At 38.4% G+C, this 72089-nt stretch overlaps 3 protein-coding genes and 1 long non-coding RNA gene across 4 annotated transcripts; 2 read left to right on the top strand and 2 right to left on the bottom strand.

Annotated features, from left to right (window-relative positions):
- Positions 1-21264: 21264 nt before the first annotated feature.
- Positions 21265-27464, top strand: LOC135503215 (uncharacterized). Its single transcript, XM_064796677.1, has 4 exons — positions 21265-21325; positions 24514-24899; positions 25379-25527; positions 26599-27464. Exons 2-4 carry the CDS (start codon positions 24525-24527, stop codon positions 27311-27313), a joined length of 1239 nt encoding a protein of 412 aa, XP_064652747.1. The 5' UTR covers positions 21265-21325; positions 24514-24524; the 3' UTR covers positions 27314-27464.
- A 21523-nt stretch (positions 27465-48987) lies between these two features.
- Positions 48988-50953, bottom strand: LOC135503425 (uncharacterized). Its single transcript, XM_064797001.1, has 2 exons — positions 50304-50953; positions 48988-49237 (listed from the first exon to the last, which is right to left on the bottom strand). Exons 1-2 carry the CDS (start codon positions 50951-50953, stop codon positions 48988-48990), a joined length of 900 nt encoding a protein of 299 aa, XP_064653071.1.
- Positions 50954-55958: 5005 nt separating this feature from the next.
- LOC135503312 (uncharacterized) lies at positions 55959-59938 on the bottom strand. Its single transcript, XR_010449882.1, has 3 exons — positions 59836-59938; positions 59092-59210; positions 55959-56080 (listed from the first exon to the last, which is right to left on the bottom strand). It is a non-coding gene; the product is annotated as an uncharacterized LOC135503312 (long non-coding RNA).
- Positions 59939-61135: 1197 nt separating this feature from the next.
- LOC135503060 (uncharacterized) lies at positions 61136-63255 on the top strand. Its single transcript, XM_064796346.1, has 3 exons — positions 61136-61212; positions 61752-61973; positions 62643-63255. The coding sequence occupies exons 1-3, from the start codon at positions 61197-61199 to the stop codon at positions 62777-62779; spliced, it is 375 nt and encodes a 124-aa protein (XP_064652416.1). The 5' UTR covers positions 61136-61196; the 3' UTR covers positions 62780-63255.
- Positions 63256-72089: the final 8834 nt, after the last annotated feature.

Raw genomic sequence — 72089 nt, 5'->3', positions numbered from 1 at the left:
TCGTAACCACGTTAGGTTCGAATGGCATTATTTCATGTTTTTATGCATTTTTAGGACTGATTCCAAGGTTTATCACTGGTTCCAAGGTTTCACTGATTCCAAGCTTTATCAACTACCGTTCAGGACCCTATTGGTTTCCACGCCGGATAAAGAACTCTTTTAAGGGTACATGTTCATATTTGTACATCCTTTCCATGTTTACCAAATAATAGTTTCTTCAATTACCTCTTAAAACTCTTTCACTCCCAGAATGTTTCCAATTATGGCCTGCAAAAATGCCAGGAAAACACAGGTTTTTTAAGATTTTGTAAAATTCGAAAAATATTTCAATCAAAAAATATTTTCAACAAAAATGTTTTAATGACTTCGCCTAGCAGTCATCTGACACTAACAAGCTAGTAATATTTTTTTGGGTATGGTAGATATTGAGGAAATCAAAACGGCTAAGGGGTATTTTGCACTTCGACTTGACACAAACATTTTTTAAAGTAATCTTGAGGACTCCTTTTAAACCCCATTTTACTTTCATAATAACGACCTGCAGCTCGGTTTATCTATTCATCACGATTTACCTGAGGAGGCTTATCTACAGAATAACTGGGAAAAGGATCGTTTAATGAGACGGAATCCGCAAAGATTTCTGCGAATTTTTCAGCTTGAAACGCATTAAGCGTGGCCTTCCTGCCCACCCATTCTGCTAATCATATTAACCCAAGATGCCTTGCGACCCGAACTAATGTCTGCCTCGCTAATGCCAGGGCAGAGATTGCATTTAATGAGCTTGGGTATCACCATCTAATGTTATAAACCAAAACTAACCCTATCCGTCGATCAACGGATTTCGCATTTTCTTGTCCGTCGATCGACAGGTATGGCACGGATTCTTGTTCCTACATCTTCTACATTTAACTGTAACATAGCCATGTCCATTGGCGGTTTATGGCAGGTTATTTTACCCGTATTTGACTTGAAAGCTCTGTATTGTACACAATAGATATTCATTATTTATCTACCTGTAAAGTCCGGACATAAGGTTTCCTAATAATAATTTTACCTGGAAAGTTTTGCTCTTACTCACATGTCACCAACACATGTCACCAACACAACCCAGTAACATGTATAATCAATAAATAGGCCTACACACATATGTCAGCTCAGTCGTGACTACTGGTAAGTAATACATGTATATATATGAGGTGATAGGAATAATAGGTATTTTGAAGCCATTTTGACCAAAGCCCTTACAGACCTTTTTGTCTCAAATTAGCTTAGAAACCCCTAAGAACCAGCCACCTCATATATATATTACTTAGGGAATACTACAGCTCAATGGGTTAATTCCTTAAAATAAATGGCCTTTTTACTGTCTTCATTATCCAAAACTTAAGTTAAAACCAAAGTTATCAGATGGCAGCACTGACGTAATTAATGTTAAACAGATGTTACCTTTAACATATGTTACTGTTAAATAGGCATAAATGTCATTGATCTAGTAGAAAGTTCAATAGCCGAGTGTGTAAAGCATGGAGCATGAGGTTGTGTTTTGGCGTAGGTTCGTTTCCCGGTGAAGGCAACATATGAAGACTGGCCTATGCCAAGCTTGTTTAGTTAAATGTTAGTTCGGTTGTTTAGTTACATGTTACAATGAAAGATGTCGCTGACAATCGGTTGCCAAGGAAGTTGAGATTGTCATCCTTGACAACGAGCAAACAAGTGTTTGCCGGTTGCTAAGGAAGTTGAGATTGTCATCCTTGACAACGAGCAAACAAGTGTTTGCCGGTTGCTAAGGAAGTTGAGATTGTCATCGTTTGCGCATGTCCGTTGCTAAGATGACAGGAATTATGGGTAATAACGTGTATGTATGTTAATTAAGGCTTGTATGCAGCCAATCAAATCGTTACACGTTGGCATCGAGTTGAAGGCCTTGGCATAGAGTTGGCTTGACACGTATTGACTGCATGCTACCTAGAGTGTATGTGCATGATCAAGCCAACACACCTCTAGAAAAGTGGACTGGTCCGTCAGTACACAGAAGAATGCATGGCGTTGTTTACATCACAGAAAATAGCGTTTTATGTTAAGATAAAGTTTGCCAATGGCCTGTCTCTTAATCTACACATTTTAGGTGAACTAATAACTTTTTAATCATGCAATTACAGCGAGTAATAGCGTTGTTTTAATCTAAAATGTAACCACGGTAACACAGCAATATTGACGCGGTTTTGTTTACAAGTTGAAACCGGGATATTTAGCATGTTAAGCCAAGCATAACTACTAGACACGCAGATTAATATTTTAGGAATATTCTCTACAAGCTATTAAGAGCAGAAATGTAAGCATCGAAGCATTATTGGCCGGTAAAACAGGCAAAAAAACAACATTGTAACAGTCTCGCTAGCTAGTATGGCGAAATGACAGATCTCCAAGTGCTTTCCCTAATGATATGTGAGCTAGGTGATGACGTCATGGCCGGGAATTTTGAACAACTGGTAGTCAATGCAAGTGTTTTTTAGAGGCCTGCTCTTGGAACTATTATTAATTTTACGAGTAAATAAATACAAGATGGCCACTGGTTATTTATTAAATACAGATAGATCACATAGAATTCCACTCGGTTTGAAAGCTGAGAGGCAGCATCACATCATTACTCATAATCCCTCTTCTGCTAATCCCAAAGAAACTTTGTATGTTAGAATACCGGCACTGAGAGAGAATACATTTTTTGTACCCAGGTCTCTTAATTTGTCTGCTGATGTAACCATTTCTGGTGATTCTAAAAATAGTGTTGTAAATAATCTTGGTAGAAATCTAATCTCAAAGATGTGGAACAGAGCAGATATTTGACCTTGACGAATACAGCCATTTTTCCACATTTAAAGATATGTGGCTAACTGGAGAAGAAAGAAATGACAGGGTTTTTCAAGGTATTCAATCAGAAAATCTTAGAGAATTAAGATCAGGAGTAGCTGAAGCTGATGTCACTGGTGAAACAGCTAATGAAAAGACACTCAAGGAAGTGTTTGATAAGAAGTACAAAATACCATTAGATTTTGAATTATTCCACCATCATGCTCCATTTTACAAGTTTCCAATTCAAGAAGATGTGATTATTGAAATAACTTTAGCACCAAAGGAGGAAATCATAGTCACCGCAACCACAGCTAGCATGGGCTACAAACTTGAAAATATTTGTTTTGAATACGACACGGTTACTAATAAGATGATTGCAAATCAACTGAGCAACAAATACAACTCTGGTTTCTCGATATTTTATGATTGGGTAGACCATTTTAAAACAGTTAATGTTACTGCTAATGAAACACTGATTAATGAGAACATCAACTTTCCAAGAATGTCAATTAAAGGATTATTGTTATTATTTGTGTCTGACTATGTAGATGGAGCTAGAGATTCAGAGAAGTTTGAAAACCCTAACATAAGTAAAGTACAAATCACAATTGAGGGTGTTGCCAATCAGGTGTTCCCAGAAGGAATGAGAATGATGGATCAATGGGAGGAGATCAAGAAACACTTCATGTCTGAAGATTTGAAGAAAACTCATGACTGTAACATGACAATGGAGAAATACTATGGTGATTCTAATCACTATGGTTTATGGTTGGACCTGAGAACTTCTGAAGACAATAGATTACACGGATCAGGAAAGAAGCTCCAGAACACAAAAGATGGCATTCAATTATCTATTACAAAGAAATCTGGAAAGGGACCATACAAAATGCACATATTCGTGGTTTCTGATGCCCAGGTAAACATCCAGAATTCTCAGATTGCTTCACTCCAGCACTAAGGTGTTGCAAGAACAAAGTTCGCTCCAGCACTAAGGTGCTGCAAGAACAAAGTTCGCTACAACATTAGATTTTCATCCTAATTAAATGGATACACCTGGAAAGAAAGATATCATAAATACACTGTATCAAAGTTTACTGTTGGCATCAACAACAATTGGTTACTCTATGTTACTGAAAGGGTTCTTGAAAATCAATATCGGTCCCCAAGTCAGGCCGACCTAGAGGAAATTATTAAACTGGGTGGAACTGTAGCTATTAGTAATGGAACATTAGAGTACCTTTACGATCAAGGAATCCTACCCAGAAATATTATGAAGTAAGAATAATTTACTTAACTATATGGTAACTGTAAAGAACATCGATTCCAGCAACTACCCGGATCAGAGTTCAAGTGATTTAACAGTCAATCTCAAGACTGAAATTCAAGATGCATGTAGCATCACTTTAACTTTTGCTGTAATACCTTGTACATTTTACAACATCAGTGCGGCCAGGGAGAATAACCGAATCAAAGTTAAGGGGTTTGATGTGGCAGAGATTACGCTACCAGATGGTCTCTATGACCTACAGAGCTTTTCAAAAGTAAAAGGTGCTGTCAGATTTGACCTTGAAGAACCAACAGGTAAGGCCATCTTACACTTCCTAAAGAGAAAAAAATTGGTGCATTATCAGATCTATTTTATTGCTAAAAGCAATGAGTTATTTGGCATGAAAACAGAATGGCCTTAACCTTCAGACAATAAAAGTAAGGATGATGTTGTAAGCGAGAAACCCATCAATTTTAGACCAATTAACCATTTTGTTTTTCACTGTGACATAATCGATCTGATGTGCTAACCACAAGACCAATAAAAGAAACTAATTTTGGGGATTTAATAGCATACATCTTTGAGAAACCAATAGCAATTCCCTGTAAACCAAGATTCAATAAGCTGAATATTCGCTTAACGGATGAAAAAGGTGACATCATCGATCTTAATGGTCATGATATACAGTACCAATTGGTATTAACACATCATTGAAATTAAAATTCGTTGAAATTAAATGGCTGGCATTGGCATGTTATTTGGATCTGCAATAATCAATGGATTAGCATTTACTGGATCTGGTTACCTTTTCAAGTCACTAGATAAAAACGGTTATGAAGATGAAGTGAAAGACATGATTTGTCTCAGGAGCAATTACAAAAAGCTTCAACCGAATGGGAGGAGCATAGAAAGAGTACTATTGACTTTGTTAATCTTGAATTAAAGAGAGAAAGAGACGCTTCTATTGATTTTAACAATACTGATTCAGCACTTACTGTTTACAATCATTTACATCCCGATAGAACTATATTACTACCTCAGAGACCACAATTAAGTGATTATTACCAATCTAGTGATGAAATGAAGAAATACGAGTACCTATGGATTATCATAGGACTTAGTGGTTTAGGATTAATAATTGATTATTTTACTAGGGTTAGAAAGACTAAGACCATTGATGAGAAGCGGGACTAAGATTTTTGATGTGAAAGAGTAAATCCAAATGGATGTTGTAGTCTAATGATCAGTTTTGATCCTTTTTTCATCTTAAGTTCTTCTATGTAGTGCTGTCTTTTCTCCTTAGGAATAACACTGTTTTCTTCTAAGGCATCTTTCATGGCTGATTCATCCTTATTAAAAAATAATACTAAAATTCTTATGTTCTCTCTGTAGTCCTTGACAACTGAATTGTACTTCTGAACTAGTAACCAAACAGTAAGATTGTAGTGCCTGCCAGAAAAGGCAAGATTACATAACTCGGACACCTTCTTTTTTGTGTCTCTCAAATTAGCACAGTCATCAATTAGGAATAATGTGTTAGAACCAGCAAAGGTCAGAGTAGCAAATTGAAGCACAAGGTCCAAATTACTGGCCACCGCTTCGGGATTAACTATGTAGACGCTCTTGTCTTGGTAAATCCATTTCCTGACATATGTCTTATTGTTGAAATATGTTGGACAGAAAATGACTATGTTTTGGAATTTGTGTCGATACTCCTTTTCTAAGAAGTCAAGGGCAAAATATGTCTTACCACAATTGGTGACACCAGAAATTAGCATGTTATGTGGCTCGTAAATAAGTACTTCACCCATTTTTAAATTTAAAAATGGATGTAAAGGATGACACACAGCAGTATCTAAGGTATTTGTACTACAACTCCGAGAGTCCCGTGGCTTACAGTTCTTTGAGTAAGATGTGGAAACAGGTCAAGGAAGATGGTAAACTTATAAAACAAAAAGAAGTTAAAGAATTTCTAGACACACTACCAACTCACCAACTACACAAACCGGCCATTAAGAAATTCACCTTCAGGAAAACAATGGTATCGTACATCGATCAACAGTGGCAAGCCGACCTGGTTGACATGCAGAAATTCGAGAGTAAGAATAAAGGTTTCAGATTCATTTTTACAGTAATTGACCTATTCAGTCGCTATGTTTGGGCTCTAGCAGTTAAGAGCAAGAGAGGAGAAGAAATAAGAGATGCATTTAAAGTGATATTTGAGGAAGCTAAACCAGAGAAAATCCAGTTTGATGACGGTACAGAATTCTACAACAAACACTTCAAGGAACTCTTAACAGAAAATGACATAGAATGGTTCTCTACAAAATCTGATAAGAAGGCAGCGGTAGTAGAAAGATTCAACAGGACTCTTAAAGAAAAAATGTGGCGTTATTTCACTGCTAAGGAGACAGACAAGTGGATCGAGCGAAGCTCTCATGACAAAGTCAGGATCGACGTACTGGATGACTTGGTCAGTGGCTACAACAACACATTTCACTCATCAATGGGTATGAAACCTGTAGACGCCAGAAAGATGGAAAACGAAGGAGCTGTGTGGTACAATCTTTACGGTCTTCACCTCAAAAAAACATTTGGTGATCCAAAGTACAAAGTAGGTGACAGTGTAAGAATTTCAAAGTACAAGTCCATTTTCGGTAAAGGTTACATGCCCAACTTCACTGAGGAAGTATTCCAAATCAAACAGATCATCTTCACTCACCCTATCGTCTACAAACTTGAAGATTATCATAAAGAGGAAATTCAAGGATATTTCTATGAAGAGGAATTGAGTTATGTTCCTAATCCTGACCAGCTAGAGTACAAGATAGAGAAAATCTTGAGGTACAAGACCAGTAAAGGCAAGAAATATGGATTAGTGAAGTGGAAGGGATACAGTGATAAATTCAATGAATGGTTACCAATTTCAGGAATAAAAAGCCTAAAAGACTAAATCCTAAAAGTCTAAAAGCCTAAAAGACTAAAAAAAACATAATTTAAAAAGATTTTTATCCTTTAAATCAAGCTAGAAATGGAAGGACAGATATTTAACGTTAACTATGGTACTGTCAATGTTAATCAGTATCCTGTTGATCAGTATCCTGTTTATCAGTATCCTGTTTATCACTATCCTGTTAATCAGTATCAACCAGTAGTTTCAGGGCCTACATTTAAATGTGTTAAGTGCGATGTAACAAAACGTGAAAGTGAATTTGGAAAGAACAGACGTAATAAACTACTTGATTACTGTAAAGAATGTGGTTCAACTGAAATCAAGAAATGTGGTAAATGTGGAGAAGTTAAATTACTAAGTGATGGTGAATTCGGTAAAGATGGAAATAGAGGTAAATGTAGATCATGTTTTAATTCATATTACAAAAAGGATTACCTTGACCAAAATGGTAATAGAGACAGACACAAAATTAGGGTTGGTCTTAACCGCATTTCTAAGGGAGAGTGTACTCGAGCTCTGCTCTCAGGACGAAGTCCGACTCGAGCTATGCTCTCAAGACGAAGTCTGACTGGTAATTCATCATTCAATCTAGGATGTACAGACAGTTTCTTCTCACAGTGGTTAGAGTACCAGAGGAGTCTATCTCCAATAGGACAAAGTCCCGAGAACAGAGTTCGAATAGTAGAAGAGGAGTTGGATCATGTTCTACCAATCAAGGAATTCAAAGATAAACCTGAACTGTGCTTTGCTTGGTTTAACATTCGACCAATGTCTAAAACACAAAACAGGCAGAAGAGTGCTACAGTAGACTACACACTATTTAAGGATCAATTGGACCGCTCATTTAACTTTATGGTCAATAAGCTTAATGAAAACTGGTTTGACTATCGAGATGAAAACGTGATAAACGAGTGGAGAAGGATAACAAACAAGTATTTTTGGGATAACCCAGAATTTAACGATATCCTTCTACTTAATTAAATTTCATCTTTATCTTCATCTGAATAAATGAATAGAACTTGGGGTTACACAAAACGACCACGTAATTGGAAAGAAAGATTAGAACGATTTCATAGAGAATTAGAGGCAGAAGTAGAGTCAAAGTTGGAGCCTGGTCCCGAAAAACCTTTAAAACCTGTTGGGCCTGCTGGGTCAGAAAAACCTGCTGGGCCAGAAAAACCTGCTGGGTCAGAAAAACCTTTAAAATTTAATGTACTTCAAAAACCTGTAGTGTCTGCAAGATCAACACTAAACACTAGAAATGACAGAACAACTGATTCTAGTTATTCCCACTAATTAAATGGATGGAGACAACAAGGTTTATCCAGATTTAAGTCATTTAAACTCTGAAAGTCATTTAAACTATGAAAGGTCTGAAAAGCATACAGAAAGTAACCCTCAGGCTTTCAGACTACAACAAATATGTGATGTTAAGAGTTTCTTAGAAAGCGAGATTGAATTTAGAAGAAAGATATTTTCAAAGTACAAAAAAGCATTTAGCGTAATTACTGGCATTAGTCATAGTCTTAATTTTGTAAGCGTTGCGGCTGGCTCAGTTGGTGGGTCTGCACTGGCTGGTGTCATCACAGCACCAATAGGTTTTGCACTTGGTGGAGTGACCATTGGTAGCGCCTTTTTTTCCTCATTTCTAAGTTGGCAGAAGAAAAGCATACTTAAGAAAATTGAAAAACATGAGAATATCAGAATGTTGGCAATTTCAAAACTGAACACAATCAATGATTTGGTCAGTAAAGCCTTAACCGATTCTCACATATCTACAGATGAGTTTACTTTGATTCTCAAGGAGAAGGAGAAATACATTTCGATGAAAAATGCCATTAGGAAAAAACAAAGGGAGGCAAGTTCAGCTGTCGATGTAGAGTCTTTAAAGAAGACTTTTTTAGAAGAAGGAAAAAAACTGGCACAAACAGAGATGATAGAGAAACTGAAGTCACAGTAAATCAAACAGGACTCGAGCTCTGCTCTCAGGACGAAGTCCGACTAAATAGTCATAATCCTAATGTGGTGTATCACTATCACTATCACCATGACTTCGGTGTTAGGGGTGAATTTCCGCCAGTGCCACTACCATCAGCGCCACCATATTCATTTTTTTAATAAAGATTTTGCACTCGAGCTCTGCTCTCAGGACGAAGTCCGACTCAAGCGAAGTTTGAATCGCTGTAATCTATGTAGCCTTCATAATACATTCCAAATGGTAACGTTCTTATTCCATCTTCAAGTATGAACCTCTTATCATCAAAAGGACTGAGGCTTTTTTGTCAACTTCTTCCAAATAGATTTGGTGTTTATCTGATCTTAAGTGTCTCATCTTGTGGTAAAACGACATACTCTTCTCAAGACAATCAACATAGTCATCAAATGAGATATCTCTCTTTACTACATTCTTGGCAATACCCTTTAATTTCTTAGAATCGTAATCTTTTGTCCTGTAAGCGTACATCTTACTTCTCAGGGCAATGAATTCAGTCATCTCGACTCCTCCTAACTCATCCTTGAAATAACCTGGCACCTTCTTCTTACTGGTGTCATAGAGTGGATGATCTTTTGGATAATTACTGAAGTCAAAATAGTGTTTCAACTCCTTTAAGTCTTTAGTTAAGTCATCAGTATTAATGTTAAGTACAAAGGAATCTGTATCTAGATACAGTAGTTCAATATTTTTCTCACCAAAGTACGGTTGAAGAACTTCATAATAGAATTTATACATTAATAATTTAGACAATTCAAGTACTGAAGCTCCTATGTAGATTGGTTTGTTGAATTTCATTGATGTTTTCCTCATGCTAATAGCAGCATTCTGTTCGTCAAATACGCATATCGATGAAAACCTGGGATTGGCCATTACACTCCTGGCTCTTTTCCCGTCCGTTACCAATTCTATTTCCACCCTGTTCCTTACATTCTCACAAGTCTTTCTGTAGAAAGCATTATTCATGAGCTTGAAATAGTCTTTCTCAAAATCACTCTTAGAATCCATACGTCTTTTAGTATTAAAATCAATGTATGGTGCTAACCACTTTGATTGTTTAAAACATATCACCGAATGAACCCTCTTAAGTACCATTCCGTGCTTGAGGTAAAATTGTAGCATTCTGTAATGCACTATGTAATTAGTTTTATCCTTTTGTGTTAGTATTAGTTTCTCTACATTTGATATTTTATCATCGCCCAGTAACTCTCTCTGGTAAGGACTTAATTCATCATCTTCAATAAAGAGAGATTCGGGACAGAATGGAAAGTTCCTTGACTTAAATTTAATATTTCCTGGATACTCCAAATCCACCTCTAAGAAGTAGCCTACTTCACTATCACTTGGAATTGCCATAATCTGCTCTTTACTGATAACATTCATATTAAGTGGATCAATATCTATCATTTCAAAACTACCATAGGGTTGAGGTTCCATCATGGACCATCCGTAAAGATTGTTTGCGTCTACGTAGAGTAGTTTGTGGTGTTCATCGGCCTTGACATGTCTTGTTCCCATAACACCCGAAATTCCACCTCGTATTGCTTTCTCAAAAGTAAGTAAGATGTTGGTATCAGTCAGTAGTTCTAGGTTTATTCCTGTGTACTTCAAACCAGCTTGCCAGGTTAGGCCTGGTGCCGAGTAACAGTGACATGGATCTATCTGAAAGTAGTTCAAATTGACATCCCTGAATTTCTCAAATAAATCAGCTAAAAGGATCACATCAGTTTTGAGGTAGAGGTCAATGAACTCACCGTGATTCCTGATCTTGAAATGATCCTATATTACCTTAGCCTCATCATAGGCAGAATCAGGTGCCATTTCATTTTTCAATTCGTCAAAAAACATAGACTTTTCTAGGTAAGTGACATTGTAGCTTTCATGTGATGTGTAAAAAGAGTAAGGTACTGAACCCTTCTTCCTCAATAGTTTAAAATCAACGGTATTTGGGAACTTCTGTCTCGTAATTTTAAAGTCATCATCCAGCATTGATTTGGTTATGTTGTCTAAACTGGACTGCATGAATCTGTACGAGTCCAAAAACCTGAAACAACCGAACTGAAATGAGATGTATTCCTCTGCTGTTTTGGCAAGTAATTTCAGTTTCTTGTACTTCGGTAGTTTAGTCATTAAGTCTTTGATAAACAGGTGTGAATCATAATTACTAAGATTGTGAAAAAATACTGGAACAAACATGGCTTTATTTTCATTCAAATTGCATGAGCTGTGAGCAGCACCTCGATATCTACCACTGTAGTGATCGTGATCCTTGACCTTGTCATATCCTAAAGGTTGATTACAGTAATAACATTGTGTTTCTAATTGATATATCTTACAATCTTCATCTGTCATTGTCTGTCATTGACTGTTGTGCTTATCGCTTCGAAATCAGCATAAATTACAAATGGAACTCTATTTTTAAATGAGTGTTTTTCAAATTTAAGCTGTGACCATTTACTGTTAGGTGGAGGCAGACTGATCTTACAGTAATCGTGTTCTCCACATTTCTTTTTATGATTGTCTAGTGTAGACTTCCTGTAAAAGTAATTCATGCATCTCCTGCAAAGATACACTCTATGAGCGAGTGACCTGAAGAAAAGATTGATGTCTCTTATGTACATGAAATGGTCCTTGAAATAGAGCAGATCAATGACATCATCATCGTCATAATTCTTGGACAGGTAGAGAGGTTCTAGTTTTGCGGCATAAATGCTTTTAGCCCATTCGTTCTCTAACTTGAACAAATTAATTTTGAGATTATTATCACTCTCTATCTTAGGGATATCCTTTTGAATACATACAGGAAATGAGTCTATTTCGATATCAGTAGTTTTCGAACTCTGTTCTCGTGACGAAGTCATTTCTAGCATATCAGTAGTGATATTGAATGTACTCTCAGGATTTTCTTTTAGATATTTAGCGGCCAATAAAGACCAGAGAAAACATTTATTGTCATTCGACTCCACATTGATTACAGCTTTTGTTTTAAATGGTAATTTAGTGTAATGACCACCTTTACACCTCTTGTAAGAACAGATGGTCATGTTACAAGACTCTATTTTGTTCAGTGTAAGTCCAGACCCTTGAAAGTAACTTTCCTCAATCTGTGTCTTAATGTAGTTTAACTGGTTGGTTATGGCATAAATTGCCTGGTTCCTTGAAATTATGCTTTCCATTGGAGACTGTATGGGGTGTGTCGAGCTATGCTCTCTGGACGTAGTCCGGGTTACACTTTCACCTTGACGATCAAACTGAGCAAATACTGATATGCTTATTTTGTGATGGTAATCATTGAGTTGAAATAATACCTCCTCTAATTTCTCTCTGTATTCATACACTTGTTTAGCTTCTCTGTCAATCTTCAAACTAATGGTGACTACAGGCTTGCCAAATTGTTTTACTATTTCTACTCCACTCACTTTCTTTATGCCATCTAGCTCATTTTCCTCAAATGCAAGTTTCTTATCCATACTTTTAGTGATCAGTGATGGGGCTCGTGGTTGAGCAATAGGGACATAATCCGGATTTAATTTGGTCAGGTGACCTTTCGTTCTCCTGTGAATGGCCATATTATTGTATGACATGTACTTGTCACATGTAGTGCAAAGTATTTTCTGATTCTTATCAGTCATTTTATTTATTAGACTAAAATTTATTAAATTCAATGAATCTCTTGAATTAAATAGAAATGGACTTCATAATCAGTGAACAAGAATGTAATGAAGCCAAATTTGAGTACTACTTAACAGACCAATTAGACATAAAATCCATTACTTTGAAATCGATAACCTTTTACAATTCATGGTGGTCAAGCGATAACCTGCCAGCAAGTGTCCAAGTATTCATGTTTCTTTACGAAGAGTTTAAACTTAATAAAAAACTGAATGCAACCATAATAGAACAGTGCCTTGAAGTCATTAACCATACACCCGATGCGACGCCAGATGAATTTTGTAAGAATTTTTTAGTTAACCCCTCTATTAGAACAATAATAAAAAACAGACAATCTACATTGCCATACTCTCGACATTTTAGTTTAAGTGAGTTTTGTGAGGAATGGCAAACATACATAAAAGAAAATGGAATAAACTATGTGAAAATTTACTGCGATAACAATAATTACATAACCCTTGAACTTACAGAGGACAAATACTTTTACTTTAATAACATATTTTATGCTATTGTAAATGATACACCAGCTGGCAAAACATTCTCCACACACATTGCCTTTGTGGTAAATGAATGGTTCGGCTTTAAACAAACTGAATTCACCAAGAAAGGAAAATACTACTCCATAAGACCACTCAACTTTTACAGAAAATATATATTCCTGCAAGCTAATTTGGTTGACAAAGCTAAGACCCTCTACAACAATAAACCATCTAACATTTTCTGCATTATACCTGTAGAAGATGGTGACCAAATAAAAATGCAGCGATACGAACCGAATTGTAAGAAAACGATAAATAAGTGTACTAATCACATAAAATTCGAAATCACTGATGAGAATGGTAAGCTAGTTAATTTCAGAGGAACAGAGGTTTCTTTAGAGTTAAGAATCGAGCTATGCTCTCAGGACGAAGTCCGAATAGAGTTAAACTCTTGTGGTGAAGACAAGCACCTCGGACTCGAGCTCTGCTCTCAGGACGAAGTCCGACCACCTGATGAGATCATTCCATTAAAGGAATAGTACATTTCTTCTCTTTAACTACAGGTTTAACAAGAGGGCTAATTGACCCCTTCCTGAGTGATCCCTTCATGACTGCTTCATTCAAGCCTGATCGCTGCTCTTTACTTAATTTTTTAGGATGTTTCTTAAACATGATAAATGCTGCTAAAATAATTGCACCTAAACCTACATAGACATAGGTATTACTGGTAGATTCACGCAGTGATACATCAGTATTTTGAGATTGTGGTTCTTCTTCCTCTACTTCTTCTTCCTCCTTTTCCACAACTCTGTTGTTTGGGGAGGAGTACTGTACTTTAAATGTCGTCTTATCCTTTTTTATCCTCTTAAATTCCTGAGATCTTCTACCCAGTTCTCTAGACCATGCTAATTGTTTCTCTGATCGAGGTTTCTTAGACACTGAAACTTTAGTAGTATCAGTTACAGTTTCAAGTTCCATTTATCTTGGCCGAATACATTCGAACTATGATCTCATGACCAGGTTAATTTAGTCTTCTTTATCATCACTATCTGTGATATCTAGACTTTCATCTATTGGTTTGTCACATTCAGAGACAGTCATATTTGGTGTATTCATTGATGATTCCTCATGACAATGGCCTAAAGTAATAAGTGTTGTTGAAGCAAGTGCAGTCAATGCTCCCAAATGATACTAACCCATCCAAGCCATTTGTCAAGTTCATTGGTAACGATGTAATCATTTCTGAGGTCATGGTAAAGATTATCCTCGTCATCTATTGGTAATAACCACCTTGATAATTTAGTGTAAGCTTTAAGTACTGTCTTACCCAAAGAATCATTAAGTCTGGCAGCCATCTTTGTCTGGTAGATTCTGTGGTGTTTTAAGAGTTCCTTTTCTGAAATATTATCTAAGTCATTTAAAGTTAGTTGTTTATTAAGTAAATACTTGCTTTTCCCAGTTGCAACTAAAATTTCTAAGTCTTGTTTGGCTTTAAGGCCACTATCAGTCAAATAGTTCAAATTTTGTTGATTGCTACTTGAACCTTATTGATTGCTAGTTGATCCTAGTTGGCAACTAGAATTGACTATTCCTTGACTAGGAGTAACTAAATTTGAACTATTCAACTGACTATTCATTTGCTTACTGTTCATTTAAAATAATAGAAAAATGAGTGTTAAGTACAAAATGCTGTTTTCACAAGTTTATTGCACTAAACACTAGCTCGAGCTATGCTCTCAGGACAAAGTCCGGCTGGTGCTAACTTAATACTACTGATGCAGTTAATGTCTCGACCTGCACTAGCACTCAATAAAACGTCAAACTGCTTGCCAATTTCCTGGTCATATTCCTTCTCAACCTTGTAATTCTGGAAGAAAATACTTTGAGTGAAATCATACCATAATCTCTCCAAATCATTACCTCGCTCCTTGTTGGTTAAAAAATGACTAAATATTACATAATCAATTTTCATCGTTTTAAAGGCTTGGTGTAAAAATACCTTGTAGTTAATTGTGACCTTCACACCACAGTAATGCAGAAATCTAAGGAAAGCATAGTACACTAGTCTAAGGTCAGTGATATTCTCATCTGTTAATTGGGGTTTACCAATAGCCCTGTTGATAAATTCAATGGCAAGAAACCAGTCATATTCCCCACAGTGAAATGCAACAAGTATGGCCTCGCCATGTAACCCCTTTTCCCGTAACTTAGAGGGGAGAGTGTTAATACCAATTTTTAAAGCTAAGTGGACTGTACTTTCATATCTCTGCTTACTAAGACATTTTCTGGGACTTGAAAAGTAGCACTGTAAATGCACTTCCACAAAGTCCTTTAAATATTTGAGAACCGATTCAGACAAACGTCTCCATCCAAGCTTTCTAAGAATAATGTCTTAATAACGAATCTTGTTGTCAATATTGATCTCAAGAGTCTTAAAATCATCATCATAACTGGTTGCATTACAAACAATGCAGAATTGATACTTCACAGTTTTAGCGGCGTTCCTGGCTAAATTTAAACTCTTTTGATACTCAAAAAGTGTCCAACGTTTGCAATTACGGCAGAATTGGGCATTAGTGTTGGTACTAACGTCATATTCTTTCATTTTTGGAAGGACTACTTTGTGTGTCTCAGTCAGACTTCGTCTTGAGAGCATAGCTCGAGTAGGCTTATCAAATTTCCCACTGTCATAATTCTTGCTGACATTTTCTTCACTGAAATTTCTATCCATGACCCTAGGACGAATGTATCCTTTAAGATTCTCATTGTTCCACTCGAGCTCTGCTCTCAGGACGAAGTCCGACTCACTAGAATAATAATCTTTTAATGAGATGTATTTATTCATATTTACATGATAATAATTTTTTTAAACATTGTTTTTTGATAGAAGGCCACCTAAGACCTTTTACGTGATTTTAAGGCGTTAACACCCCCAATTAAACCATAGATTATGGAGCTCACAATAGCAATAACTGCTATGATCAGATGTTCAGCTAGAAAGCCAACAACTGCACCAATTGTTTTCAGGAGAAATGAAACGATAGAACCGATGATTCCAGGTAAAGCCGCAGCTGATTTCTTGGCCAGTTCTTTTAGCCATTCAGCAAACTTCTTGAGACCTTCTTTCACTTTATCTGGTATTGATGGTTTTGGTCCTGGCCCAGGTTCTGGCGTAGGTCCTGGAGTTGGGTCTGGTCCTGGAGTTGGTTTTACAGATTTAGTGGCACCACTTAAAGCACTACTGATACTGAGACCTAGAGTTGTAAATGTCATAACAACAGCTTTTATTATGGCGCTAATGGTTACACCATACGTCTTAAAAAGTAACTTTATTCTGTCCTTTAGATGAATAGTTGAATCTGGTTTCTTTAGAACATCAACAATTAAACGTTTAATTCTTCTAGTTTGTGACTCCCTGTCATTGTCTAACCTCCATACCTTTGACATTTCCTCATACAATTTATTATTTAGTTCATCTATTTGCTTTTTCTACTCCCCCATATCTTCAGAATCTTCTTCTACAGACTCTAAATAGTCTCTTGTTAAATTACGAAGTTTATTTTCTAATTCCTCTATTTGCATGTCCTTATCCCTCTTTACTGCAGCTAGATCATCACCAGCCTGTTTTAACCCTCTAAGTTCTCTCAAGGCAGATTCAGTAAAACCAAATGCCCTTAATTCTTCATCAGTAGCATCTATCAGTTTATCTATTGGTTGGTTTGAACTGTTTACCTCATTAATTAATATATCTGTTTGAGTTGATACCTGTTGTGGTTGACTTACTGATTCCGGGCCTTCCATAGGTGCCATTCTAGGTCCTTCCATAGGTGCTGGTTCATCAGGTTCAATCATACCTCTAATCATGTCAGCAAATCTAGTACCAAACTTATTCTTTAATGTTCTTTCAGCATAGAAGTCTCCATCACCCTTAGTTAAAGGAATTATCTTTTTAATGTATCCATCATTATCATGATAGTCAAATAAATTTTCGTTTTCAAATTTACCTTTAATCAAATCAACTTCATAATTTGTTTTTGGAACGTAATAAAGTTTGTTTCCAGAGTAACTAATGTGTGGTGCAAGATTACTCAATTTGTTAGGGTCATATTTCCATTTTGTTTCTTCCAATGCTTTTGCAAGTTTATCCTCTACTTCATCGTAACTTAACTCCTTTTCCATCAATTCAGGGACAATACCTCTTGCTCTATCTGGAGTTCTAGTGGATGAAGTTTCAGTAGTAAGATTTGTATTACCTGTGTTGTATGTTGTGCCGTCATCTTGATAAATTCTATTATTTCTCCAATCAGGAGGATCATCCACATTATGAATGTAATTATGATCGTAATCATCCATTTCATAATCTTCACCTCCTTCAGCCATAATTACTTATTTATCTAACCATAAAAACAATCAATGTACCAACAACTGAGTAAAGCATGAATTTAAATGTTTCATGAGTATCGTCCTCCCTCTCAACTTTGGTGTCCCGTTTAGTAGTAGGAGTATTCTTTGATGTTTCAGTTGTTTTTGGTGCATCAACATTACTCTTTGGTGTATGACTGGTCTTGACAGTATCAACACTACTCTTAACTCTTATTTTCTTAGAACTATTTCCTTCCATCAGTGGTGGTGGTAAGGTCTTTTTGTGGTTAATGTCATTCTTACCAGGTTTAGCATTTTTTGGTGCTATTAAAATGTTATTATTGTAGTTATCCAGCTTACCAATAACGAGTACCATATTTGACCCTATGACATACAATCCTAGTGCTATTACATAATTTAGTCTTGTATGAGTGTCACTCACTGCTTTTTGGTATCTTTGAATTGAAGTGGGAATATCAGGATGTTGATTAATCGAGTCCTTTAACAGTTTGTTAAATTCCTTCTGAGCATCCAATTCTGTACCCGGTACTCCAATTATTGGTGTTCTGGTCAACGCCTGAGCACCCAGAATACAGTAAACATATGTCCTTATTGTGTCATTCAACCTCTCTATTCCAGTATTAGAGAAACCATTTGATTTAAATATCATGAATTGTTGATAGGTTTGACATTCATTTTGTGTAATTACATCAAATACATTCTTGTGTTGTTTCACATGATACTTAATGAAGGTATCTGGATATTTGAAATTAGCCATTCCAGCATCCCAGTCTTTACTGAACATCGGTGGCATTCTATTTTCATGAACTTGCATGAGGAAGAAATTGATTTTAGAATCATTGATGTAATATCCGGGATCAGTTATGTTCGGGTTGTAATCCGATACACTGCAGGAAGTCCACCCCTCATTACTTTCAAACACTGAGAAATCATATTCGTCTTTTAAACCAAATTCACTCAATAACCCTCCTAGTTTCCTACGGTTAATGTTATTGTTTGTCTCATTGAAATCACTTTCACCTGGAATTGGTATCTCTAGATTCTTCATGATCTTCAATATTTGATAGTAAACATGAAATATGTAAATTGACCTTATCAATGGGTCACTGTGATTCAAGTGATCATCTATTGAAATACCACAACCGGTAGTAGCAAACCAAACAGCCGTGTTAAATTGGTTCTGGTAAAACGATAATGGATTCTTTTCCAGTCGCAGACAGTCTTTCTTATTTTTTAGGCTCAAAAACCCAGGTGTTATCTTAGTTTCTTGTAGTCTGAAGAAATTGTTACTGTTAACAGTTACTTCTAAATTAAAGAAGTCATAGGTGAAGTTACTTTTATGTTGATTTGCTATTGGATAATACATTTAATTTACTTGAATTTTTCCTTGAATTTTGGATAATGAAGACAGTAAAAAGGCCATTTATTTTAAGGAATTAACCCATTGAGCTGTATTATTCCCTAAGTAATATATATATGAGGTGGCTGGTTCTTAGGGGTTTCTAAGCTAATTTAAGACAAAAAGGCCTGTAAGGGCTTTGATCAAAATGGCTTCAAAATACCTATTATTCCTATCACCTCATATATATATTACTCTGGTATGTGTTGTACAGTATTACATTGGAGAGACTTGGGACAGTTCATTTCATTTTGGTAAACCAATGATACACTGTCACCTCCATAACGTAAGGTCAGCGAAAGTGTCAACCTTTAAGGTTCCATCATTCAGAGGTGTCAGTTGAACTTAGTCCACTGGTTGCCATTACAGCCATGGCAGTTATTGCAGCCATTAATCATTGTTGACCCATTTATCACAATGACTCTATTGTTTGTTATTTTTTTTACGCGAGCAAAATCTTCAACGCGAAAACGCTCGCAAAAAACGATTACTAAAACAATGGGGTCATTGTGTGATGCATGTTATGCTTCTGATATGGAACATATGTCAGATGCATTTATTTAAATGTAGGCCTACATGATTTGCAGTAGATACTATGTGTTAGTCGAGAATGCTTTTTACAGGTGTAGTATAGAAGATGTAAATTGATGGCGTTTTGGCAACTTGAAATTAGATTGATTTGGGCAAGAAAACGAAGTTTCCTTAGGTATAGCGCAGATATTAATCGTTCCAATCGTACTTCCAGTTTCCATCTACTTATCATGACAACAATAAGTTTTTACATGACCATCATAAGTTTTTGTATTAGCGGTATATTTCCTCCAGGCAGAGTTTTTCAAATAAAGAGTCAGGTCACGGCAAGTTTCCCTTGATCCCACAGCTCTCTCGGGTAATTAACTGGAAGCCATGATGAAGCCATTTTTAATTCCGCTACCAACTGAGCTGAGGTGCAGACCAATGATGGAAAGACCAAAATTCAACGAAAAATATTTACTCTCCACATGAGGTACACATAATATGATTTATCGGGTTACAAATACATACAATATATAAATTATATAGATGAGAACGATCTAAGAATTTAGGCAGATGTGTTGATTATCTGCTAATTGCCAAACATAACAATAATCAAACCACAATTAAGCTGCATTCACTCTCATCTGATTGCAATTTGATATTTAAAAACAAAATCAGGTTGTATTCAATGGCGACATATACTGTAAATTGTTTCTTATGAGGTGACTAAAAAATTGATGTACACAATGTTTGTAAGGTTTAAGTCAAATTGCGCGTTCAAATATATTGGAACAGTATACCTCACACCACTTTGCTCTTATATGTCTGCCAAAACAAGCTCATCGGTGGGAAAATGAACCGTTTTCAAATCTAAATGAGCTAGAAACTTGGCTTCAAAATCACAAAACTAGCAAATATACCATTAAATATTGTATTAAATTAGAAAAATGTTGATAGACATGAAATGGGATTTCTAAACAGTGATATAATTTATATATATATATAAAGTATATATATTCCATATTCCTATATAAGTAGGATATATGGTCACTTTTGATATTTCAAATCTATCGGGAAGGTTTCTGCTCCTACTGGGGCGGAGTGTGCGTTAAAACGGGGTTAAAATTAGCCATAATGTGGGGGTGTTTGGTCAGGGTGGTTTCGCAGGCGCACGGATAGCGCGACGTGAACGTTTAGCTAGACGTAACCGTTTTATTTACTACTGCGTCATTTCTGCGGTTTCGCTGCGCACGAGAAAACGGTTACATTTAAGTCTAGGTGGCAACCCGACTTCATTATCTGTTTTTGCCTGCATGGATAGGCGATATCGACTACAAAAGCCAGTTATTTACAGCACAATATTCCTGATAACTATTACAGGTGCTGCTCGGGATGTACGACTTCTGTGTCAGTGAAAACTCGTCAAATTTGCTGTCCGTTTGCGTTTACGTGCATCGAGCCCGCTATACGTCTTTTCCCTCCGTTTACGCGTACGGACGTTGCGTACGACGTCACGACACCGCAAGTAGTGATGACGTCACCGCTGCTAAGTGTTCACGTTACTCTATCCGTGCGCCTGCGAAACCAATCTTAGGGGCATACCATTCTTGTTATATATACTAACGTGGGAGGTGAATGTGTTAAACACTACAGTTGAGGAACTTCTCCTAAACGTCACACGATACTCAAGGTTAACACCTGTATATCAAGTTTGCATATTTCAAATATCTTTCTCAACTGCACATAATTTTATTGTGTGCAGAACGGTGTCGCGTTCCAGTCGATTCTTCATTTTCCTCTCAGTTCACTGCCGGTAAGTAAAGATAACGGTAACATTTTCCCGAAATTTTGATTAGAACTGTGCTGCCATTCAGGTGTCTCAGTTATTCTGGTTCTGGTTTGATAAATGACACACAATCTCTTAAAGCTTACTCGGTTCGTTCAAAAGTTTGAAGCACGTGAATGCAAGTAGGTGAAGCCAGTCTGATTGGGCAAACAGCTGGACGCCAAGCAATAAACTGATGGTTGCAGTGGAATATAATCCAGTGATAAATGTTGCCGGGTTATAAAGTTCTTAAACTCGCATTTAATAATGGTCGTTTCTGAAATATACAAACATTGACAAATGATAAGAAAAATAAGTATACGTAAATAAATAAATAAAAAACATACTCATGTAAATTAACAACTTATAACAGATCTATAGCAAAAATCCAAGTTCGTCGCACACATTCTATTCTAATATGAACCGGTTTCATTTAGGGCTACACAACGTCAGGAAGTCTCTCAAATCACACCGCAATATAAACGGCTTATCGACACCATTTAAATACACTCTGGTAGAAGCATTGGACATACAATACAAATGTTCCTAGACAAATTAAATTCATTTTACAATATAAATCCAGAGCAATATTCCCGATATCATGGGGAAAATATAGAGGCTACACCCATTGTCCGTCATTAGAATTGCATGCATATATATATGGTGCAAACTTGCATTCGAAAAGGGGGGCAAGGGATTTGTTTTGCTATTTCTATACCTGGATGTGCTTTGAGTTTGACCCCGTCACAATCGAAGTTAAAGCGGAAAATCGGCTCAACTTGTTCACTGTGTCGACTGACGGATGTAAAACAACACTCACGGATGTCAACAACTACACTGTTGTTGTGAAACGTAAAGAGGGCTGACTTGTCCCGTACGCGGATTAGACCGTTGTGATTGAACGTTGCGTCAATCAGTGTCAATACCGTGTCGCTGCGTCATCCGTGGATTCGGTGACGTCGGGTTGACCCGTGGCGTCGCTCTTCGTGGAGAGACGTTCCCTTCGATGACGCAATTTGGCGTCAGATTTGGTGGGAAAACTGGGTTGCGCATGTGTCCCCATAGGTGTCGACATATAGTGTGTTTGCGGGTTTGGCTCGCCGGGTGAGGTTGCCATGAAAACGGTTTCGAAAAGGTGTTTTCTCATCAGTAATCAGTGCGGGAAAGACGGAGTATGGTGCAGGTACCAAAGTGAACCCTGTGAAATCTTATGTGTGGTAAGACTGTGAGTATGTCCCGAAAGGGTCCATATTCACCAATGTATTGCCAAAGCAGTACACTGAAGGGTTGTGCTGGCTTTGCAAAATAAAGGAATGAAACTGACGCCAAATTGCGTCATCGAAGGGAACGTCTCTCCGCGAAGAGCGACGCCACGGGTCAACCCGACGTCACCGAATCCACGGATGACGCAGCGACTTTAGGACAATGCAAAGGTATTGACACTGATTGACGCAACGTTCAATCACAACGGTCTAATCCGCGTACGGGACAAGTCAGCCCTCTTTACGTTTCACAGTTTTATTTCCGATTTTGACTAGAGACTTTCGCCGCAGACGACATGGAAGAACCAAATCTCCCCGGCTCCCCTCCACTCCACACCAGGACGGAGGACACGCCAATTCAACCTCAAAACCCCAAATCGGGAACATCAGGGCAGTCACAGAGGACTCTTCTTTTTTCATGAAGGACCAAAACTATACTGTTGTTGTCGACGTATGTGTACACTGAACTTGGGATGTGCGTCGGCCCCGTGTTGAAATGCCGTTCAGTGCCATTTGTGTAGCGTAAGCAATAGTCTTTCACGGGAGAATGGTCACTGTAAGAATTGTCCAGAAAAAATTGTATAATATTTGGGGTTTTCCGTGATTGTCCGGCCCAATTGGCGATATTTCCATTTGGGATGGTGAACAGAGCTAGGAGCAAATGCGATGCTTATGATTAAAAGAAATAAAATGCCCGATTTAAAATCCTGCAGAATCAGGGGAATAGGGCGTTTCCAGTGATATACGATACACATGGGTTGTCCTCATGCAATGACATTGGAAAAGCATTTTAAAATAGATGTTACGTCCTGTTAATAGGGCAAGTCATCATCGCGAACATTCGGGAAAAAAGTCCCTAACGAGACCAAAGCACGACTGTCGCAATGACAAAAAGTAAAAACGTCACAGAATTATTTGAGCAGTGACGAGTGACGAGTGACGTCAGAGCCCAGATTACGTAACCGCGGGAACATCTCATAACAATCTGGTACGGTGGCATTACACAGTGCAGGGAACGGCGTCAAGGGCAGCGTCAAATAGGCCCCGGGCAACCGACACGAGGTAGTCTTTCAGTTCCTGCTGATGCCTGATCGTACATCATAGGCACCATAATCCATACATTTCTGGGTTCATATGAATCCAGAGAAGAAGTCTGCAACATTTTTATTGCATTTAATTCATAAGTTCACCGATAGGTCGCGACACCTTTGACACCACTTGGATCCTGAAAATTGTAAATAATTGACAAAGAAATGGCATGATGGGTGAGATATTCAAACGGCCTCAATCGGTTCAAAATGAATGATTTGGGAATGCCATTACCACCGGCAGATAGCCAAATGCATCTAGTTTTTCATTTAATGTGAAAACATGGGTCATCTCTGCTATTTGTTCACTATATGGCCTAGAATTTGAACGAGCATAATTGACACTCGCACAACTACGCCTAACCTCAAGTGGCACATGGAAGGTATATGTTACATATTAAGGCCAAACTGGGGATTGAGACTCGCTTCAAATGGCACAGATTCTAGGCTCATAAAAGGAGCTAGTTTGCTCTTTTTTTTAGGCAGTGTGGTAAAAAAGGAGGGCATGGCGTGGCAAGAAACATATTTTAGCGGCAAGGCGCATTTCAAAATTGTTTTCTAAGGCATGGCGCTGCAGCCCTCTTGAAATGCCTAGCTAGGGGTGTGTGGATGGCACACTTTTTCCAGGTTGTTTGAAGCCACACTACGATTGAGTATTCTATACTTTGTTGACAGTGTAGTTTATTCCCTTTTCTAGGAAGCCACACTATGATTCAAAATAATATTGTATAATTGATTGATAGCATACTTTATTCCTTTTTCTTGGAAACCACACTATGATTGTGAATTGTATACTTTATTGACAGCGAACTTTTCCCTGTTCTAGGAAGCCATACTATGATAGTCAAACCAGTTCTCCTGGCGGTAATCGCCAGCTGCATGCAGAGCAGCACGGCCAAATGGACTTCCTACGAAAGTGATTTCGAATTCGAATGTCCAAGTCTCCATCACCTCAACAGGATGAACAGCCAATACAATGGTAGAAACGACAGAAAATGGGAGTACGGTTGTACGGAAGGATTCGTGGGAGAAGATTGTATTTGGAGCGAAGATATGGTCGAACAAGAAGGCAGCATTATCTTCTACTGCGGCAATGATGAGGGTGATGATCTTGATACACTCATGAATCCACAAGTCAAGCCAGTTATAACCGGTGTTAAGTCTCGTTACAACGGTGGTAAAGGAAGGATCTGGACTTACAAATGCTGTAAGGCAAGTACACTTCAATATCTTTGGTCCTGCTTTGTAGCCAGCTCATTTGTCGCCCAACTGCTCAACCAGGCATAAAGACGTGGCCTTGTCGCAGTCATTTAAATCACCTACAGCTATACGTCGCACACCTAGGCGGTTTTTCCGTTCCCAGGTTATTTACCAAGGAACTACAATATTTGAAATGTACGCAATGTATTACATGACCACTCATTTATGAAGGCATAGGGATTTTCTTTCACTAATCATATAGTTTATGAACTAGGTATTCATCTAAGAAAATTTCATGCCTTTGTCTCAAGGGTTTAAAGCCTCTGTGAAAGAAATTCCGTATCCGTAAAAATGTTATGGTGAATTTCCCGCTACAACAGATTATCGTAAGGTCGAATGCTGGTGTGACATATATAGCCGACGGACTACGCCACCACCTAAGTAGTTAATTGGCTAGGGTTTTTAATCTCACAACCAACAACGTCTTTTAGCTCAATACGAAACCTGCGACTGAATGTAGAACCGAGCGTGACATCAACAAGTGGGGTGAAACCATGGTAAAAGACTTTCAGGTCGATCGAGCGATGTACGGACTCACCTCGTTCATCCCGGTGGAAAAATTGGAACAGGGCAACAGAGGGTGAGTAGGAACTACAGTAGAAACTCTCTACTGAGGACACCCACCGAACTGAGAAGTGCTGTCCTTAATAGAGAGGTAACTTTGAATGGAAACAACCAATTTAGGACCAAAACTAGTGTCCACTAGTCCCTCTCTACTTAGGACACCCACGGAACTGACAAGTGCTGTCCTTAATAAAGACGTAACTTTGAATATAAACAACCAATTTAGGACCAAAACTAGCGTCCACTAGAACCTCTCTATTTAGGACATCATCCTGGACTGACAAGTATTGTCCAGGTGACAGCTAAGGAAGGTTTCAATGCATATTTGTCACAGAATTTTATACACTGGGTTGGAAAAGGGCCATCCATAAAGTATTTTTCCCCAACCACCAATTTTTTCTGATCCCCTTCCCCTTAAACACACCTTGTATGCTCTGACCGTAACAACCATCCCCCCCCCCCGTACGCATACGCATTAGTAAATTACACATTCACAGTGTATTCGGGTAGTGTGTTATAAACAAGCAGTTTTGTCATACTTTTTACTAATTGTATCAATCTGGCATGTCAGTCGGCCAACCTGGTCTTAAAAATCGAGGCCGGGTATATTTGGCAAACCGTTCACCGAACGGGGATCATTTTTGCCCTGTTTGGAGAGCCGCTTGCCGAACAGCACTGACAATCAGCACAGTTTGGCATGCCCGGCTTGCCAAACAGATACAAATTTCTACCCTGTTTGGCTAGCCGGAGACTTTACAACACATTAGCCAATCGGAGAGCAGTGACGCCATATTTGAATTAATATGCGCAAATTTAACAATAGCCGATTTCTCGCTCTCGGTTCATTTTCTTGTACTAAACTCGTGTTCTTGCAAAAAATTGATGGAGAGGAATATACGCGAGTATGTGATTAACTGATAAGCGTAATAAATTAATTGGGTACATTGCTAAGGTCTCTAAATCTCCAGACACATTTTATACTGTCATCTTGCTCTGAGGAGAGAACAGTTCTATCCTGCCTCCTATACGTAACGCCTCGTTATCCTACTCAGCGCAATTTCTGGATTGGCATTCTCTCTCTTTTCAGCGACCGCGTATGGAGCATCGCTACCTGTTTGTACGTCGGTTGTCAGGTAAGGAAGCTCGAAGTTGTAAACCCCATTGAAACCGTCGATGAGGGAGAGACCATGATAGGAATCAATGCTGACCAGACCTGCAGTAAAGATACGTCAACGCTCAAATTATACAGAACCGACTCCGTAACCCGAACTGCGGCTTTTACCATAGCAAATGGTCGTGAATACAACTGGGCTACTTCGCTCCAAGTCAGTGCCACATTAACTGCTGGATTCCTTGGTTCTGGTACGACACTAAGCTTTGGTGCGGAACATACACGAGGCGGAGCCACAACCATCGAGAGGGCAGAAACGGATGAAACGAGTACAGGTTCCGAGGACTCGACTGGTAAGGATTTGTCATACCAAGGTCCTGGTGCGGCTATGATCATCGGCACCATCAACAGATACAGGCTCAACACCAACGACATTGACATCGACGTCATCTCTACCTGCGGCGACGGTACCGAATGGCGAAAGACGGTGCAGATGAACGTGCGCGGTACGACCTATGGGAAGGCATTCTACCGCACGCGACGGGCAACATTCCTGCCCGGACGATGTGGCTCAGAGACAGAGAACTGCATCGGCGGTATAAGCGGAGGGAATGACGCTGATACAATCTTTCGACACTTTGAAAACTGCATCGGCGATGCGGGTGATGTTAGCCGCATTAGCCGCATGTAAGAACTTCATGGAAAAGTCATTATGAGAATAAAATTGATCGAACCAACAATTCTTTGTCTCAATATTGCATGTACCTAGAGTCATTCAAATAAAAAGACGCTGATGTATCCAAGGCATCGGTAGCGTAGTGAAAGCGCACTGGCAAATCGAGTGACAGTATTAAAATGAAAATAACAAAAGGCAAACAATCTACTTCATGTCCATGCGACTCATCGTTGGTGAATATCAGTCTTAGAGTCTCCTGCTTTTACCGCCGACACAAAGGGCTAGGAAATCCGTCGGACGAACCATCATAAACGGGCGGCCAATCAATTTGCTCGACACAGAGTAATTGAATGAGGCCTGAATTAATAGTGCCAACCTTACCCTTCTCCTATACATAATGAACTCAGCATTTGGGTTAGATCAGCATCCCTGGAACTGTTACCCATTGAACACCAGGTCTTCCATTATGATGGCATTCAGTGCCTTTCTCGTGAGACAAACATGAGTCAGTGTAATGTAAGTGTTGTCGCGACAGGGACGGGTGGGAAAAGAAGGGAATGCAGGGAGACTACTGATAAAGTAACAGCCCTTCTGACGGCCGAGCGGGGGGGGGGGGGGAGTTTATCGGCGGTGAAGTATGGATATACGCACAACGACGGTGGATCGGCAAAACCAAGGATCCGAACAAAAAATCTGGCCCCTTCCCCTTGAGTTTACTGAGTGAGGGAGGAGGACTGGCCTTGGCGCCAAAAACTGGTTGGTCATGATGGCGAAAATGACGTCCCAAGGAAGATATCATTCAGATCATCGTTTTTTTGCCGACAGTTTTTTTCGCTAGACTGTGCCTACCTGGAAAATGTCTCTCCTAGGTCTTCATCGACTTGTCCCAACTCAAACTACCGGGCGAAAAACCGCGTGTTGAATGAGCATCAAAGTGTCCGCCACGACCATCGCCTTAATGTAGATACACGGAGAGAGCGCCCGGTTCTGAGTAATAGGAAATGCGATCCACGAATCTGACACTTTTGTAGTTGAAACATAAGGCCAAAACCTATTAATTAGGGTATGCATACTATGCATACCCTAATTGAAGTTGCCTTATTTCCAATAAAAACCCGAAATAACCTAGCATGCATTTTCCTATTACTTTAGACTTATTACAACATGTAAAGTCTGTAAAGTCTGTAAAGTCTGTACACTGGTATTTAATAACAACAACACAGCTGATTCATGCAATCCGTGTGACTCACTCGAGTGAAGAGTTCAGTTTTAATCTTTAGAATAAAACTAACCTTTGGACTAGATTCAAAAAGAAACCTATTCAAGAACGAGCATAAGGTGGTATTGATTGTCTGAACTTCCTGGTATGTCAGCTGTACATTTGAGTGAGTGAAATTTAATAAAATATTTTAATCTATGAACTTCCTGGTATGTCAGCTGTACATGTGAGTGAAATTTAATAACAATTTTTAATCTAAATAATGAGTGATAAAAACCAAAAGGTTAATTGCCCAACGTGCAATAAATCTATTGCATACAGCAATATGGCAGCTCACAGTAAGACGAAGGGGCAATTAAATAAATTAATGGTACAAGTACCTTCTATTCTATCACTAATCCCTAAAGTAAATAAAAAGCTTTCCTTTGAGACTGGTGAGCTTGATGACATCAATAAATTTAAAGGAATTGAGTTGGCAAAGGAATATGGCAAGCCTGTTGTTACCATTAGAGTGAATATTGATAGAGAAGCTAAACAGGTTTTTGAATACAGGGAGAAATTAGAGGAAGTACTTTTTAAGCTCACTGATTACCACCATAAAATAAGCATATCAGTTTTCGCCCAGTTCAACATACCTAAGACCGTAGAGCAGAGCTTGGCTCAGCAAGTTGATACAGTTACCCACCCCATTCAGTCTCCAATGGAAAGCATAATTTCAAGGAATCAGGCAATCTATGCAGTAAAAAAACAGCTTAATTACATTAAAGCACAGATTGAGGAGAGATACTTTCAAATAAGTGGCTTGTCTCTTAACATAACAGAGTCCTGTGACATGACAATCTGTTCATACAAGAGGTGCAAAGGTGGTCATTACATTAGATTACCTTTTAACACTAAAAATGTAATAAATGTGGAAACAAATGATCAGAAGTGTTTACTCTGGAGCCTACTGGCCACTAAATACCACAACAGCATTTCGTGTGAGGGGCAAACAAGTTTTAATGCTACAGAAATTAACCCCTACAAGATGTATGAAAATGAGATTAAGATCAACTCATTTCCTGTATTTATTCAAAAGGATATCCCTAAGATCGAGAGTGATAACAATCTCAAGATTAATATGTTCAAGTTACAGAACGAAACTGCTAAAAACATATGTGAAGCAAAATTAGAACAGCTCTACCTGTCATGGAATGGTGAGAATTATGATGACGATGACGTAATTGATATTCTTTATTTCAAGGGTCATTTCATGTGCATAACTGACATCAATATGTTCTTCAGGAATGGCACTCATACTGTGTATCTCTGTAGGAGATGCATGAATTACTGTTATCGTAATTCTACACTTGAGAATCATAAGAAGAAATGTAATGAACATGAATATTGTAAGATAAGTTTGCCAGAACCAAACAGTAAATTGTCTCAACTTAAGTTTGAAAAACATTTAATAAAGAATAGAGTTCATTTTGTTATCTATACAGATTTTGAATCAATAAACATACCTGTAGTATCAGTAGAGAGTACTAGTAAAAAACTTTTTAAACCGAACGCATCAGCAGTTGGAGTTTATGTTAATTCTGATTACCAATACCTTTACAATAATCAGTATTTAAGTCATAGAGGCTCTGATGTTGTAGATGTGTTCTGTAATTGGCTTATCAAAATGGAAGAACAATTCTCTAATTTATTGAACAGTAATTTTCCTCTAACAATGACAGATGTAGACTGTGAGAGGTACCACAAAGAAACATACTGTTACTACTGCAATCAGTTGCTAGGGTATGATAAGGGCAAGGACCATGATCACTACAGTGGTAGTTTTAGAGGTGCTGCTCACAGCTCTTGCAATCTGAATGAAAAGTTGTTCGTTCCAGTGTTTTTTCACAATCTAAGTAATCATGATTCTCACCTATTCATTAAAGATTTAATGACTAAATTACCTCAAAATAAGAAACTTCTTAGACTCATACAAATTTCTACAGTCCAGTTTAGATAACATTACAAAATCAATGGTAGACAGTGACTTCAAAATAACGAGACAGATGTTCCCTGATACTACAGACTTCAAACTATTTCAAACTACTTCAGAGAGTTACTGGGTGATGATAAGATCAAATGTAGAGAAACTGATACTTACACAAAAGGATAAGACCAACTACATAGTGCAATACAGGATGCTACAGTTTTACCTCAAGCACGGAATGGTACTTGAGAAGGTTCATTCTGTGATCAGCTTTAAACAGTCTAAGTGGTTGGCGACATACATTGACTTTAATACTAAAAGGAGGATGGATTCTAAGACTGACTTTGAGAAAGATTATTTTAAACTGATGAATAATGCTTTCTACAGTAAGACCTGTGAGAACAAAAGGAACAGGATGGAGATTGAGTTGGTAACAGAAGGTGAAAGAGCCAGGAGTGTAATGGCCAATCCCAGGTTTTCATCAATATGCATATTTGACGAACATAATGCTGCTATTAGTATGAGGAAAACATCAATGAAATTCAACAAGCCAATTTACATAGGAGCTACGGTACTTGCATTGCTTAAATTATTAATGTATGAATTTTACTATGAGGTGCTTCAACCTTATTTTGGTGAGAAGAACCTGCATCTACGGTATCTTGATACAGATTCTTTTGTATTGAAAATTAATACTGATGACTTAACTAAAGACCTCAAAGGGTTAAAGGACCACTTCGACTTCAGTAACTATCCCAAGGATCATCCTCTCTATGACACTAACAAGAAGAAGGTGCCAGGTTATTTTAACTCTTTCGCGTCTGCTCCCGGGCATGGCCGGGTTGCGTTCCCAACAGTTGACGGCCGCTCCCGGCCATGTCCGGGACCCTATCTTCCCCGATTCAAATGCTTGTAGAGCCTACTATGTGTACTAGGGATAAAATACGAGCACACTGTCTGCTTCATAGATTGTATCGCCATCTATACAAATTTTGACACCTTATATTGGCGGTTTGGGAGCTGGTACTGACCTTTTAGTCGGGCATCTTACCACGTGCATGGTGTGATATTTGTTCCTGGTTTTCGATTTTGCTAGCCATAGGTAAAAGCCCTATTACACATGTAACTGTTACTAACACGTAGTTTTAAGTCCTGAAGTCTCAGAAATACATTGATTGCCAGTTTTAGCTAGGATTTGAGTGGTTTTAGTGATGTTTTTGTGAGGCCACGTGCTGAAAGGTTCAGGCCTATGCTATGCAGCCTCCCTTCTTCATCAGATTATACGATTTGTACACTATATTTTGCTCTCATGCATGTTTTATGCATTTCTCAGTGATCTCAAATGCATCCTGAGGATTGTGATTTGCCAAGGTATGGGTGTTTGAAGGCTTCAGGTACCTTTTTGTTGGAGTGGCCCAAACCCTGAAATATAACAGGACATATATATTGTAATGTTTTTCATCATCAAAGTGCACTTGTCCCTGCAGGTATTTTGTGAGCCAAATCAAAGTGGATTTGTTAGAAAACACTTACCGGTATTCTTTTCAGAAAAGATGAAAACTGATGAGATAGCCCAGATTTTTATGCATATGGATTCTGAAGATGATTTTGGGGGAGATAGCGACGATGAAGACGATCAGATGGATTATCAAAGTGCAAGCCCTGAACCTCTTATTCTCTGATGCAGGAGATGCTGTGAGGCTGGAGGCAAGATACTCTGAGCATTGGCCTGAAGATCTTCCTTTTCAGGATGCTACACCTGGGGTGAAGAGACGTAGGAAGTTGCGCATTTGTGCACAAATGTCGAAAGGATCCAAATCCATATGTTGTGAACCACGACCTTCCACGTGCTCCTCCCAGGCCAGAGTCATCAGTCCAATGCCCTAAGTGCCAGGTAGCCCTCCACATCACACCCTGCTTCAAGCTGTGGCATACATCTGCCTAATTAATTCAACAAACAAGCTGGTAATTGAAAAGAGTTTTTTTTAGCATTTATCAGCTATGATCCGAATCATGCCCCCTGCGACCCCCCACGACCCCCAAGCCCGGGGTGGGGGGGGGGGGGGGATACAACAAAAGCTGGTCTTTTATATTGTTCTTTGAATGTTTCCTCCCAAAATTTAATGTTTTCAGTGATAAATAACTAAAGGTAAACCATTTTGATTCATTTCAAAACCGTTCATAATCATTGAAAAATTTGAAAAAAATGTCGACCCTTGCACTCAGTTACTATAATATTTTGCCTACAAGGGGTTAATCTTTTGACCTGAAACACTACATGCTATTAGCTTATGTTCTTATCATCATTTCCTGAAAGTTTCAAAGCTGTTGAGTGAAATTGAGTGAAATAAACTTTCTAAACGTTTTGAAGTGAAAAAAAGGAAAATTTCCCTTTTTGCACCGAATGACCCCAGATTTTAGACCCCAAGGGGTTAATTTTTTTTAAACTTTGACAATGCTCATGTAGCAAAAGGTCTGGCCATTAGTTTGTAAACGTTTCACCTTCATATTCCAAGCAATAAAAGTTCTATGATTTTTTTAGCAAAAAATTTCATTTTCTGCATTCTTCCAAAAAAGTATGCGGCCAGAGACTACGGTACACTATAAAAGTATGTGGACGCGAAAGGGTTAAGGATGAGCTAGGAGGAGAAGAGATCGACTGAATTCATTGCACTTAGAAGTAAAATGTATGCTTACAGGACCAAGACTATGACTATGTCCAGAGAACATGAAAAAGTGTCAGGAGCGAAGTTCGAAGACTCGATCAAAGAAACAGAATCTTATTCAGTTACTAAGAAATTATAAGGTATTGGAAAGAATGCAGTAAAGGGAAATATTGCATTCAATGATTATGTTGACTGTCTAGAGAATAGTAAGTCATTTAATCATAAGATGAGACACTTGATATCAGATAAACACCAGATTTATCTAAAGAAGTAAATAAGAAAAGTCTTAGTCCTTTTGATGACAAGAGATTCATACTAGGATGGGATTACTATGTTATCATTCGGGATGTAGATTAGAGTTAAGTATTTTTAATTTTTTAAATACAGATGCATACAATGTACTTCATAATACAGGAATTGAACTGTGAGGAAGCATCATTTGAGTACTACTTACCAAAATAAAATAAACATAAAATCCATTACTTTAAAGACAATAACCTTTTACAACTCTTGGTGGACATCGGATTTCATACCAGAGTATGAAAATGATGAATTCTTTGAAAAACATTTTAGTTTAATTGAGTTTTGTGATAAAATTCAAAACGAAATTAATAATAAACAAATTAAACATGTAAAAAAACTGTGATAACAACAATTACATAATAATTGAACTTACAGAGGATAACAAATTCTCATTAAATGAAAAAAAATTGTTTCTTAAGTTGATGGGATTTAAAAAAGGAAAGTTTACAAATAAAGGAAATACTACACTACCAGACCTATTCTTTTTTACAATTCTTATCTTTTATTAAAATCAAATCTGGTTGATAAAAGTAAAACACTCTTCAACAACAGACCTTCAGATATTTTTTTGTATCATACCTGTATAGGATGGTGATCAGATTAAGCTTCAAAGGTATGAACTTAACTGTACTAAAGAAGTTAACAAATGTACTAATCATATCAAATTTGAAATAAATATTGAGGCTGATAGTAAAATCGTAATTTCAGAGGAATGCCTATTGTTCTTGAATTCTTAATAGAGTTAAATCCTTGTATTAATGTAAGTGATAATGAAGTCATAACTTATGAGGAAATAATTCCATTAAAGGAATAGATGGTTTAACACAAGTACTATTACTAGAACTTTTAGCTTGTTTATTAGAAGTAGTAGTATCTTGTTTATTTGTTTCATTCATAGTAGGTTCCTTAACTACAGGCTTCTTATTAGTTTTCTGAACAAAAGAATTGAAGTAAATTAAACTAACCAAAATAACTACACCCACACCTACATAGAGGTAGGTTGTACGAGATAATGAACTTCTATTAGATGTTTCTTCATTACTAGTAATATTATTTACCTCTTCTTCAGGTTCAGGTTCAGGTTCTAGTTTAGGTTTAGGTTCTTTGAATGTTGTCATTTCGTTTTTATTTCTCTTAAATTCCTGAGACCTTTTACCCAACTCTCTAGGCCATGCTAATTGTTTATCGGTTCTAACCTTCTTAGTTGATATCGGTTTAGTATCATCTGTATTACTTGAAACTTGAGTCAATCTCCATTTATGTTACTGGAATTAATTATGTCACTATTTGTGTCAATGTTATCATCATTAACCTTTATTGGTGATTCCCCATGGCAGTGTCCTAATGTAATGAGTGAAGTTGAAGCAAGGGCAGTTAGTGCCCCCATCCTCAGACTTACCCATCCTAACCATTTGTCCAACTCATTAGTTACTAAATAATCGTTTCTAAGATCATTGTAAAGTTATTCCTCATCATCAACAGGTAGGAACAACTTTGTTAATTCGATGTAAGCCTTAAGTACTGTCTCACCTAAAGAATCGTCTAGCATACATCTTCGTCTGGTAGAGTCTTTGGTATTTAATGATTTCCTTCTCTGACATAACATCTAAGTCATTAAATGTTAGTTGTTTGTTAAAGAAATCCTGACTTTTACCTGTTGCTACTAAAATATCAAGGTCTTGTTTGGCTTTAAGACCATTTTCAGTCAAGTAGTTGGAATTTAGTTGAGGGCTAGTTGAACCTAGTTGAGGGCTAGTTGAACCTACTTGACAACTATAATTAACTAGACATTGACTAGAATTAACTACACCTCGACTACCAGTGTTAACTAGACCTTGAGTAGTTAAATTCTTGTTAGAACCTAGTTGGAAATTAGTTGTTTTTTGTTGCCCTAGTTGAGCTATGGTTTGCTCTAGTTGAAAACTAAGAGGTTGACTAAGAACACCGATCTGTTTCATCTGTTGCTCAATAACACTTGACTCCATTTATTTGTAGAGAAACATAATGTTACTTATTCTTTTAACTTTTTTAACTTTAAAAAAAACAACAACAACTTTTTAGTATTCTTTTAACAGTGAAGTTCTAAGACGTTTTTGGCATTCTATGTTACATGGAATAGTATTAGTTCTACCCATGAATGATAACTCTTTGTCTACCATAGCAGCAAGTATGTGTTCACTAGCTAGAGTTAAGCTATCGTCATCTTCCTTATCTGACCTGTAATTCTGGAAGAAAATACTTTTAATGAAATCATACCATAAATCATCCAAATCACTAATTCTATCCTTGGATGTTAAATAAGGGTTAAATACAACATAATCGATGTCCATCATTTTAAAGGTTTGATGTAAGAACAGTTTGTAATTAATTGAGACCTCAAACCCACAGTAATGTAGGTATCTTATGAAAGCAAAGAAAACTAACCTTAGATCATTAAAATTCTCATCAGTTAAGTAAGTGTTACCAATAGCACGGTTAATGAATTCTGTCTCTAAATACCAATCATACTCTCCGCAGTGAAATTGAAATACCATTGACTCAATATTTGAAACTAACTTACAAGGTAGAGTAATTAATACCTTTTTTAATGATGACTGAACTGTCTATTCATACCTTTCCTTGCTAAGCCATTTTCTAGGACTAGAGAAGTATCCTTTTAAATCATACTCAATGTACTCTTTTAGATAATTTACTACTTTTTCTGATAGACGTCTCTGTCCAAGCCTTCTATGTATGGTGTCAAAGTAACGTGTTTTATTCTCAATACTAATCTCTAGACTTTTGAAGTCATCATCATAAGCAACAGCATTACAAGAGGTACAAAACCTGTACTTAATAGTTTTAGTTGTGTAGCTTGTTGGGTTCAAGTTTCTAATATACTCATACAATGTTCATCTCTTACAATTACGACATATTTCAACATTAGATTCTGTACTTATGGCACACTGTTTCATAGGTGGATGTACTGCTGTATCAGGAGTATCATAAGTATCATGAACCATCAAATTTGTACATCCTTTCAATAGTATTCATTTACTTAATATATTTTTATTATTTTCAAAGTGAATAAGGTGGCGCTGAGGCTTCAATATACGAAGGCAATGTTTGTTGTACATTAAAATAATGATAATAATGATGATCTATTACTTGCTTTTTAATATCTCTAACATCTCTGTCTGTGCTAGTTTTTTCCCTTCCTCTAAAAAAGTCTTCTTAAGCGTTCCTACGTCAAAACTGTTATCAGAACTAGCCTCCTTTAGTTTCTTTCTAATGGCATTCTTCAAGGAAATGTACTTCTCCTTCTCCTTGAGGATTAAACTAAATTCCTCTGTAGATATGAACGAATCTGTTAGTGCTTTACTGACCAAATCATTGATTGTGTTAAGTTTGGAAATGGCTAATTGTGATATCTTCTCATGCTTTTCAATTTTCCTAAGTATGTTCTTCTTCTGAAAACTAAGTAGTGATGAAACAAGGGCACTTGCTATTGTCACACCACCAAAAGCAAAACCTGTTGGAGCAGTGATGACTCCTGCTACTGCTGAAATACCAGCAGAACCAGTAGCCACACTTGTTAAATGTAGGGCATGGTTAAATCAAGTAATCACATCAAAAGCTTTCTTGTATTTCATTAATGTTTTTGGTCTGCATTTAATCTCAGATTCAAAGAACTTTTTAACTTCATTTATTTGATTAGTTCTGAAACCTTGAGGGTTAAAGTCGGACTTCTTCACAATAGGCTGATTATTATGTTCATCAATCATATTTTGATTACTCATTATTTTGATTAATCATATCGTGGTGATTTAAATCTGGATAAAGCCTACTTCTGTCTTCCATTGAATTAATGTGAAAAGCTAGAATTAACAGCATCATTAGTCTAATTGATCTAGTATAATATAGTCATTAATCAAATTGATCTAGAACCAGTCATGCCCTCCGCTTGTGTAATCACAGCAGGGACAACAGGTGGTTTAGTCACAATGGGTTTGATATCAACAATTGGGGCTACTACTGGTTTATTATTATTTGATAATTCATGATTTGATATTTTATCTTTCTTTTCTAGTTCCTCTAGCTCTTTGTAAAACTGTTCTAATCTACTTTTTCAATTATTTGGTCTGTTGGTGTATTCCAAGTTCTATTCATTTATTTAGATAAATAATACTTTGATCTGAAGGTTCTTTCTAGGTCTTCTGGTGTACATAAATTATCTTGAGTACTATTACTTAGAATCCTATTACTTAATTCAACCACTAACTTAACACTTTCAATGTTTATTCCATTTAAACACATTTCGTTGTTTAAAAGCCATATCTTATTAAGTAGAGAAGCATTTTCAAATTCAATGTACATGTAATCCCCAAAATACTGGTGAATAATTCTTTTCCACTCTGATACCACATTTTGATCATGATAGCTTTGCTCGAACCATTTTTCATATCATTTTGTTAATAAAATTAATTGATCTGTCTAATTGCTCCTTAAATAGGTACCAGTCTATTTTAGCACTCTTCTGTCTGTTTTCTGTATTATCCATGGGCCTTACGCTAGACCAAGTGAAACACAGTTCAGGATAATATTTGAATTCCATGATTGGTAAAACATAATCTAACTCCTCATCAATTATTGGATATAGACTCCTCTGGTACTCTAACCATTTTCTGAAGAAACTGTCTGATGATTTCAAGTATGATGATTTCAAGTTGTTACAAGTTAACTCGCCTTTAGAAATACGGTTTAAACCTACCCTTATTTTATGACTGTCTCTATTACTACTCTTATTAAGATAACATTTGTAGCCAGAGTTCCAACATGATCTACAGCTACCTCTATTTCTATCTTTAGCGAACTCACCATCACTTAGTAATTTAACTTCATAACATTTATTGCATTTCTTGGTTAACGTACCACATGCTTTACAATAATCCAGGAATTTATTACGTTTATTCTTTTCAAAATCACTTTCAGGTTTTTTTACATAGCATTTGACACATTTAAATTTTGGTATTGAAACTACTGGATGATACTGATTAACATTGATCGTACCATAACTATTTTTAAATATTTGTCCTTCCATTTCTTGCTTGATTGAATAGAAAAAAAATTAATTAACCTTTTACTTTACTCACTAAAGCTTTTAATTTACTCCCTAAAGCTTTAACTTTAGAGACTTAATTTCTGAAACTGGCAACCATTCATTGAATTTATCACTATAACCCTTCCACTTCACTAATCCGTATTTCTTGCCTTTACTGGTCTTGTATCTTAATATCTTCTCTATCTTGTACTCTAGTTGGTCATGATTAGGAACATAGCTCAATTCCTCTTCATAGAAATATCCTTGAATTTCCTCCTTGAGATAATCTTCAATCTTGTGGCAATAGGATGAGTGAAGATGATCTGTTTGATTTGGAATACTTCCTCAGTGAAGTTTGGTAGGTAGCCGTTATCGAAAATGGACTTGTACTTTGAAATTCTCACTCTGTCACCTACTTTGTACTTTGGATCACCAAATGTCTCTTTGAGGTGAAGACCATAAAGATTGTATCATACTGCTCCTTCGTTTTCCATCTTTCTGGCATCTATTGGTTTTATGCCTATTGATGAGTGAAAAGTGTTGTTGTAGCCACTGACCAAGTCATCCAGAACATCGATCCACTTGTCAGTCTCCTTAGCAGTGAAATACCTCCACATCATTTCCTTCAAAGTCCTGTTGTTCTACGACTGCTGCCTTCTTGTCAGATTTTGAGGAGAACCATTCTGTGTCATTTTCTGTTAAAAGTTGCTTGAAGTGTTTTTTTGTAGAATTCAGTACCATCATCAAATTGAATCTTTTCCGGTATCGCCACAACAGTTTTTGACTCTTTAAAAATCACTTTAAATGCATCTCTGATTTCTTTTCCCCTCTTACTCTTCACTGCCACAGCCCAAGAGTAACGACTGAATAGATCTATGACTGTTAAAATGAATCTGAATCCTTTATTCTTACTCTCAAATTTCTGCATGTCAACCAAGTCAGCTTGCCACTGTTGATCGATGTAAGATACCACTGTCTTTCTGATGGTGAATTTCTTAATGGCTGGTTTATGTAGTTGGTGTGTTGGTAGTGTGTCTAGAAATGTTTTAACTTCTTTGTACTTAAATTTGTTACTAGTTTTACTAGTAACACAATCTTCCTTTACTTGTTTCCAAATTATACTCAAAGAACTGTAAGCCACAGGACTCTCGGGGTTGTAGTACAAATCCCTTTTATACTGTTCATCACTTTGATTTACATTCATTTAAATGGGTGAAGTATTTATTTACGAGCCACATAACATACTCATCTCTGGTGTCACCAATTGTGGTAAGACACATTTTGTTCTTGATCTCTTAGAAAAGGAGTATCATAACAAGTTCCAGAGCATAGTAATTTTCTGTCCAACATATTTCAATAATAAGACATATGAAAGGAAATAGATTTACCAAGACAACAACGTCTGCATAATTAATCCTGAAGCAGTGGCAAGTAATTTGGACATTGTGCTTAAATTTGCTACTGTAACCTTCAATGGAACAAACACATTATTTTTAATTGATGACTGTGCTAATTTGAGAGACACAAAGAAGAAGGTGTCTGAGTTATGTAATCTTGCCTTTTCCGGTAGCTAAAACTGCCTGGGCCTGACATTGGTGTGAACGCACAGTTGTTGCGGCCAGCAAGAGTGACTTGCCAGGTGACCCTACATCTGTTTTTTGATCTTGATGAGCAATAGATGGTAGTCTGTCCTCGGCTTTAACCACACTGTTTTTGGAATCCCCGGAAACGGTGACATCAGCAGAAAGATAAAGAGATTTTGGTACAAAGAATGTATTCTCTCTCAATGTCGGTATTCTAACATACAGTGTTTCTTTGGGATTAGCAGAAGATGGGTTATGAGTGATAATGTGATGTTGTCAATCAGCCTTCAAACCAAGTGAATCTTATGAACTCTTATCAGTGTCTAATGAATATCATGTTGCCATTCTATTTATTATTAATGTAAATCATAAGTCACCGTATTAAGAAGTATTACTTGATTAACATTATTGAGGTAGCGATAATAGAAAATACTATGATCATGCGTTCAGTCAGAAAACCAACAACACTAGCCACTGTTTTCAATAGGAATGAGACAATATACCCGATTATTCCAGGTAAAGCAGCTGCTGCATTCTTAGCCAGTTCCTTAAGCCAATTAGCAAACTTCTTGAGACCTTCTTTTACATTATCTGGTACTGATGGTTCTGGTTTAGGTTCTAGTGGTGTAGGTTTATGTAATCTATATGAACTATATGTGTTTATTTATCAGTTGAACTAGTAATTAAGTCTTTAACTGATTGGATTCTGTTAGAAAATGCAGGTTTTGATGATGTTACCTTGGTTGTCTGCTAAAAACCATCCATCTTGGATAATGCATTGTGGTATTTGCCTAGCGACCTAAGCAACCAATCAGAAGCCAGTTTACAGTATTATAATTAGATTGGTGATGTCATTACCAAAATATGGTATTTGTCAACAATCAAACATGTGGGTTTGTTGTGATTTGTGACTTGCGTCATTTCAATGATTCAGAGTCCAGGTGTGAAGAGAACAAGTTGTGTTTTTATATGAAAGCTGTGTTCTTTCAGTTATTTTCATAAGGATTACATTAAGGTCCTGGTGGTGTGTATTGACCTCCTGGTCAACGGCCTCGTGATCTGATTGAAGAGAAGATCAAATCGCAGGATGTTGTTAAACTGGTTTTAATCATCGGAATAAAAACATGTCGAAAAAACGCACACAGCACGTAACAGAACAAGTAGTTCTACAAAACGCCACAATGGCAAAACCATTACAAAGTGGGGCGCCACCGGCCGGTCTCTCTAACCTCTTAAAGGGCAATGGTATGCTGGGTGATACAGTACATCACCCCCCTCCTAAGCGTATGACAGCTCCGGCCATACGCCCGAAACATACCACTCAACTAACATTGATCATAAAGGCCTACAAAGACAAAATAACAAGCATACAATGCACCCGAGAGACCAAGACTGGCACGGAACACCAAAGGAAAAACCAAAAGGAAAATAAGACCAAATATTACGACATTAACCATGTCAAGACACACATGACAGGCGACAAAATACCTGTCATACCAAGAGAACATTCCAGTAACGAACCGAGAACAACCGTGTGAGTATTTAAATGTACCAAGTAGTCGAGTATGGGGGTAGGAAAAAAAAATCCACAAATAAATAAATTGAACACAGAACCACAGACACATGAAAATAAAATCACACATGTTGCTACCATGGCTACTGGTGCAATGACAAAAATACCAATACTATGTACATTCATATCAAAAGAAGACATTGGTAATTGAAGCAGCAAGTATCAAATATAATACCAATATCAAAACACAATATCCAAAATATATGAAGCCAGTATCTGCTGATTAACTTGGAATCCTGAGTAATCACATCCTCATCCTCATTCCTCATTAATCACATACTAGTTCCATATTATCACTGGACTATAAGAGAAAGTTTGACCAGCAGAATTAACCTGGTCAATATACGACATGTATATTATCATAGTAACATCATAGACGACAGGCAGCAATCCAGTCAGTCTAGATAGTTCATAGCGTTCACTCACATAGAACGAGTGTAAAGGCACGCATGTTGGCAATAAGTGTCACAGTATCGACATCCAAAACGAAAGTAGGTGGCGACAGGTTATATAATAATAAAACATACACACATCATGTACACTAAGCGTCCTATCAGTATACAGAAAAATGCAAGCAAAATGTAGAGTGACTAAACATGACAACCGTAGAAAACTCACATGTATCAAGCACCATCTAGCTCCAAAATTTCAGATTGCACAAAATAGCAATACCAAGTAGTCCCTATATTTTAAGGAGAGATCTCCTAACAGAAAACAGTGGCAAAAATACCAATACCCCACTGGGTATGATTTATGCGCCAGCCAAATGCTGGTGGTAGCCAGGAATTCATCCAGACGGCAGAATGACATGCAAAACAGAAGAACATGCAACACAAACAAATCATGCATACAGGGTGAATTCAGGCCCATCAATCATACACGCAAGCACGCTACACAAGCACACCATGTCAGCTCCATCCAGACTACAATTATCCATCGGTGAGAGATTACTCCTGGTCAAAACATCCGAAATATGTCACTCTCACACATTACAGTGATAACCCTGTCACACACACAACCATGCAGAATTAAGGATGCGCGAATACTCGAGCACACGCACAACTAACCATTGCACATCCACTTTTCCATGTCAACACCCTGTGCTATTAGCAACTTTTTTTTTTTTTGTAATATATATTTTTATTTCCCTAGTACTTTCTTTTTTTACATTTTAAATTTTACATTATACATTTTTCTTTTTTTCTATATTGACATTTCACGGAAAAAAACCTTTTTGTGGAGGCCGAGTATGGAAAGGGTAAAGGATTGTTAGTATTCTTTAAAGTCCTTAATTATACATAGGGAAAGTTTTGAAAGATAAAAGTGCACTATTGGTGCATGTGCAGAGGTGCAGGTGCATGGAACATGTTTGTTTGTTGTTGTTTTTTATTGGTTGTAAGGGGTTGGGCTCTATTTGTTTAAACGATATTTTTCCATTTTTGGTAATGTTCATTGGGGTTTGTGGAATTCTTTTCTATATTAGCTTTGTATTTGATGATGTTTTGTAGTTTTTTAAAATTTAAGTCCTCTTCCTTTAGTTTTGATGTGTAAATGAATTCTTTTATGATTAATTTTAGCTGTTCAATAAGACATGACCCCTTTATATCTCCCAGCAGAACATTGGTTTTATTGAAGTTGTAAGTTATTTGTTTTTGTTTTAAGAAATCTCCCATTTGAAGCCATATATTTTTAGATTTTTGACAGTCCCAGAATAAATGTTCTATAGTTTCAGTGTATATTGTGCAAAAGGAGCAGTTTGTTGTATTTGCAAGTTTTGCTTGGTATAGGAATATATTTGTTGGAATAATTCGGTGTAGGATTTTAAATTGTAGGGCTCTTAGTCTGGTATCTTTGGTGCATGTTAATGGTATGGTGTAGAGTTTGTTCCAAGCCTCTTCATCCGTAGTTTCCCCTAATTTTTCCTTCCATTTGTTCTGTGTGCTGATAGCTTTGATGGTTGTCTTCTCTATCATTTTCGAGTAGGTGAACCTGTTTGGTTTTGGGGTATTCTGTATTTTTTTTAGTAGTTGATCTTGTATCGTTCCTAATTTTTTGCCTTTTAGTTTGTCTTTCCAGGTTTTGGGTACTGCCCTTTTTAATCCTATATACTGTAGGAAGTTACTTGTGTCGCCAACTGTGGTTTTTATGTCATTCCATGTTTTGAAGTTTCCCTGATTGTCAATTATGTCATTTATGTGTGTTATTCCTCTTTGATACCATTCTTTGATGAAAAATGAGTTTCTTCCTTGCAGTTGTAGAATAATGGTTCATTTCTTGGATCTTCCTCTTCTAATCTATTTTGGAATTTTAACTCATACCAAGCCTGAAACACATCTTTCCAAAAAGGGTTTAGATGTTCGTAGAAAGATGGTTTTTCCTCCTTTGCAAGCCAAATATAATTACCTCCATATTTTTCGGTATAGGTATTGAGAAGTATTTTCCAGTCATCGAAGTCTAAGTCATTTAGGATCCGTTTTATCCATGTTATTTTAAGGCTTTTGCAGAAAGTTTCTATGTGTGGGATCTTTAGCCCTCCTTCTTCTAGTTTGTTATACATGACTGTGCGCTTGATTTTGTCCGTGTTACCCCATATGAAATGAAAGCAGGCGTTTTGTAGTTATTTGAGAATATTTTCTGGGGGGTTTGGAAGAGCAGTAAAAAGATGAACTATTTTTGGTAGTGCTAGAGATTTTATGATGGTAGTTTTCCCAAAGATTGTAAGGTTTCTGAATGTCCATATGTTGAGGGTATTTTTAAAGCTTGCCATTTTCTTCAGATAGTTACCTCTTGTAATATCTTCCTCATCCAAGTTGAAGTCAATGCCTAACAGTGTGAACTTTCCCTTATGTTGCCAAACTAAATCTTTCCCTGCTCCTTGATTATAAAAGGTCCCATCATCTCCTAATTTTATAGCAACTGTTTTTGCATTATTTATCTTCAAGCCAGAGCATTTTTCAAAGTTGTCTAGTATTTCCAAGGCCGCAGTCATTGATTTTTCATTATTTTCCAATATCAAACAGGTATCATCTGCGTACAGACTATTCAGGAATTCCGAGCCTCCGATCTCCAGGCCTTTGATATTTGCGTTTCTCTTCAGTGTCAGTGTGAGTACTTCCGTGGCGAGTATGAATAGGTATGGCGATAGAGGGTCTCCCTGACGTACTCCCCGCTCTATACTAAAACGTGACGACAAGTGCCCGTTGTTCAAAATGCAGCTTTTAACATCCGTGTATAGTATTTTGATCCATTTTCTAAAATTATTGCCAAAATTAAAGTACTTCAACGAGTTATCAATATGTTCCCATTTTACAGAGTCAAAGGCTTTCTCGTAGTCTATCAGTAATAATATGCCCTCCATCTTCCGTCGTCTTAACTCGTATATCAAATCGTATATCAGTCTTGTACATTGTCCTAAGGTCCGATTTTTTAAGAATCCTTTTTGATTGTGTGAGATCAGGTATTGGAGTGGTTTTTTCATTCTTCCTGCAAGAGTACCTGATAGAATTTTGTAGTCAATATTGAGCAAGCTTATCGGACGCCAATTCTTGACAAACTCTTTGGCTTTGCCTGGCTTGGGAAGACATGTTATGATTCCTAACCTTTGGAAATCTGAGAGTTTACCAACGCGGAACGCATAGTTTATTGATTTACTTAGGAGGGTTCTTAAGTCTTTCCAGAAAAAATTATAAAACTCCACAGTTAATCCGTCTGCTCCTGGAGAAGTATTGTTTTTCATTGCCTTGAGTGTGTTGTATAGTTCTGCGGCATCTAAGTCACTCTCTATATGTTGTTTGTCCATTTCCTTTAGTTGTTGAACTTCATTTTTGTCTGGTGGGAAGAACATATTCTCGATCAGTGGATCTTTGTGTTGTTTCTTCTCAGAGTACAACTTTTGGTAGAATTGTACTTGTTCTTTCATTATATCCTCTATGTCTGTCACCTCTTGTCCATCCTCCTTGATTAATCTTTTCACGGTTTTTTCTGTGTAATGTTTATTCTCCAGATTTAGGAAAAAATTACTTCCCCTCTCTCCTTCGCAGTGCCATTTTGCTTTCGCCCGTATCATTATGCCCTCCATCTTTTTCTCCCGAATTGTTTCTAGTTCTGTTTGTGCCTCGTGATATTTGGCAAGGTTTTGTTCATTCGGCTCATCCGAATATGATTTATAGAGTTGATCAATTCTTCTTTCCAGGTCTTTTTCGTCTGCATTCATTCTTTTCTTTAGATGAGTGGAATAAGCTATTGTTTTGCCTCGTATCTTCATTTTCAATATTTCCAAGAGAAGTTGGACGTTGATATTAAAATTTCTTTCCTCTGTTGGCTTTTCATGATCCCTCCTTTCACTGTACTCATTGATGGTTTCTTTCATACATTGCTTGATTTCTTTGACGTACGTTTGATCTCTCAGAAGTGAGTTGTTAAACTTCCAGATGCCTGGTCCTTTTTTTGTTCATTGAATTTGATGCACATTTCTACTGCTGCGTGATCGCTTTTATATCCTGGTTTTATTTTGATTTCATTAACATTGTCTAAAATATCTCCTGACACTAGGAAATAGTCAAGTCTACTCTGTTTCTTTCCACTGTGCCATGTAAACGTTCGAGTTGTCGGGTGTTTTATTCTCCAAGGATCTTGCAAATCCATGTCATCTTTTATTTGCAATAGTTTTTCGTGAGCTTTTGGGTTGTTCATTTTGTGAATATTTGAGGTGTCTAGTCCATAACTTTGTACAACATTGTAGTCTCCTCCCCAGATGATTGGTAGATTTTGGTAGTGGCAGATTTTTTGTTTGAGAGTTTCAAAGAAGATAGGATTGTCGTCGTTCGGCCCATATACGTTTACTAGCAATAGGCGGGTATTATGCACCGTCAACTCTAGAATTATGTATCTCCCTTCTTCATCTAGGCATTTATCGTGTAAGGTGTATTCAAATGAATTTTTGAACAGAATGCCAACTCCTCTACTATTGCTTTTATGATTAGCGAAGAAGGCTGTGTAGCCCCATTCCTCCGTTCATTTCTTGAAGTTTTCATTAGTCGAGTGGCTTTCTTGAATGAAGTTTATATCTTTTGCTTTTTGTTTTAAGTAGTTAAAGGCATCATGTCTTTTGGTTTTGTCCGCTAAGCCCCTAACATTACATGTTCTAAAGCAAAGGCTCATGTTGAGTGCGTGCGTGCAAGTGCTATTACAAAATGTCAATTACAATACAGTAGTGGTTGAAAAATAGGCGGCTTATTCCCTAAGCCTGGTCACCAACCAATTGTAGCAGAAAAGAAATAACTAGCCTGGTCAGCCCATTCATGACCAGTAATGATTAGCTGAGACTCAAGTCTAGCCCTCTACTTGTACCAACATGGGTACCTCACAATAGCAAAAAGAAATGACCAAAGTGAAGACTGGCACCAAAGTTCACAAACATGTACAAAAGCAATGGATTAGGGTGTGTACCAGTGAGCTTTAACAGCACACAAGAAGTGGGCACACATGTACTATTTATGGGGGCCGTCTCAAAAATATACACTCATCTTGTAAAGGGTTTTCCCCGAGTCTAAATATTAGGATTAAATATTAACAATTTTTTGGGATTTACTTGTATCCATATTGAAGTTTCTAGAAAGATCACATGTTGATATTGTCTTAACTTGTAATAGGATAGTCTTATGATACTATATGTGTCACTGTGTAATTTTATCACAATCTTAAAAACACCCACACAAAAGGGAAATTTAGTACGAATCTCTCAAGACACATTACATTATTTGTCCGTTTGTTAAGTATAACAGTTCACTCAGTCACAAACCTTAGATGTCGCACACAGTAATCCATATGTTCTAGGACTAAATGTCACACAATAGTCCATACGTTATATAGGGGTTAGATGTCACACAAATAATCCATACGTTATATACGAAATATGTTTCGCACATTATCCAAGTTTCTTATATATAAGCGTCCTCCAGAATACAGATCACTTAATGTCACTGAATTCGTAATTCCACATTGAAAAGATTGTAAGTTGCTTATTTCGTGAAGTCACATGTGAATGTGATGTATTTTGTTTTGTGCCTCTAGAGCGACAGGCGGTAGGAGAGCAAAAACAAAAACAATGTCTCACATTAGTCTATGTGTCGCATGTCGTTGTTTACTGCCTGATTATCTGTTTAAAGTCATCAAAAAGGTCTAGGGTGTGAATTTTCCCATTTTTATCTTTTGCCCTGACTTTTCCATTGATGAACCACACAGCCTCGAACAGCCCCGACTCCTCTGCTTGGCGCACCAAGGAAACGTTATCTCGAGTCATGTCTTCTGCAATCGATATTCCGGACCCCTTCAGCTGCTTCCTATTCGACAAAACAGAGTGCCTTATGATGGGCTTATACTTTTGCGTCATGGACTTCTTGGATTTCGGCAGTCTGTGGGCAACAGATACGTCAGCAGGGGAAATCTCGATCTTAAGTTTCCTCCTTATGATGTTACAAACTACCTGCTTTACGTCCTCGTCTTTCTCCTCCTTTACATTGAACATTCGAGCATTGTCCTTTCTTGAGTACTGGGCCTATCTGTTGAGCTCCTTCTTTGTTTCTTTTGGGCTAATGTATCCTTTACTTTTGTCTAACTCAGTTTCTAAAACTTTCACACGTGTGTCCAGTTCATTTATTTTTCCATTCATTTCTTCTATCACATTTTTCAGATATGCACGTATTTGTTCCTTAAACTCCTTGAAACACGTTTCCATTTTGGAGTCAAAGTCTTTCAATGCTTTACCAGTACAAGAATCCTGAGACTCCTCCTCAAATTCACCAAGCAAATCCATTTTCACAGTCTCTAATTCCTCACCTTGAATTTTTGCAATTTTTTTCACCTGTGAGACGGTCCCTCCTGAACTTGATCCACCTGAACTTAGAGGGCGATCTCTTTTCTTGGTAAAAATTGAGTATAACCTTTCAACTGGTGTTTTACTTGTAGCCTGGTCTGATCCTGACATCCTTATGTATCCATTTACCAAGAATGGGCTGCCTAGCTGTTTGCAGAGTCTCTGACTTTCTACATTTTCTGGAGCTCTTGGGTCTGCTTACTACAGGTGGCGGCCATGTTTTTTTCTATTCTATTTTTTGCTATTCGCAACTTGTCGGCATGAGTCCTGTACAATTCTCCCTCTGGATTCGACTGTATGGTCACAGTGAAATCCTCCTGGATATCTTTAACCAAATAGGGTCCCTTCCATGGTAAGTGCTTATCTCCTTTAAACGCCTTTCTCGGGTTATAGTACCAAACAAAGTTGCCCTCCTTCAGTGATCTTTACTCATGACTATTGGTCTCGTATCTTTTCTTCTGAATCCGCTGAACCGATTTCAGATTATTCCATACTAGAGCATATGCCTTGTTCAGCCTATCTTCTAGCTGCCTGACGTAGGTTGAAACGACGTAGGTTGAAACAGACGTCATGTCTTTAGACGGCTTCGTGTACAGCAGGTTTATCGGCACCTTCATCTCTCGTCCAGTTAGCATGAAGTGGGGAGTCTCTCCGGTACTACCATGTACTGATGACCTGTACGCCATAAAAAAAGATTGGCAACATGACATCCCATTATCCTGTACTTTCCTTATGGTCATAAACATACGTATTCAGCATGCTCTTTAAAATCTTATTAAAGTTTTCAACAAGCCCATTGCTCTTGGGGTTGTACGGCGTCGTGAGGCTACGGGAAACACCAAGCTTCTCTAGGAGACAGGAATAGATTTTAGAAACAAATTGGGCTCCTCGATCACTATGTAATATATACATGCATCCGAACCTTGATACAAATTCCTTTATTACAGCCTGACAGACTTCCTCGGTCTCCATCGTCCACAATGGAGCAGCCTCCACCCACTAAAGCGCTGTACACACTGACAACATTTTGGGAAACATGTTGGCCAACATGTTGTCCAGGTGCGATGTTATCGAAAATTTGGCCCTGTATACACATGACAACATTCGACAACATGTTGGGCAACTTGTTGTCTAATGTTTCCGAGAAATGAGGATTTTTGAGGGAATATTTTGGAGGGAAATTCATAAACAATGGAAGATTCCAAGAGAAGAAGATGTATTGTCGGTGGCTCTGCCATAATTTTACGTATCCTGATTGAAAGACGGCGGAGAAGACGTAAAGATGAGAAAAGAGTGTGGACAAGACCATGGATTTATATGAGACACCAGCATGGGGCAAATTTTGTAGCTATTTCTAGAATAGCAGCTTTCTTTTTGTTTTTGTCTTTATATTCCCTGGATGTTACATCCCATAAACAGGCACAACTTTCCCATACTGCAATAAGTTGTTCAACTTCACTCAGTAACCATTCCTTGCTTGAGGCTGCCATTTTGACTACATCACATGGCTTAAGGTAGATCATGTGATTTGTGGCCTATTTCTGATTGGATAAAACTCGACAACATCATTAGCATATCGGCAACAAAATTGATTTTGTATTATTTCGACAACATTTGAGCAACATTTGGCCAACATGTTACCGAATGTTTCCGAACTGTACCCACTGCCAACATTTTCGATAACATCGCACCTGGACAACATATTGGCCAACATGTTTCCCAAAATGTTGTCAGTGTGTACAGAGCTTTAGTGAAGTTATCTTCTATCGTCACCGCGTATCTATACCCTCTTGAAGTTTCCTTGAGGGGGCCGATCAGGTCGATGGACACTCTCTCAAGTGCCTCACCGAAAAGCTGCTGTGTCAGAGGGACTGGTATCTTCTTGTGTGGGCGTTTGATGACATTACAGGCCTCTTCTAAGCTGTCATCTGTTTGCTTGGTGTGAGTACAAGATGGTACATCTGTGGATTTTTTAAGGTGGAACTTGCGAATATGGCCTGTAGGTCGATTTGGCTCTGGCACTTCTTGTCGGTCACATTGGTCACACTGGAGTCGGCTCATGAAATCAGCATTCACATGGTGTCTTCCCGGGCGGTGGATGGTCGAAAACTTAAACTGTGAGAGAAACAACTGCCATCTCTGTATCTGTTCATTAGCATCACTAAGAGTCAGCATATGACTAACGGCTGAGTTGTCCGTCCGCAAGAGAAACTGATGTCCATACAAGTAGGGCTTGAAATGCTCAACAGACCAAACAACACCTAAAAATTCCCTCCTAGTAATACAATATTTTCTCTCTGCATCAGATAGCAATCGTGAATAGTAGCCGATTACAGTTTCTTTTCCGTCCAAGACCTGGCTCAAAACACTTCCAATACCAGTATTTGGCATCCTTGTCAAGCACAAAGTTACCAGCTTTCACATCAGGGAAGGCAAGAACAGGCGGGTGTAAAAGTGCCGCCTTTAGACGTTGAAATGAGGCCTCATGGGCTGGAGTCCAAATCAGATTACTAGATGCCTTAGTGAGCTCATAGAGTGGCGCAGAAATGTCACTCATGTTCCGAATAAACCTGCGGTAGTAACTTACCAAACCAAGAAAACGCTTCACCTCAGTGCGTAACTTATGACAAGGAACAGAGGACAAAGAAGGCCAAGCCTGAATAGACTCAAGTTTAGACTTCAACGGGTGGATGCCAAGACCCGAAATAACATCACCAAAATACTGTACAGAAGGCTGGAGTAAAGAACACTTGCTGGGTTTGATCTTGAGATTAGATGACTGCAATCTCGCTAGAACTTTGTCCATGTTAGAAATTGTTTCCTCAAAAGTGGCACCAAACACAAGGACATCGTCAAGATACAGTAGGCACCGTTCCCACTGAATACCACGAAGGACCCTTTCCATAAGTCGCTCAAACGTAGCGGGAGCGTACACAAACCAAAAGGATGAACCGTAAAATGGAATAGTCCTTTTTTGTGAGAAAGGCAGTCTTCTCTTTATCCTCAATGGACTTCAGTGGCACCTGCCAATATCCCGACTGTAGATCTAACGTACAGAAGTACGTCTTCCCATGCAGCGTATCAATACAGTCATCAAATCGTGGGAGTGGATAGGAGTATGTTTTAGTGACGGAGTTCAACTTCCGGAAATCCACACAGAAGCGGGCCGTTCCATCCTTCTTCGTCACTATAACAGGGGGGCTTGCCCCAGGGACTGACAGAGTCCTCCATTACACCACGCCCCAATCCATCATCCACAGCCTTTTCAATGTCTTGTTCCCGGCTATATCCCTGCCTACGTAACGGAAGTCGGATAGGTTGTGCATCACCAGTATTGATCTCATGACTGGCAAAGTCAGTCAACCCAATATATGTAGGGGAACTTGAGAATGTAGATGAATACTTCATAAGCAGGAGTGCAAGCTGTCGTTTCTGTTGCTCATGCAGACCGTTACACGATGAAGTGTAGAGTAGAAATAGATGGTCGGGAATATCTTGCTCTAAGTCAACAAAAGATGATGGTTCAGTTGACATATTGTCAGCGGCAGGGTTTTCACTAGGCGATAAGGTTCTAGCTACATAAGTCGTTTGCTCATCATTAGTTGCCTTCAGAGTATCTGCTGGAAACTCATATCCTATAACCGTCCCTTCCGGTATCACAAGTGCTTCATCATTCGGGTTGAATAGCTGAACTGGAGTGTTGATACGTTTCCGTTGCTGGATTGTTACGGACCGTGCTGGTAGGACACCATATTTCTGCACAAAATGCACACTCGGCTCCAACATAACCTCTTGCCGGTTGCGAAATGGCCTGTTTAACAGCGCTATCGTAGCTGTCTCCTCTCCCGGTGGCAGTTTCAGAGGTTTAGCCAATCTAACTGAATGGGGTAGTATCCTGTGGCGCTCAAAGATCAACGGATATTCCTTCCTTGGAATGCATAAGTACCCGAGCTCAACTTCAAATCGAATTTAACTGGTTCAAAAAGTTCATTCCCCAGATTCCATCCAGACCTTTCATGTATGTTACCGTTAGGTTGAACGTAAACGTGTTATGAATCCTCACGGGCATGGCAACTTTTCCAAATAATTAAGTTGTGATTCACCATCAGCCATCAGAATATCAGCTCTGTGCTTCTGAAGAGGTGGTCTAAACTTCTAGGGTATCCTATGATAAGCAGCCAAGGACAAAAATGAACAGCTGGCACCAGAATCGAGCAAGAAACAAGAAGAAACACCATTTAAGTAGGTGTTGATAAACATCCTTTCCTTGGAGCCAACAAATTCCCTCTTATTATCCTTGCCATGCTCCTCGGCTCCATGTGAGGGGGCACGGCCTATTGGTTGAGATTCAGTCAATCCAATCCTATTTCGTAGTCGATCCAAAAGTAGGGTGTGGTCAACCGTATCAAATGCGGCTGAGAGATCAAGAAGTATTAAAAGCACTTCATCCCCAACATACAGGGATGTAAGGATCTCATCCGTAACTTTAAGAAGGACCGTTTCCGTACTATGTCCCTGTCTATAAGCGGACTGATTAGGATCAAATAACTGGTTCGATGACATATGATCCCTGAGACGTACCGCGATGATCCTTTCGATAAGCTTGGACAGGTATGTCATGTTTGAGACCGGTCTATAATTGCCGAGCTCATCCTTATCCAGCGATGGTTTTTTCAGTAACGGTTTCACAAGGGCAAATTTTAGCGCAGTGGGAAGATGGCCTTGCTGAAGAGATTTATTGATAATTGCAACAAGCACCGGCAGAAGAGAACCTATGCAGTCCTTCAATAGGGTTGTGGGAATAGGATCCTGCGTACAACTCTTGGACGGGAGCGACAGGACAAGCTTCCTAACCTCATCTTCAGTGGTAGGTGTGAAGCTGTCAAGGATTGGAATATCCCCGTTCCCCTGGTCATCCAGAAGTTGGTCTCCTTCGGACTCCGCATTACGTAAATCCAATCTCTCCCGAATCCCGGAGATCTTATTCATGAAGAAACTACAAAAGTTATCCGCTAGTTCCTTAGGATCCTTGTGATCTGGCAGTGGTAGTGAAGGCACTTTACCAAGGAGTTCATTGACCGTGGAAAACAAGTTCATGCTGCTACCAGTCTCTATCCTCGACCTATGGTACTGCAATTTTGCACTGTCTATTAGATCACAGACCACTTGACTTTGAGCACGAAAGAGTTGCTGATTTATCTCTGTACGTTCTTTTCTCCATCTACGCTCCAGCTTACGTCTAGCTAACCGGGATTGGCGAATCTCATCCGAAAACCATGGAATATTGGGTTTCACAATCACCGAACGCGTGATCTCGGGTGCATGTTTATTGAGAATATCCCTGAGAACAGAGTCATATTGGTCAACTAATGCATCCAAGTCATCGTGGGGATTCAAGACCAAACTAGAGTTCTCTATATCTGCGCGGAACGCTTCACTGTTTATGTCATTTATCTTCCTTGACGTGACCGATTTCCGGAGTTGAGGTGGTTTCGCAATCCGAAGGCCACCATGAACCGCGAAGTGGTCCGGTGGCAGTGATTGATCCACCAGTAGATCCTGAATGAATCCAGAAACTGCGGGTGATAACAAGGTCGAGAATGTGCCCCTTAATGTGCGTTGGCTCCTTGACATGTTGAGTGAGGTTAAATGAGTCCAGAAGTTGCTCAAAATTCCGCACATGCGTGTCATCCTGCTTATCCATATGGATATTGAAGTCCCCTGTAATCAGTAGATACTCAGCAGTGGACACGACACGTTCCAAAAGTAATGCAAACTCTTGAATGAATTCATTGACGCATCTTGGATAAGGATCCGGTCTGTAGATGACAATGGCATGAATTGCATTGGAGCCGGAAGTTACGATTCCATCAATACATTCGAAGTGCCGATAAGTGGGTACTTTATTGCGTTTGAAAGTCGCGCCTCCCTTTAGTAGGATCCCAACACCGCCATGACCTCCTTTAGGAACACGTGCCTCATTTTTTTCATTAATAAGTTATTAACTTTATCAAGATCATCTTTAGCTTGATCAAGATCTTCTTCTAATGCTTGATTTTTTTCAGCATCATCTTCCCAACCTTTTAGATAATCTCTTGTTAAGTTTTTCTTTGAATTTTTGTCTTTTTCCAATATCTCTTTCATTTTATCTTTCTCTTTAATCATTTCCTCTATTTGATCGTTTAGTTCCATCATCTTCCTATCTATTTCCATTTTTTGGCTGTAGAAAGATCATCACCAGCCTTTTTTAATGCTCTAACTTCTCTCATTACTTTATCCGTGAAGCCTAATTCTTTAAGCTCATCACCAGTTGCATCAATCAACCTATCTATTAGTTTGAGTGATTTAATAACCTCATCGATTACTGTTTGTGTTTCATTTGATAATAACTGAGGTCTTCTTACCCTTCTACTACCTTCCATAGGCACTGTTGTTTCACCTGGAACATAATTATGGTCTTGAATCTGGTTGAATCATTTCTTTAATCTTGTTAGCAAAAGTTACACCCAAATCTTTTGGCCATGGTTTTGGGGAGAACCGTTTTGGTCATTGATGTCAATTTTGCGATCTTAGAGGTAGTTGTGTGGTAGTGCAGCTTTCTTCCCTGGGCAGTTTATGGTCTCATTAACACACGTCTCTTCGAACTCCTCTCCCGTCACCACACGACAACACACGACACAAAAGTGTCCGCCCCGGCACGCAGTCGGTCCAAGGCTACTCCAGTAGCCACCAAGCTCGTAGCTGGTTCACAAATTAACGGTCTGGCGACACCTTGGCCGCAAAGCCAACTCACGGTTCACCCACGCGATGGCAGCCATGCCATTGCGCTCCAACCCGCGGCTGGACGCAAATAAACATGTGATAACACCACGACTCTCCGACACACAGCCGGTTCACATCCCACCCGGAATGAAGACCGATGCATGGTCACAACCGTCGGGCAAACAGTTAAGGAAGTATGGACCTTTACACAAAATTCTTTGAACAACAGTTTGAGACACACCTGCCCAGTAGATGCATGATCACAACCAGAAACAGTCTGGAACTTTACATCATTTCATTTGAAGTGAAGGTTGGTTGTGATAAACTAATTCCAGTGAACATGGCCCAGCCTGCCTAAGCCAAACAGCCATGCAGCTATTGCCGTCCGCTTTACATCAGGGACAACATACAAGTTGCATAGTGCCAGGCAAGGACCAAGTCCAAGGGGTATGATTATCTTAGCCCGCATTGATTATAGCGAGTAAAAACTTAACAGACACACTGATTTTTTTGTAAACCAATTGCCACATACTGTTTATTTATTTTTATTTTTAGTTATATAAGTATAACAGTGAAAAGGAATGAAATACGAGAACCGACTTGTTCTTCTGATGACCGCGCATGTGAGCGCTGATGTTGGATGGGAGGTGCGTGGTGTTTGTTTGGTTCTATATATAAAAGTAGCTCCTCTCCTCTCTCTCGGTCATTTGTTATGTGGTCACCGAAACGTTGAAATGCAGCAGATGTCGAACATCCCTGTAAAACATGATAACATGTGTCTAAAGCGCACATTGCGACGAAAGGTTCAGGTCTGAATACGCTGATCTGACTGACGACAAAACGCAATTTTGCGGGACAGTGATTAAAGCTGGGCCAAAACATAGAATTGAATGCAATTAGCCTCCTGCTTCCTTGGTCAGTTTTCCTATTTCATGTCAGGCAACCACAAATTTTGAAAATATTTTTGGGAAGGGGGGGATTTTGACATCAGTTGATACTCTGGCTCTGATTAAACCCCTTTTAATACACCAGGCGGAGGAAGCCACTGCTGGCCCAAACAATCACTGATCAATCTTGGGAAAAAGGAATAGTTTTGTTAGGGGTAGAACCCTTTTTTCAACACATTGACAATCCAAGGCATGTACATTTGTAAACATCAATGTTCCGTGATGCTGCATGTACATTTCAGAAGTACGATGACCTTTTTTTCGGACGGAGTCAACATCAAAATTTAGATTTCTCACCCGAACACTGATCATTCTTTTGCTTCAGATCAATGAATTATAACCCTGACAATGATTCTGAGCTGTCTTTCACTGAATCCATTCAATATTTTCTGAGTACTATTGTGCAAAATTCCAGGCTTTATTCCGTCGGATTGATCAGCTGGCATTTTGATTTATCAGATTTGGAAGACAGAGCAAAATTCTGCTCAATCATCATGCCACACATTGAAAAAAACCCGTTCTATTTGTTTATGGGTAGACCTGAGATGAACTATCCAACATCGCTAAACACTTACCGTGACCTGGTAAGACTTTGGGAGCAATATTAGATAGCCTATCCACATCAAAACGGGGGGGGGGGGGACACATCTTCACTATATAAGCCTATCAGGATGCGACTATGTCCGACCCACTTTTATCCAATATGGTGCCTCCATGTAGGCTGGTGCCGGATCTCAAGACTGATACTCTGTATTGATTATGAGCGCTCCGGTAATCCGACAACAAGTTTAAAATTCAAAAATGTGTAATTTTTAACCATTTGTTTAAAGTGAATAATTCATCGAAAAAGCATCTCAAGTACTTCATTTTACATCAGTACATTAAGGATATTCATGCTAACATGAGAATGTATAGAAACATGGAATTGATTGGATAAAGCTGATTTTATTGAGATTAATCGTGAGGCCGACCCTAATTAGCGCATTATTATTGTCTTATTAATTCACAATTCGACTAGTTAGAGGATGTACAATTAACTCATCTTTTGGAAACTCATTAAGTGATACCTCTGCTATCTATTTCAATCATAAATTTGTCAAAAATAGGTTGAAAAAATATTTTTCAAGGGTGAACTTATAAAAAACAACATTTTCCACGGACCATTCGGCTGAATAAAGCCATAATGTTGCAAAGATGCTCATGAAAATAGAAATCTGAAGTAGGAATACGTTCACTAAACCTAGATCTTGAAATGTATGAAATATTGTTGAATTATTTGAGGAATTACAGGATACACACCACTTTGAAATTTAGCCGAAATCAGTTAAAAAATTACCAATTGCTCAGTGTATTGTTTTAATTCTCAAACGGTGGGGAAATTAGATATTTGATATTAAAGGTCCTAACAATCAACAACGAAGTTTTTGGCTTTTAAAAAAAACTCCATAGGTATTTTCTTTAAAGTACTCATTTGTATTTTTCGTAAAAAGTATGCTTAGTAATCCCTATATTTTTTTCCCTATGAAGCACACTACGTACTCGTTCACTACCCATTAAAATATGGGCTTCATAGCTTTGTACTTAGGAAAGTTATTATAGTTACCATTTAGGTTATTCACACAGGTCTAGAAATGACGAAAATCTTGTTTATTGAAGAATTTTTTTCACTCATTTAAAGTGGTAAAATGCAAAAACCGAAACGATGGTCCATTATGGGACTGACGGACTAAATAACAAGGCCAAAAAACCCGACTTATCTTATGTTTCTATCGCGAACAGTCAACAACGACTTTTTGATACGTCAATTTTAAATAAACAGTGTTATACAGCAAAAACAGTTAATTTGGGGCATTAAAAAGAATCCGGTTGCCTATATTCACATAATTTTACCCCAAAAATATGGAAACCGTTGCTATTATGGGTCCAGAAATTGTTTCATGTTGTTCCAATGTTTATTCTCTAGACTTGTCGCCAAAATAGGGGTTAAGTCAGCATGCACAGAGTGTTTACAATTTGTTATTTTAAAAACTCATTCAATATCCCACAGAGTACGTCTTGATATAATATTTCGGGTAGAGTAGATCTTGCAGAAAAGAATGCTTTTTGTCGCAATGAGTTAAGACATATATAGCCAAAGTTATTGCAGTTTTTGTAACCAAGCCGCAAAACATTACATTAACTGGGAAAACTAGTCACAACCACTATGGTGACGTCATATAGGTAGGGTATTTCCCAAGGAACAGCCGGGGAACCGCGGCTGTTCCAAGTAACGTTCTGCCTCAACTGGTTCGGCAGGTCGAACTTGAAGATTTGCCCCCCCCCCCGAATCCAGACTCGGCAAGCAGCCATCTTGATCACCACACGAGACTCTACAGGGTATTGGGAAATGAAATAGTAATTCTCAGAAATCAACGAAAAAGTAGTTCGAATTGATTATTCATCACTGAAAAGAGAAAAGGTGCAGATACAGCTATATTTGATACAAAATATCTTATAACCAACGATAAAACAGTAAACCTGTTCATGTGTTCATGATGAAATCAGTTCCCAAAACTTTCGCTTCACAGCTACACATTCAGCCAAAAAGTGGTGTTAATCGATGAGGTAGAATATATATGAAAATATATACATGTACATCAACCTCGAATCCAAGTGGCCAACTCATGCTATATCATGTAACAATGTGTAATGCATAATGAAACAGGGTCGTGAACTACCAGTTAACGAAATTTGCTAAAAACATACAAGTACGTGTCTGATCAGGCAAGAAATAAACAGAGTTCAAGCAATGATCTTAATATTAAATTTAAAAAAACATACCTAGTGAATCAAACGATCTTTGTACCTGTTAGTTTGCTGTTTCTCTGCCAGCTGCTGTCTTAGTGCTGATATCCTCAGTTCAAAATTCGCTAGAAAATTCGCTGATTTCTAGCATTTTTCTAGAGGAAATACAATGAAATCAACAAATATAATCGGGGTTCGTAGCAAAGTCAAATGCCCTTTGGGCAGGTTTGTCAGGAGTCATGCAAGGAACATGCATACTTACTTTCTTACTATAAAAGCCTTAGATAAAGCCAACTCTGTTCTGTTCTTGTAAGCTTTTACACATCCAGGCAGTTTTCAATAACACCAGAAAGTTTAATCTGTTCACTGGACATTTATTTACCAGAGATAGTCTTTGGATTCACCATTGCGAGAAATGTCTTCTACGTTGTTCTTGCATTTTATCTTGTCGCACACAAAGAACAGGCCGGGCTATGACGACTGTACGCCGCACGCTGGATACGGGATGTTGGTTCTAATATGGTGGGATAAAACCATCAGCCGTTACCCAGTTTAACGTTAGGTTAGCCCCTCCAGGGGCTGTAAATCTTGACCTGGCAGTTTATAAGAATAGCGACTGCTGGTCGTCAACAGAGCGGTCCGAAATAACCAACTAAACAACTTGATATAGATTTCATACTTTTCACCAGGCAATTTACAACTATAGGATACGAGGGATAGAGTGAAGAGTTCCGAATTAGGCCAAGGAGAAGATAGAAGAGGAGACGGGAGATGTCCTACCTTTGCCATGGAGTCATACCAGGGACGGGCACACACATGACCGGTTTATAAGAGCTCATAGCTCGGAAACGCTGCTGGATAATTCGGAGGAATTCAGTTCCTTTTAGAAATCAGCCGCGTCCCATGGCTTGCGTCCATCGCCCAGGTCAGTCGCAGGGAAAAAGCCGCGATCTCTAGTTCATATATCGGGAGTCAAACGTGTCATCAGACCATATGAAATGACCAATCAGAAAGTGCCAACTCATTAAGTTAAAAGCCTTCAACGATACACCCGTGATAAACGCATGTTGTTATTACCTGAATCACTATTATAAATAAATAATAATAAATATAGAAGTTGTAAAGCGCCTTTCCAGGTCACCCTGCTCAAAGCGCTTCCTCCTCTATTTTTTGAAGTGAAGTGTGTTTTAAGAAGGGATTTGAATTGGGTGAGGGTCTCAGCAGATGCAATTGCTTTGGGGAGTCGATTGGCTAACCTTGATAGATATCAGATTGGCTATCGCAATTAAACATTAAACCACCTGTCTGATTCCAAAATGTATGTTAAAAGGCCTAGCACTATCAAGTCCAAATATATAATTATACAGTGTTTCTGGACACTGTAACACGACAATGCCATCGGTCTTCTTGCGGGAAGTTGCGAGAACTGACGAGAACAACATAGCCCCTGAAGAAGAAATTGTGGACAATTGAGAAACTGTAGACAGTCTGCATAAAATTCGAATCCGGTGAAACATTTTAAACAACATTATTCTCCGGATATTTGGCAAACAATGATGCCGTCCACCCAGACAAGCTATCAATTCATCGAAAGTTAATATAAGATAAAAAACATGAACAATTACATATCAATGTCATCACTGTCTGAAAACTTAGTGACACCTGTTACAATTCCAAGTACAAAGAAAACTGGTGTGTGCAACTGACAACTACCGACACAGTTTATTTGAATTGGAATACTCGTATGTTGACAAAAACGGAAACCAGTCCTTGCATGCTATCAAAACCTCGTCGCAAAAGTAAGATACATTTTCTAATAAAGGTATTTGTCAGACGTACTCTAGCTTCACCTATCTAAGACACGTACGACGACTCCGTGACGTGATTAGCACTGGACTGGACCACTAGACAACTTGGTTTTTCCAATCATTATCCACCCCGACTGAAAAAAAGCTAAAAGGCATCGAACAAAGGCGTGCATAATATAACTGGGGTTGGCCTGAATGTTCAGAAAAAATCTTAGATCAGTGACACTAGAGTACTTATCAACACTGTCACAATATAAAAGCTGATGGCCTGTGCTTGCTTGAATCAGTTTTGCTGGATTCTGTGAGAAAACGACACCTTCGAATGCCACAGCCATGAAGATTGCTATTCGTAAGTAAAAATCATTAAACTTTCTCAATATACCGGAAGTTGCATCTCCTAGCTGATTTGATTAGGCACTGCACAACTGTAGGACATGGCTTCCATCTAGAGAGAGTATCCCAAGAAAACAAGCATAATCACAAAAAGATTGAGAGTCCTCCAACTGATATGTCTTTGGGCACATCCTCAGCAACACCTATCGTCTCGCAAGTACTGGGTGAGAGATGGGACAGTTTACTTGAAACTTGTTGAGCGAGAAAATACAGTATCCGAGGGAGGGGGGGGGGGGGGCGCATTGGGTAAAGATTCCTCAAAGGATGGGAGGGCCGGGAAAATATTCTGGATTGAGCGCGTTCAGTACTATCCATGCCGCGTCAGCAGAGATAATAATATATGCCAAATAAAGGGTTGGGCAAGCTAATTATGCGCTTGACGATATATATGATGCCATGGGTGTGGATAATTTGGTTATTCATGGAAGGTACAGTTATGACTATTGTCATGCAAAATGAGGCTAAATCACTCCTATTCTTCTGCCGTTCTTTCAGTTTGTCTCTTTGTAACAATTGGTCTTGCCAGTGCGGCCCTCAATAAAAGTACCGCAACGAAAATCCTCGCCTTTGTCAACAACCCCATCCAGCTGAATAACGGCATCGATGGCGCCATTAGGAACGCGCTAGGCGAGAAGAAGAAATCCGGTGAACTGCCCGTGGCCGGTTATAGTATTGTCAAGTTCAGCGCCCCTACCTGTGGATTCTCAAATGGAAGATGTAAGAAAACAAATGACCGTTATTTTGTTGTGGTAATTTTTTACGCCATACTTTAAAGCGGGAAATAATCGCGGCTATTAAGTATATTGTTCACGGTTTTTTGTGAAATTGCATCTTTGGGCGTAATTTGAATTTTACGTTTTAATAACACTGTATCAGTAATTTACTAAATTTTAGTTTTTGAAATTGGAATGCACGTGAACATTTGCCGATTTGTAAAACTTCAGTTTTGTTACGAAATTTCGTTGCTTAAAAACGTTTCAAAAACGATTTTCGATGCGATTTGTTGAGCGAATTTTTACGATTAATTTGGAGATGATCAACACTTTACCTGCTGGTCTCAAAACTGAAATACCAAAATCTAAAATCCCGAAGATGATACATAATGTAGAGAAGTAAAGTTTTTACGGTCATTAATTTTGAAATTCATGATTGTATATGAAATTTTTAAATCGTGTAAATACGTCTTGAAGATACATTTCAACATAGCCGTTGTGTAGACAGATACACAAATACTATAAATACCGAGTTTCAGCAACATCGTATGCATAATCACTGCACCACGTCCACAGCATTGTGTATAACTGTATTATTATTTTCCTTGACCGCAAGTAATTACAACATGCATACGCCTTTAACAATAAACACGTTTCCATATCTGTTTTTCAGCATCCTGTACAGCCTCAACCACTGACCCATTAACCGGGGTCACGGGAACCGGAAAGGGCCTTCAAATAGGAACCGCACTCAAGGCCTCTCTCATTAGTCTCTTTGACAACATAAAAGCCATTGCGCAGAAGGTATAATGGAGCCAGAGGTTGGTGATCGTCGGCTATACGTCACGACGTTTCTTGCCCTATGTACACTACTGGAGAACGATAATGTTTGAATGTTTGCAATGTATCAGAAGACCACACATTTATCAAGACTTACCTAACAATAACCGCTGAATTCAAAACGAGTCTTCATTGGCGCATAGTGCATTTACCCATATGTTTTAGAATATTGGCGCAAATCTTTGTTAAAGCTAATTAACATACCAGTAGATCACATAATTATTACGTTTCTCTGCCCTTGATGATTTTTCCGTAATGGTCCCCGTTGTCGCCATTTTGGTGGGTCCATTTTATCAAGATTGGCCTGATAACACTTGGGATTAGTCGTTCAGTTTGTGTATCTCGGGAATATTTCCTCCCCACTAAAGAAATAAAATATGAAATATTGTACAGCGTCGCTGTCGCGGGAACGAGGCAGTTCACCAACACATATATCTCATCACAAATAGCTCTTTTAAATTTTGATATTGACTGAAGAATAACACATTTAGAGCTTTAAAAGTAAGGCATTTTTGTCAACCTCGCCTGTTTCTCATCGCTTGATGATTCGCCGCGGCTCTGCCGATCAGTTAGCGTTCCCCCGCCTCGAGCAAGTCGCTGTGTTTTGCGCATCCAGACTGATCACTCAAACGTGTTCAGTTGCCACGCGCAGTTGTTACTGTAGAACGGAAAATATTCGGGGCATAAAATTTTCGCGAATGACTCATGATGGACATATTTGCGGCAGAATATTTTCGCAAGTGAAGAATTTTTTCAAAGAAAATTTAAACTGTCTATTTTGACTCTAAGCTCTTAGTGTATGGTGACTGTAGTGTAAATGTCGACTTTATAATATACTCATTGTTAACAGTGTCGAGTAATTAAGCCTATTATTATTATTATTATTATTATTATCAAAACCTCCAGATAGGAGAACATACAAAAAGTACAGGTACAGAACAACATGAAAATACAAACAAATACAGAGCTTAAAAAGCACGAACCAGTAATCTGACCAGATCCCTCTCAGCCTAGCCGGGGGTGACGTATCTGTCGTCGAGGAGGAGAGATCTAAGGGAATCAACTAAGTTATCCTAGACGCCACAACCCCGGCAAAGCGAGCGGGGCCAGAAAAAGCAAGAACAACAGGTGACACAATACGGGACACAGAGTATAAAAGGGTGCCGACAGTACAATCGCGCCCGGCTATAAAATCGGCTACTGCAACATTAATGTCGCGTGCCGTGAACTGCTGCTTAAAGCTGCTAGAAGGAGTATGCTGTGGTGTGACCGCTTAGGTAAACCGAGCACCCGTTCGAAATTATTACTCTGAAGGCTATGTCGCAAATTCAGATCATGATTATTCACGGTAACACCAGAACACCCAGAGGTAACAATTGGTAGAATGGCAGTTTTCCACAGGTAAGCGTTGGCCTCTGAGCAGAGCCCCGGATAGCGGAAACCAGCACTAAACAAATTATAGGCTCTACGTTAAGCAGCAGAGACCCTCTGCTCTACACGACGAGAGGATGACAAATTATTACAAAATTTAACTCCTAGGATGTTGACTTCATCGACATTGGTGATTACATTATTGTCAAGATGCCAGACTGGGCCCTTAGCCAAAATCTCCTTTCCAAAAATGTATTTTTGATGCTGAAAACAAACCGCCACCTTCTGGCGTAAGCTGTACATATATCAATTAAGCCCTGAAGCCCAGGGACACTTGAGGCCATAAGGTTTACATCATCAGCATATGCAAGCTAATTGAATAAAAACTGGGAAACACGCACACCAAAACCTGAGGCAGAAAGTTCTTTAAGTAAATCATCAGTGAACATGATAAAAAGAAGAGGGGGTAGAATACTCCCCTGACGAATCCCCCTGGCTACTCTAAACTTTTCAATATAATATCCATTCCACACAACCAGTGTTCTAAGGCGGGAATACCATTCATACAAAGTGACCCAATGGTTCAGAGGGATACGATGTAGTAGCATATGCAATTAGATGCCATCATACCAAATACGGTCAAAGCATTTCTCTGCATCCAGACTACATACATATACAGGACTGGAGTTTCAGTTGAAATAAGTGACAGTGTCGTGAAGATAAGCACATGCCTGATCAGTACCTAGGCCTGACCTAATCCCAAATTGAGTGTCACAGCAATCTTGACAGTTCGGTTTATTCACTCAAAAACACTGCACTGGTCCATGAGATGGAGGCTGCCATTTACAACGTATGACGTCCCAAAATTGTATGTTACGTCATATTGACCTCAATTCCGCCGTGGTGTGTAAATTTTGCAAGCACCCGACCGGACCCGTCGGCGACACGAGGACGTCCTTCTCGGATGGTAAGGTTGACATTACCCTAACATATGCCCCCTACAAGTCTCATGATACCCGACAACACAGGTTTCCTCAAAAGGAAAGGCTGGAACGACCATCAAGACATAACATTTGACAATCTGCTCGAATTGTGTCATACTTAGCATCCCATGCGTAGAAATATATAGAACGCCTCAACTGTGCAAAATAATCACGTTCAGCGTCAATCACATATCCTGCAAATCATGCAAATCATGCAAATCATGTTGATCTGTTGGTAACTAGCATTGTTCTATTGAAAGTTAGCTGCATTCTGTTGGAAATTAGTTGCAATGGGGTCAACTGGGTTTGAACATGGATCAATTACTCTCATCTGTTTCATTTGCTGCTGAATTACTGCTGATGTCTGATTATTCATTGTATCTCATAGTATGGAAATCCAACCTTATTGTTTCGACTCTGACTTCGACATAAAAGCAAAGCTCGAATAGATTGTTGGGCCTTTAAGCTACATGGCAAGACCCTGACTGTTTCACTCTCTTGACCTTTCCAGGACACTAAGGAAAACGTTAATGCGTCGTCATCTTCTTTCACAATCCTGAAAGTCTTGAAGAAAAAACTTCTTGTGAAATCCAACTATAGTTGATTCAAATCAGTCATTCGTTCTTCACTACATTCAGCACTAAATAATATATTTTTAATTGATCAAAAGCTTGGTGTTAAAACACACGGTAATTTTTGGTTACAATAATGTAGGTATCTGAGATATGCATGGTAAACTAGCCTCAAATCTGTAAAATTGTCTTCAGTTGATTTCGGCTTATCAAGTGTCCTGTTAATGAATTCTGTCTCTAAAAATCAGTTATAGTCATCACAGCAAATTCTAAAGGCAGTGCATGACCAGGACACCGCTGACGTCGCAATTAAGATGGGAGATTGCTGGTGCCAGTTTTAAATGAGCACTGAATTGTCTTTTCATATCTTGAATTACATAACCATTTCCTTGGGCTTGAGAAGTAGCCCTGCAAAGAAGTTTCAACAGTATCTCTTAAATAATTTACTACTGTTTCTGATAGACGTCTCTGGCCAAGCATTCTAATATGAAGTCAAAGTATCGTGTCTTATTCCCAATGTTAATCTCAAGATGTTTGAAGACCACAGTACCGTAAGCAATCGATTTACAATTGAGGCAGAACATCACCATGCCTCATTGGGTTTAAGTCTCTCTTGTTATCAGACAGCGTCCATCTTTTTGAATTGTGGCATAATACGGCATCCGTTTCAGTGCTTGTGCCATACTGTTTCATTCTTGGTAGAGTGTTCATAGGCACATCAGGAGTAGGGCTCGTACGTACATCAGGAATTCGATCTTTGCTCTCATGACTTTTGTCAATTGGCATACCAGTGATATCCCCAGGACAAATAAAACCCTGTTCAGGACCCTATTGGTTCCCACGCCGGATAAAGAACTCTTTTAAGGGTACATGTTCATATTTGTACATCCTTTCCATGTTTACCAAATAATAGTTTCTTCAATTACCTCTTAAAACTCTTTCACTCCCAGAATGTTTCCAATTATGGCCTGCAGAAATGCCAGGAAAACACAGGTTTTTTAAGATTTTGTAAAATTCGAAAAATATTTCAATCAAAAAATATTTTCAACAAAAATGTTTTAATGACTTCGCCTAGCAGTCATCTGACACTAACAAGCTAGTAATATTTTTTTGGGTATGGTAGATATTGAGGAAATCAAAACGGCTAAGGGGTATTTTGCACTTCGACTTGACACAAACATTTTTTAAAGTAATCTTGAGGACTCCTTTTAAACCCCATTTTACTTTCATAATAACGACCTGCAGCTCGGTTTATCTATTCATCACGATTTACCTGAGGAGGCCTATCTGAATCTACAGAATAACTGGGAAAAGGATCGTTTAATGAGACGGAATCCGCAAAGATTTCTGCGAATTTTTCAGCTGGAAACGCATTAAGCGTGGCCTTCCTGCCCGCCCACTCCTGAGGGCCTTCCTGCCCGCCCACTCCTGAGGAGGCCTATCTGAATCTACAGAATAACTGGGAAAAGGATCGTTTAATGAGACGGAATCCGCAAAGATTTCTGCGAATTTTTCAGCTGGAAACGCATTAAGCGTGGCCTTCCTGCCCGCCCATTCTGCTAATCATATTAACCCAAGATGCCTTGCGACCCGAACTAATGTCTGCCTCGCTAATGCCAGGGCAGAGATTGCATTTAATGAGCTTGGGTATCACCATCTAATGTTATAAACCAAAACTAACCCTATCCGTCGATCAACGGATTTGGCATTTTCTTGTCCGTCGATCGACAGGTATGGCACGGATTCTTGTTCCTACATCTTCTACATTTAACTGTAACATAGCCATGTCCATTGGCGGTTTATGGCAGGTTATTTTACCCGTATTTGACTTGAAAGCTCTGTATTGTACACAATAGATATTCATTATTTATCTACCTGTAAAGTCCGGACATAAGGTTTCCTAATAATAATTTTACCTGGAAAGTTTTGCTCTTACTCACATGTCACCAACGCATGTCACCAACACAACCCAGTAACATTTTTAATCAATAAATAGGCCTACACACATATGTCAGCTCAGTCGTGACCACTGGTATGTGTTGTACAGTATTACATTGGAGAGACTTGGGACAGTTCATTTCATTTTGGTAAACCAATGATACACTGTAACCTCCATAACGTAAGGTCAGCGAAAGTGTCAACCTTTAAGGTTCCATCATTCAGAGGTGTCAGTTGAACTTAGTCCACTGGTTGCCATTACAGCCATGGCAGTTATTGCAGCCATTAATCGATGTTGACCCATTTAACACAATGACTCTATTGTTTGTTAATTTTTCTACGCGAGCAAAATCTTCAACGCGAAAACGCTCGCAAAAAACGATTACTAAAACAATGGGGTCATTGTGTGATGGTAGTATGTAAACACTGAAACGTTTCAAAAGAAACAGGTCAAACGAAACGAGTCAAAGTTAAAAATATGGCATGAAAATGAATATTACTGAATAATAATACTGATGATCCGTTAAATTGATAACAATAATTCTGTTTGCGTACTTTGATAGTCTGGATCGATTTTTAGGCGATGAATTTGGTAAATTGTTTGCAACACGGCGACCCGCCTTGGCATTCCACATTTTCAGCGCAATAAGTAAATCGGCCTCGTCCCCGTGCAAGCTGCATGTAATTTGATTGGCTGCTTTTTTTAGATTTGGAATAGATTGAGCTGTATAACCAGATATTAACGTCTTCGCAATTTGTCTTATCTTTAGTAGGTGCAAAGCAACGGGGGCGGACGGTGACGTAACTGATGTCTACAAAACCACACCATAGGTCAGGAAAATGCCAGATGAAATGCGGAAAAACATGAATAATGCTATGACCTCTGCTCTGCAGCGCTGATGCTCCGTGTCCGAGTGCTACGTTCGAAAGAGTTCAAGACAAAATTGGACATGTTACATTCGACGTGTTCCAATAAATCGTCGTTATTGTCGTTACAAGTATACGATAGCGCTAAATATTGGGCAGGATACGAGGTTATGTGGGGAAATACCGTTTTATGTAAATTGTGGAATAGCTGAACGGACTTTGGTAAATCTATTTATAATTAGTCGCTTTCTGTTTGAATTTCTGTGGCTTTTATGCGGTAAAAATACAAAACAGAGCCTTGAAATTCGACACATCTACATTGTGCATTGTCAATTTCGCGTTTTGACCATTTATTTGACTCGTTTCGTTTGACCTGTTTCTTTTGAAACGTTTCAGTGTTTACATACTACCATTGTGTGATGCATGTTATGCTTCTGATATGGAACATATGTCAGATGCATTTAATTAAATGTAGGCCTACATGATTTGCAGTAGATACTATGTGTTAGTCGAGAATGCTTTGTGCAGGTGTAGTATAGAAGATGTAAATTGATGGCGTTTTGGCAACTTGAAATTAGATTGATTTGGGCAAGAAAACGAAGTTTCCTTAAGCCCGGTCTACACTAGCCAACATGAACCAACAAATGTTTGCCAAGATTCGCCAACATCGTGTTGGGCCTTGTTGCAGAGGCATGTTTGCTATTGTTTGCCAGTGTGGACGGGTCGAAAAACAAGTGAAAACATCAGCCAACTTGTTGGCCATTGTTGGCCAAAGATAGGCCATGCTACTTCTGAACAACATGTTGGTTGGTGTTGGGCAATCAGCAGCCAATCAGAGAACAGATTTGGATCATGTGATGGAGCTACTGGGACAAAATGCCAGCCTCAATGAAAGATAGAGAATGGCAATTTCAAGAAATTGAACACTTGATTTCAGTATACGAAAAGCTTCATCCATCCGCAGGAAATTCTTGAGGCTTTTGAAATCTGAGGCCATTAACTCTTGAAGGAGGCAGTGATAGGCCCCATGCATGCTTTTTCCACAAGTATGGCTTTTGTCAGTTGCGGCGGCGACGGGGGTTAATCACAACTGAAAAAATTGCTGCTGAAGCACCTAGGCATGCTTTCTTCCTGTGGTTCTTCATTGTTTTAAAGAAAAAATGAAGAGAAATGACTGATTTTCCCTCCAAATTGCCCTCAAATTCATGCCAAACACGGCCAAACTTAGTCAAACTTGTTTGGCAATGTTTGCCTGTGTTTGATAGTGTGGACGGGTCCCCAAACATTCGCCAACATGATGTTGGCTCATGTTGGCCAACAATTGTTGGCGAATGTTTGGTAGTGTAGACCAGGCTTTAGGTATAGCGCGGATATTAATCGTTCCAATCGTACTTCCAGTTTACATCTACTTGATATCATGACAACAATAAGTTTTTACATGACCATCATAAGTTTTTGTATTAGCGGTATATTTCCTCCAGGCAGAGTTTTTCAAATAAAGAGTCAGGTCACGGCAAGTTTCCCTTGATCCCACAGCTCTCTCGGGTAATTAACTGGAAGTCATGATGAAGCCATTTTTAATTCCGCTACCAACTGAGCTGAGGTGCAGACCAATGATGGAACGACCAAAATTCAACGAAAAATATTTACTCTCCACATGAGGTACACATAATATGATTTATCGGGTTACAAATACATACAATATATAAATTATATAGATGAGAACGATCTAAGAATTTAGGCAGATGTGTTGATTATCTGCTAATTGCCAAACATAACAATAATCAAACCACAATTAAGCTGCATTCACTCTCATCTGATTGCAATTTGATATTTAAAAAAAAACAAAATCAGGTTGTATTCAATGGCGACATATACTGTAAATTGTTTCTTATGAGGTGACTAAAAAATTGATGTACACAATGTTTGTAAGGTTTAAGTCAAATTGCGCGTTTAAATATATTGGAACAGTATACCTCACACCACTTTGCTCTTATATGTCTGCCAAAACAAGCTCATCGATGGGAAAATGAACCGTTTTCAAATCTAAATAAGCTAGAAACTTGGCTTCAAAATCACAAAACTAGCAAATATACCATTAAATATTGTATTAAATAAGAAAAATGTTGATAGACATGAAATGGGATTTCTAAACATGTGATATAATATATATATAAAGTATATATATTCGGTAGTTGATAAAGCTTGGAATCAGTGAAACCTTGGAACCAGTGATAAACCTTGGAATCAGTCCTAAAAATGCATAAAAACATGAAATAATGCCATTCGAACCTAACGTGGTTACGAATCAACATTTGGAGCTTATTCTTACATGATCAGATCGGAATTTTATGGTAATTTAGAAATCTGTTGCATATCCGATTCAATAGTCTATATTTTAGAACAACCCAGTTGTACCTCGCCTCCAGTGTACAGTACTGATCTCCCAAATATGGGAAGACACGCCCACCACACACCCATAATATGGACCAATAGCGCTCCGCTTATAAATACGCCACCACCACGCGGGGCCTATTTGAACTACGGATCGGTCTGTTCATACAGGGTGATACAGAGAAAATTGGGGGCCTGTCCTGCATTATGCATGGATAAGGTTGACGACTATGTCTAGGCCTAATTGTCTATGATTCACTGATATTTTATAACAAACGATGAATAAAAGAAGCCTAGTCATGTATGTTTATTACCGAAGTTTGCGGATGAAAATTTTCTTCGCCGTGAGCGATTTCTTACATCTTCCAGTACGCATCGATGCAGAGATCTTTGTGACGTCACCAGTTCTAAGCGGTTTTTTTATTCACGTGTGTGTTTGTCCTATGATCTCGTGCATCTAGTACCGAGCATAATACTTTATCGTCTATGGAATACAAAACAATCATAAAAACTAATTTTTGCTTCCATTGAAGAGAAATAAAATATTTTAACGACCACAGCGCATTGCCAATTGATGACGTCATCCTCCACATTAAAAATGTTGGCTTCTGAACTAACTGGCAAATTGCTATTAATAAAGTCAGCTGGGACGAGACTGTCAGTTGGGAGGGTATAAATCGTGGAAGGAACGCACCCGATTTCCCGCGCTATTTGCACAGTGATTCCATGGTTTACATTGAATATTCCAAGGTTTATCAGTGTTTCCAAGGTTTCACTAATTCCATACTTTATCAACTACCTATATATTCCATATTCCTATATAAGTAGGATATATGGTCACTTTTGATATTTCAAATCTATCGGGAAGGTTTCTGCTCCTACTGGGGCGGAGTGTGCGTTAAAACGGGGTTAAAATTAGCCATAATCGACTACAAAAGCCAGTTATTTACAGCACAATATTCCTAATAACTATTACAGGTGCTGCTCGGGATGTACGACTTCTGTGTCAGTGAAAACTCGTCAAATTTGCTGTCCGTTTGCGTTTACGTGCATCGAGCCCGCTATACGTCTTTTCCCTCCGTTTACGCGTAGGGACGTTGCGTACGACGTCACGACACCGCAAGTAGTGATGACGTCACCGCTGCTAAGTGTTCA

This window comes from Lineus longissimus, chromosome 19 (genome assembly GCF_910592395.1).
Source record: "Lineus longissimus chromosome 19, tnLinLong1.2, whole genome shotgun sequence".
Lineage (NCBI taxonomy): Eukaryota > Metazoa > Nemertea > Pilidiophora > Heteronemertea > Lineidae > Lineus > Lineus longissimus.
Note: the sequence above shows the minus strand (reverse complement) of the source record. Positions and strands in the feature narration are given on the sequence as shown.

Coding starts and splice junctions, on each gene's coding strand:
- LOC135503215 (XM_064796677.1), top strand. CDS start 24,525: ATGATAGTCAAACCAGTTCTCCTGGCGGTAATCGCCAGCTGCATGCAG. Junction 24,900..25,378: donor GGACTTACAAATGCTGTAAG/GCAAGTACACTT, acceptor AACGTCTTTTAG/CTCAATACGAAACCTGCGAC. Junction 25,528..26,598: donor TTGGAACAGGGCAACAGAGG/GTGAGTAGGAAC, acceptor CTCTCTTTTCAG/CGACCGCGTATGGAGCATCG.
- LOC135503425 (XM_064797001.1), bottom strand. CDS start 50,953: ATGCCAAATACTGGTATTGGAAGTGTTTTGAGCCAGGTCTTGGACGGA. Junction 49,238..50,303: donor GATAACTTCACTAAAGCTCT/GTACACACTGAC, acceptor TATGGCGTACAG/GTCATCAGTACATGGTAGTA.
- LOC135503060 (XM_064796346.1), top strand. Junction 61,974..62,642: donor TGGATTCTCAAATGGAAGAT/GTAAGAAAACAA, acceptor TCTGTTTTTCAG/CATCCTGTACAGCCTCAACC.